Source organism: Tachyglossus aculeatus, chromosome X1, assembly GCF_015852505.1.
Source record: "Tachyglossus aculeatus isolate mTacAcu1 chromosome X1, mTacAcu1.pri, whole genome shotgun sequence".
Taxonomy (NCBI): Eukaryota; Metazoa; Chordata; class Mammalia; order Monotremata; family Tachyglossidae; genus Tachyglossus; species Tachyglossus aculeatus.
The window spans coordinates 104,615,242-104,687,330 of NC_052101.1; the positions used below are offsets into that span (position 1 = coordinate 104,615,242).

A 72,089-nucleotide genomic window follows, 5' to 3' on the forward strand; every position below is an offset into this window, starting at 1 on the left:
TGCTTAAATTCCATAGGACCTTAAGATTCAAAACCAATAACCATCTTCTTTCCCTTGACTCATGACTTTTCTTACAATCACTTTAGTCAGTCAATCATGTATACTGAGCACTTACTGTTTGCAGAGCATTGTACTAAGTGCTTGGGAGAGTCTTATCTTGTCTTATGCTGTCAAGTCATTTCCAACCCAAAAAGACTCCATAGACATATATCTCCCAGAATGCCCCACCTCCATCTGCAATCGTTCTGGTAGTGTATCCATAGAGTTTTCTTGGTAAAAATACAGAAGTGGTTTACCATTGCCCCCTTCTGTGCAGTAAACTTGAGTCTCCACCCTGGATTCTCTCCTATTCCGCTGCTGCCCAGCACAGGTGAGTTTTGTAGCAGATTACCTTTCACTCGCTTGCCACTGCCCAAGCTAGAAATGGAATGGACAGGTCTCTGCTTGACTCTCCCTCCCATAGCTGAGACTGGTAGAGTACTGGAAACTCTCCAGGTGTGGTCCTGAGAAGGGGCTTGGAAGAGTACAATATAACAATAACTTTACCACATTCTCCTGCTTGCCCCTTAATAACCTGAAATGTGACTCCCCCACCTCCAACCCCCCCAAAATCTGTTAGTATTCTATAATTGTATTTGTTGGTGACATTACTGATGTTGAGATTCTTTTCAGCCATGTGAGGCAGATTGAAAGACCAATGTATGACTATCACTCCATTCAATATTGTGTGTGTGTGAAGATTGTCCTTTTCTGCACAGACAGATTACTTGTTACCTGGTCCTGTCTCAGTTTTCAAATCTGGCTCTCATTCTCCAGATCTTCCCCAGTTCTCTCACCCAAGAGACCAATGACTGGATTGCCACTCTACAGCTGAGTGTGGCTCAGAAAAGACTCTGATGAAATTGCTCAATCAATGATATTAAGTTCTTACTGCTGCAGAGCTCTGTACTAAGTGCTTGCGAGAGTATAATTTAACAGAGTTTGTAGATACAATCGCTGCCCACAAGGATCATACAGTCTGTGGGGGAGAGACAGTTGTTAAAATAAATTACAGATAGGGGAAACAGTAGATTATAAGGATATGTGCATAAGTGCCACCCACGGGACCGCGGCGATTATCAAAGTGCTTAACGGGTACATAACCGAGTGCCTAGTTGATGCAGAGGGGAGAGCAGGTCGACAGCTTAGGGAAACCAGTATACTTTTGTGGGTAGATCCAGGTCTCCTAGTGTTGTACAATGGGTATGTCTGTATGAAGCAAACTTAGTGACAGGCAGAAACACTCTTCAGTATCCCCAGCTCTTAAATTCCATGCTTTAGCAGAAAGCAGGATGATTTGATATCAGAACTTTCTATTGCAACTCCGCATGGTAGGGGTCAAAAGCATTAGCCCAGGCTGTTCAGAAAAGGTATTTTTTCTTTAGAATTACCACCTAATGTGAGTCCTCTGGTTGGCACAGGATTCCTCACAACTGACAACTGCTTCGTGTGGGTGCTGGTGAGACTGGGACTCTTTTAATCACCTGTTTTAAATCCTCAGAGATCTTCCGGAAGCCCTCAAAGGAACCTGAGACGTGCAGGCAAAAGATACAAGATACAGTTTAGCTTGGGCTAAGTTGGGTAGGCTGGCAGGCAAGACTGTTTCTAATGAATTCCAGAAGAAGAGCTCCCTTTGCACAACACAATCCTGATTCATGTTAGCTCGAGGCGTGTTAGATATGACCTGTGCAGATTAAAGATAAAATGGGGAATTTAACTGAAGGGTTTTTTTTTCTTTTTTTTTTCCTGTGAAATTACATGTAGCCTTTACTGACTGGGGTAGGAAGCCATCAATGGAAAAGATGACAATGCCCGATTCTTTTCAGAACAAAAATCAATGCTGGTTTAAAAACAAAAACAACAATGGACTCCTATTGGCACAAAAGGAAGGACCATTGTTCACAATCCACAAAAACGGAGATGTGCAATTAGTTCTTTTTGTTATTTTTTCAATTTGCTGAATGCCTTTTGTGGTTCCGGTCTATGGATTTCTGGAAGTAGTATGCCATCAGGATATGCAAACCAAACTATGCAGGAGCATCCAGAAATCTAAAAATGTGTCAAGTAGTAGTAGTAATAAAGGGTACATGACAGGGGTGCAGCTTGCTAATGTCAGATTGGCTTCATGATACCTCTTTTTGGGATAAGCAGTAGGCGAAGTGCATGTGGACTTCCCATAGCAGCCAAATTTCCTTAGCAGCTGACAAAACCCAGGTCTGCTAAAACAGGTTCGGTAAAATGTTTTCTATCTGCTATTACTTTTGCCCTGGTAGATGTCTGTGCCTACATGAGGAAGTTTGGGGAAGGATACAAATATGCTGGATATCAGCTGTCAAATGGGTAAGGCTCCAGAACCAATGAGAAGTTCCATTTAGGAAGTTCATACCCCTCATGTACTACCTCATGTCCATAAACCCAACCTAATGTTTGACAGCCGCATATGGCTCTATTTTGACTGAGATGCTAGTTACTGACATTGGCTTAGAAATAAGCATAAAGTGACAATGGCCATAGGGGGTATCTGCTCAGTCTATTCCAAACTTTCCAATTGTTGCTCTGTCCACTTGCTCTGGATATGCTTGTGAGTTTGATATGCCCAATTTTGATTGTTTTGATAGGGGTTGGTAGATTCATTTCCTTTTTCAAATTGGCTAATTGTAAACTCTCCCCATTTGACTGTTGCTGACACCCTGACAGTATTCCTGACAGTGCAGTTTTTTCCATGCCCATCTCCTTTCCATGGCCATGTATAATCCAGGATCACCTCAGATTGGGGGAAAGAACCAGGTAGATATTTTTAAATTGACTAAGTGAAAGATACAAAGTTCTCTTGGCAATGCCCTCCAGATGAAATATACCTGAAAGTGTTGTCGTATTAAAATGACTTGTACCCCACTTCTGTCATGACATTTAATTTAAAAATGATCAGATCAACCTAATAACTGTTTGTCATAACAGAGCATGAGGTCTTGTTTTTCCTTACTAATTACTCCTATTTAAATCTTCCCTTGGGTTGATTATTCAACTGCAATTAGAGGGACCTTGTTTTTCCATCTGTTGTTCCTCTCTCTGCCAGGAAGTCTTCTTCAAGTTGGCTGAATCTGCATGGGGTAAAATGTGTGTGTGTGCTTTGGGGAGGGGAATTTTCCACTGGAAATGTCCATTTTTGAACTAAATCATCAAAGGGAAAATTTGACACTTGGTATGGTATACGGACGCAGGTTTTGTTTGTGGAGTGAAGTACTCCACGTTATGCTCCAGGGCTCATCCCAGAAACCATGATTTCAGATAATGATAATAATCATTATCATTTGTTTATTATTATTTGAATTAAATAAATTATTATTATTATTTGTTAAGAGCTTACTATGTGCCAGGCACTGTATTAAGTGCTGGAATGGGTACAAGCAAATTGGGTTGGACATAGTCCCTGTCCCACATGGGGCTCAAAGTCTCGATCTCCATTTTACAGTTGAGGTAACTGAGGCACAGATAATTTAAGAGATTTGCTCAAGGTCACACAGCAGACATGTGGCAGAGCTGGGATTAGAACCCATGACCTTCTCACTCCCAGGCCTGTGCTCTATCCACTTTGCCATGCTGCTTGATCAGACTGATTTCCAGGCAACACTTTGGGCTTGCACAGTGCTCTGTCCTTTCCACTCTCTGCCACCTTAGGGTGTCTCATAGTAGTCCCCAGGATCTAGGCAGCCAGGTACTGATGTGAGAAGAACAGCACAGAGCCCTTGGCCCTTTCAGTCAGTGACTATCAATCAGATGGGTTCCTAAGGACTAGCATGGATGAACATGCAAATCACATGGCCAGAAATCAGGGGCAGGTATTAGATTTTTCAACTAAATTGATCAATAAGAAGCTTGTGTCATGACACTTTGGGATGTGATGCAACTAGGGCATGACTTTGACATTCCATAAGAAATCAAGATGATGCTGGAAGCGATGGAGAAGCATGCTGAACTTGAACGCCATTCAATTTAGTAGAAATAGGTCTACTCTCTTGGCCAAAAGAAAATAAAAATAGCATACACAGATTATAATGAAATAGTCATTTTACACCCCAGCTCATTCTGACACTCCCTCAGCTCTTGTAAACCTGTTATGGGCATGCATTGTGTCTGCTAATTCTGTTGTATTGTACCCTCCCAAGCACTTAGAACAGTGGTCTGAACGTAAAAGAAGCTCTCAATTAAAAAATTGATTGATTATGTATATATTTGATTGAGTGTACAGTATTATGATAACCTTATTTATAAATATTTCTATGCCTGCCTTTCCCCATTAGAATCTAAGCCTCATGTAGGCAGAGAATATGCCTCACACGTCTATTATACTTTCCTGAGCAATTAGAACTGTGCATAACACCCAATAAAGACTCAATAAATAGCTTTATTAGGGTACCAGGGACACAGCGATTATCATATTTGGTGAATTCCTCAAATATTTACAATTTTTAAGTGGCTCATCAAAGCTTCCAAATGTAAGGGGGGTAGTAGATTATCAAGCTGCACCCCTGTAGGGAACCCTCTGAAAATTATTTTCAGTCTCCCCTGACAGATTGTAACTTAAATTAAGGCAGGTATTGTGTGTACTACTAATGCTTTTATACTCTCCCAAGGGCTTAGTATACACAGTAGGTGCTAAATAAATTATATTGGTTGTGTCACTGGGAGACAACAATAGTAGACAGAACATATTGTGTGCAGGAGTAGAGCAAGAGAGGGGAAGCTTTCATCAAGCAGAAGCTTGGGGATTGTCATGAGCCCCTGTCCACCCTTCCCCACCCCCCAGCTCATACCAACCAGGAGCTTCCTGAACCGGAGGAGCCTTGGTGACATGTAGTAAAGTCAAACCGCACCACTGATCACCAATGTTACTGTGGAAAGTATTTTATTTAGTTTTACCGAAGTGCAAGGGAGTGACTCATGCACACAACTCTCACTCACTCCACTCCACCAAGGGTCCAATACCAGTTTGCTGGTCAAAGGAGCCCATTCTGCCAATGTTTCTTCTCTCTGCTTCCAAATGCTGCTCTCCTGCTGCTCTCAGTGTGGTTCCTTCTTGCTTCTCCTCTGTGTGCCTCAGTGTGCCCTTGAGCTGCTTTCTGAGCATGCCTCTACATGTGTTGCCTCGCGATTCAAAGCAATCACCTTTTATCTGCTTTAGGCATTGCAGCTGGGGCTCTACATGGCAGTCATTGATTGGTCCAGGACTGTTACTGGGTAGATCAGGGAGAGAAGGCAATGCCTCCCTGCCTGATCTTCCCCGGCAGGCCAGCAATTACCTGTCTCAGGTAGAGCCCATCAGTGCCTTTACGAGTCTCTTCCTTGTGGTTGTTCATGGGATTAAAAACAGTCACTAATAAAGCAGCTTGTTTTGGGCTCACCACAGGGATATCATGACAGGTAATATTCAAAAATAGTGCTAGTTCCTGTAAATGATAATAATAATAATAATAATGGTATTTATTAAGCGCTTGCTATGTGCAAAGCACTGTTCTAAGCACTGGGGAGGTTACAAGGTGGTCAGCTTGTCCCACGGTGGGCTCACAGTCTTAATCCCCATTTTACAGATGAGGTAACTGAGGCACAGAGAAGTTAAGTGACTTGCCCAAAGTCACATAGCTGACAATTGGCAGAGCCGGGATTTGAACCCATGACCTCTGACTTCAAAGCCCGTGCTCTTTCCACTGAGCCATGCTGTTTCTCTAAATAGAAAGGAAAGTGCAAAGAATGGCATTCTTCATACACTCAGGAAGAAGGAAGGTCAGTCACCAGGTTTATAGCCAAGCTACATGGATAGAGGTTACTACTAATAGCATATTTATGAATAGGGAGGGTACATACATACATATACATGTATATACATGTCATACAGTCTGTCAGCCACATGTACACTGATTAATGTAAGTCATCTTAGAATTATAAATATATATATATTTATATATATATATATATATATATATATACACAAATACATATTAAATATAAGAGCATTTGGGAAATGTCACATATTTTCCTACAAACTTAATTTTTTCTGTACTCAAAAATTGCATTTGTGCAGCTTCGCTGAATAATGTCAAGTAGGTGAAAAATCAAGGAAAGGTAGAGCTATTTAAATTTGTGATCTGTTCTCATTTGAGGTTATAAAACAAGGATTTTTCTGATCAGAGGTGATTCTTTGAGGATGAGGGGAGCCTAGCATTGTCCTTTGATTAAGATGAACTGGATCATGAGAGCATGAAATGTTGAGAAAGCAAGAGGGAAATAAAAGACTAGCATTTTTCTATCTCTGGATTCCTTATCTGTAAAGATGTAAGTAACATTATAGAGGTTCACAATTCATTGAATATAATTTAGAGCTTATACAAGGTAATGACATTCTCCATGACAAAAAGCCGCTACCAGTTATGACTATATTAAGAACTTGACAAGAAGGACAAGATCTTTTAATAAGGGAGGTTAAGAAAGCAGAAAGGTGCCTTTCCTGTTTTAAACTTGGACAAGTTAAGTAGCTTCGCAAGAACTCCCCAATAGCTTAGAAAGCAGTGTAACCTATTGAATAAAGCCTGGTCCTGGGAACCAGAAGACCTGGGTTCTAATCCTGGGCTCTGCCACTTGCCTGCTCTGTGAACTTGGACTAGTCACTTCTCTGTGCCTCAGTTTCCTCAACTGCAAAATGCAAAATGTGAGCCCACATGGAGCAGGGACTATATTTGGCTTGATTAACTTGTATCCATCCCAGAACTTAGAACAGTGCTTGACACATAGTAAATACTTAACAACTGCCATTAAAAAAAGTTAACTATGGAACAGATTTTTTTTCCTATGGGAGTATGTAAAGACTGGCATAAAAGCACTGTCCTAGCCCCCAACTTTCCTGCCACAACTGGAAGTGAACTAACCAGGAGAAGTGAGTAAGGGTATGTCTGATTAGGAGAGAGATGAGCAGAGAGATTTGGTGATAAGACTAGTTACAAATGCTTTTGTAAGGTCTCCAAATACTGTGAAGGGGTCTTGCATACTTCCAGGCTCTGCTGCTGTATCTGTAATGCTGCAGAAAATTATTTTTTTAGTGCAGTGTTGTGATTCTAAGAGCTCATAGTTACTAATACTGTTCCTTGGACAATAAAGAACTTGGCTAAGGATCTTCCTGGTTATGGAGATCAATGAATGACTGTTGTTTCTTCAATCATCTCTCTCACCTCTCTTCCTGGAGTTGGTTATTATGTGGAACTCTGGTGGTTATTTCCTCAGTATTTACTACACTGGGGAACTGCCAGGGTTTGTGTCAAAATAGATTCATAGAATATTCATAGATTTCTGTAGAAATGCTACCAGATATGGATGTTTTCCCAGTTTTCAAGGCTTTGATTGAGTAGCAATTTCCCCAAAACTTGAGGCAAAGTCCATGTCTTTGACAGAATATTCTTCATAAGGCCTCATCCTTGATGGTGAAAAATAGAGGATAGGCTTAGTATATCAGCAAAGTGCTGTTGCCATCACCACAGGAATTTCTCCTTATCTGTTATGAGGATTGAGCCATCTGCACTCTTCAGGGGTACTGTGGTAGCTTGTATGAGACCATATGCTTGAGAATGACTCTCAAGATGTGAAAAATTGTGTCTCAATACACTTCCAATCATCAACCATGAAATGCTTCCAACTACGTAAGACAGACACCTGGAAGCTGCTCTACATCGATGACTGTGATATGGAAGAACAGTCACGACAAGACAAGCAGAGGACAATGGTCCGCTTCAGAGGCAACAGAGCACTATGAACTCCCACTAGACTGTACGTTCCTTCAGGGCAGGGATTGTGTCCATCAGCTGTGTTGTATTGTACTACCACAAGTACTTAGTACAGTTCTCTCACACAGTAAGCACTCAATATATACGACAGACACTGAATGATCAGTTGGCAGTATGCAGAAAGGAAAGTGAAACTCTTCCAGGGGAACCTACACATAGCAAAGCTTTTTAATTGGCATCACAGAGCTAAATGTTTTACCGAGTTATATTACCTCTGTAGTTCTCTGTCCAATGACGCATGAATATGTAAAGTAGAAAATCTAATCAAAGCAGTCAGCATTGAATATGAGAGGACACCTATATTCATGCATTCATTCAATCATATTTATTGAGAGCTTACTGTGTGCAAAGCACTGCACTAAGCGCTTTGGAGAGTACAGTATAACAACCAAAAGAAACATTCCTGCCCACAATGAGCTCACAGACTAGAGGGGAGACAGACATTCATTTAAATAAATGAATGAATAAATGAATAAATAAATAAATAAATAAATTACAGATATATGCATATTGTGCTGTGGGGATGGGAGGGACAATGAATGAAGGAGCTAGTAAAAGTGGCACAGAAGGGAGTGGAAGAAGAGAAGAGAAGAGCTTAGGAAAGGGTTTTTGGAGGAGATATGCCTTCAATAAGGCTTTGAAGTCGGGGACAGCAATTATAATAATAATAATAATAATAATAATAATAATAATAGTGGTGTTTGTTAAGTGCTTACTATGTGCAAAACACTGTTCTAAGCGCTGGGGGGATACAAGGTGATCAGGTTGTCTCACTTGGGGCTCACAGTCAATCCCCATTTTACGATAAGGTAACTGAGGTACCGAGAAGTTAAATGACTTGCCCAGGGTCACACAGCTGACAAGTGGCCAAGCTGGGATTCGAACCCATGACCTCTGACTCCCAAGCCCACGGTCTTTCCACTGAGCCCTGCTGCTTCCCCTATCTGTCTGATGTGAGGAGGGAGGGTGTTCAGGACAGAGGTAGGTGGTGGGCAAGAGGTCAGTGGGAAGATAGACAAGATCGAGGTACAGTGAGAAGGCTAGCATTAGAGGAGTGAAGTGTGCGGGCTGGATTGTAGTAGTCTCTTCTCTGCTCCCTGACCCCCCCTTAACAGGTCCACCCTACTCCAGCACAAAATAGTTTGTATCTGCTCTCTGTGACATCATTATCTGCCAATTTTATTATTGCCATAGCATGTTCATCGTTAACTACCCCCTATGATGCCATCGCCTATTTATATCATTGCTACTGTTTTATCACTTCTGCATCTCAATTGTTAACCTCCTGCTGTACTGTCATGCACCCTGCTGACCTCACCATGAACTTTCAATTCACTTGCTCCCAACTGCCATTCCCATTCCTCACCTTCCCCTTCTCCTCTCCCACCCAGCTTTTTCCCTCCCTCTCCCCGACCAAGACCACTCCCCCTCACCCCCTACCAAGGATCCCTCTGTACCAACGCCAATCCTCCACTCCTCCCTCCCCGCCCCCACCCCATCCCAGTTCTTCTTTCCCAACACCACCCCCCTTCCCACTCTCCCCGCCTAGGCCCCCGCCAACTCATCCCAATCCAAACCCTCCCCACTGCTCGCACCCTTCCCCCTCCCTCCCCTCCCTCGACAGCTACTGCCAAGTGTGGCCTCTGGAACCCCTGCTCAATTATAACTAAGATCCCTTTCATCCTGGACCTATTCTTTTCCAGCTCTCTACTCCTCCTCGCCCTAACTGAAACAGGGCTGTCTCCGGACGACACGGTCTCTTCTGCTGCTCTCTCCAATGGAGGCCTCTTCTTCTCCCACTCCCCCAGACTCACCGGGAAAGGAGGAGGTGTCGGTTTCCTTCTCGCCTCCCAATGTCGCTTTTGCACTCTCCCTCCTCCCCCTTCCCTTTCCTTCCCTTCCTTTGAAGCCCACATTATTCGCCTCTACCGCCCCCTCCAGATTCTTGTAGCCGTCATCTACTACCCCCCCGGCCCCACCTCCAACTTCTTTAATGATTTTGACCCCTTCCTCACCTTCCTTCTCTCCTTTTCCATGCCCACTCTGATCCTCGGAGACTTCAACATCCCCATGGATATCCCTGGTGACTCCTCTACCGCCTGCCTTTTATCTCTCCTTGACGCTGCCAACCTCTTGCTCCACCCAACCTCGCCCACTCACCAACTTGGTCATACCCTCGACCTCATCATCTCCTACTGCTGCACTGTGTCCACCCTCACCAACTCTGAAATCCCTCTCTCTGATCATAATCTTCTCACCTGCCTCCTCACTCACACTCCTTTCCCCTGTAAATCCATATTATTCCCTCACAGAGATCTCCGCTTTCTTGACCCCATCCATCTTTCTGAGCACCTCACACCCCACCTCGCCTCCCTCTCCTCTCTACCCAGTCTTGATGATCAGATTACTGCTCTCAACTCTACCCTTTCTACTCAGCTAGACTCACTCACTCCCCTTTCCCTTCGCTGCTCTTGTACCACTAACCCACAGCCCTGGATCACTGTCACTGTCTGCCTCCTTCGCTCTTATGCTCAAGCTGCTGAACGCGGCTGGGGAAAGTCCATGCCAACCATGCCAACCTCATTCACTTCAAGTTTATCCTTTCCTGCCTTAACTCAGCCCTCTCCTCTGCCAGACAAAACTATTTCTCCTCCCATATTGACACCCATGCCCATCATCCCCATCAGCTGTTCCGTACATTCAACTCCCTTCTCAGGCCCCCGGTTCCTCCCTCTCCTCCTTCCCTCACCCCCAATGATCTGGCCTCCTACTTCATTAATAAAATTAAATCCATCAGGTCTGACCTCCCCAAAGTCACTCCCCCTGCTTCTCCAACCCCCCGGCTCTCAACACTCTCTGCTACTCTCCCATCCTTCCCAGCAGTATCTTCAGAGGAGCTCTCCTCCCTCCTCTCAAGTGCTACTCTGGCCACCTGTGCTTCTTACCCCATTCCCTCTCATCTCCTGAAATCTCTCACTCCGTCCCTTCTCCTCTCCTTAACTTCCATCTTCAACCACTCACTCTCCACTGGTTCCTTCCCCTCTGCCTTCAAACATGCCCATGTCTCTCCCATCATAAAAAACCCTCTTTTGACCCCACCTCACCTTCTAGTTATCGCCCCATCTCCCTCCTACCATTCCTTTCCACACTCCTTGAACGAGTCATCTACATGCGCTACCTCAAATTCCTCAACACCAACTATCTCCTCGACCCCCTCCAGTCTGGCTTCCGTCCCCTACATTCCACGGAAAATGCCCTCTCAAAGGTCACCAATGTCCTCCTGCTTGCCAAATCCAACAGCGCATACTCTATCCTAATCCTCCTCGACCTCTCAGCTGCCTTCGACACTGTGGACCGTGCCCTTCTCCTCAACATGCTATCCAACCTTGGCTTCACAGACTCTGTCCTCTCCTGGTTCTCCTCTTATCTCTCTGGTCGTTCATTCTCAGTCTCTTTTGCAGGCTCCTCCTCCCCCTCCTATCCCCTTACTGTGGGGGTTCTTCAAGGTTCAGTTCTTGGTCCCCTTCTGTTCTCAATCTACACTCACTCCCTTGGTGACCTCATTTGCTCCCACAGCTTCAACTATCACCTCTACGCTGATGACGCCCAAATCTACATCCCTGCCCCTGCTCTCTCTCCCTCCCTCCAGGCTTGCATCTCCTCCTGCCTTCAGGACATCTAGACGTCTGCCCGGCACCTAAAACTCAACATGTCCAAGACTGAACTCCTTGCCTTCCCTCCCAAATCCTGCCCTCTCCCTGACTTTCCCATCAGTATTGATGGCACTACTATCCTTCCCGTCTCACAAGCCCGCAAACTTGGTGTCATCCTCGACTCTGCTCTCTCTTTCACCCCTCACATCCAAGCCGTCACCAAAACCTGCCGGTCTCAGCTCCACAACATTGCCAAGTTCCGCCTTTTCCTCTCCATCCAAACTGCTACCCTGTTCATTCAAGCTCTCATCCTATCCCGTCTGGACTACTGTATCAGCCTCCTCTCCGATCTCCCATCCTCTTGTCTCTCCCCACTTCAATCCATATTTCACGCCACTGCCCGGATTGTCTTTGTCCAGAAACACTCTGGGCATGTTACTCCCCTCCTCAAAAAATCTCCAGTGGCTACCAATCAACCTATGCATCAGGCAGAAACTCCTCACCCTCGGCTTCAAGGCTCTCCATCACCTTGCCCCCTCCTACCTCACCTCCCTTCGTTCCTTCTACAGCCCAGCCCGCACCCTCTGCTCCTCTGCCGCTAATCTCCTCACCATGCCTCGTTCTCGCCTGTCCCACCGTTGACCCCTGGCCCACGTCATCCCCCTGGCCTGGAATGTCCTCCCTCCCCACATCCACCAAGCTAGCTCTCTTCCTCCCTTCAAGGCCCTACTGAGAGCTCACCTCCTCCAGGAGGCCTTCCCAGACTGAGTCCCCTCCTTCCTCTCCCCCTCCTCCCCCTCTCCATCCCCCCCCGCCTTACCTCCTTCCCTTCCCCATAGCACCTGTATATATGCATATATGTTTGTACATATTTATTACTCTATTTATTTATTTTACTTGTACATATCTATTCTATTTATTTCATTTTGTTAATATGTTTTGTTTTGTTCTCTGTCTCCCCCTTCTAGACTATGGGCCCACTGTTGGGTAGGGACCATCTCTATATGTTGCCAACTTGTACTTCCCAAGCACTTAGTACAGTGCTCTGCACACAGTAAGTGCTCAATAAATATGACTGACTGATTGATAGGAGAGTGGTGAGGTGGGAGAAGACAAAGTGATTAAGTGCTTTAAAGCCAAAGGTGAGAAGTTTTTGTTTGATGTGGAGGTGGATGGGCAACCACTGGAGTTTCTTGAGGAGTAGAGAATCATGGTCTGAACATCTTTGAAGGAAAATGATTCAGGCATTAGAAAGAAGTATGGACAGAGTGGGGAGAGACAGGAGTCAAGGAGGTCCACAAGGAGGCTGATACAAAAATCAAGGTGGGATAGGATAAGTGCTTGCCTTAATGTGGTAGCAATTTGGACGGAGAGGAAGGGGCACCCTCTGCTCCTCCCTGCACTCTCCACTCCTCTGCCGCTAATCTCCTCACTGTACCTCATTCTTGCCTGTCCCGCCATCGACCCCCGGCCCACATCATCCCCAGGGTCTGGAATGCCCTCCTTCTGCCCATCCGCCAAGCTAGCTCTCTTCCTCCCTTCAAAGCCCTACTGAGAGCTCACCTCCTCCAGGAGGCCTTCCCAGACTGAGCCCCTTCCTTCCTCTCCCCCTCGTCCCCCTCTCCATCCCCCCCATTTTACCTCCTTCCCTTCCCCACAGCACCTGTATATATGTATATATGTTTGTACATATTTATTACTCTATTTATTTATTTATTTTACTTATACATATCTATTCTATTTATTTTATTTTGTTAGTATGTTTGGTTTTGTTCTCTGTCTCCCCCTCTCAGACTGTGAGCCCACTGTTGGGTAGGGACTGTCTCTATATGTTGCCAACTTGTACTTCCCAAGCTCTTAGTACAGTGCTCTGCACACAGTAAGCGCTCAATAAATGCGATTGATGATGATGATGAAGGGGCAGAGTTTGGTGATGCTGTGAAAGTAGACCTGACAGGATTTAGTGATGGCTAGAATATGTGGGTGGAACAAGAGAGAGGAGTCAAGGACAATGCCAAGATTATGGGCTGACAAGACAAGAAGGATGGTGTAAATTTATAATTATATCTATCTTGTAGGATTCCCCATCTTTCCCATCAAAAAAGAAAGAAAAAAGATTGCTAATTATCAGTCAATCAATGGCATTTATTGAGCACTTACTATGTGCCAAGCACTGCATTAAATGCTTGGGAAGTTACATTACTACAGAGTCAGTAGTCCCGTAAAGCAGTCATTAAAATAGATTAGAGATACAAAGAGGTTTAGAAAGAGACACACAGAAAGAGACAGGGACCCAGAGAAATGCTGAGACAGATTTGTCAATTAATTAATGGTATTTATTGAGTGCTTAACTGTGCACAGAGCACTGTACTAAGCTCCTGGGTGAATACAATAGAAAAGTGTTACATAGGGTGATGCAGACACTGAAACAAACATAGAAACTCGGGGAGATGCAGAGAACAGACTGAGACATAGAGAGTTGTGGAGAATTAAAGGCTCAGGGAGATGCCGAGACAGACACTTGTAAATGCAAGTAGATGTGGATATCACATGTGAAATCATTTGGAAATTGAAGCCTAACAGTTTTGTCATAATGTGTGTTTCCACTTTGCATTTTGGCCAAAACACTGTTAGAGAGTTAGTGAACATTTTTCCAACAGTGCAATCCTGTTTGTCATCTTGGGATATAGTGTCATAAGAAACGGTTGTGTGTGAACATGTAGGATTGACTACAGGTAACTAATAACACATAAGTTTTTCTAAAGTAGGATTTTTTAAATAATGTGGCCCCTGCATTATAGGAGACTGGGTGTGGTTTATTTTGGCCTGAATTATATACCTTGTTCTTCTAGAACATCCATGCTCCTTAGGAAGACATGTGATTTGTGATATAATGACAATAGTAATGATAATAATAATAAGTGCCAAGCGCCAAACTAGGTGCTGGGATAGATACAAGATTATCAGGTCAGACACAGTCCCTGTCCCACATGGGGGTCACAATCTAAGTAGGGGAACAGTTATTTAATCCCCATTTTACAGGCTAAATCTACAGTAGTTAATGATTGTGGAAATTCACGCCCAAAACATTTTCACCCCAAATCCTGGATTGTTGAAGTCAAAGTGTAATTTTGGTTCTGGCTCAGCCAGGTCGTTTGTTACTATAGACCCAGCCTGCTCACAGTTAATTACAATTAAGAATGGGAAAAAATTAATAACAAAAATATCAATCAATCAGTGGTATTTATTGAGTGTTTTCTGTGTGCAGAACACTGTTCTAAATTCTTGGGAGAGAATAATCACAACGTGGTATTTATTGAGCACTATGTACAGAGCACTATACTAGGCGTTTGGGTGAGTATGATACAACAGATTGGTTAGACATGTTCATTGGCCAAAAGAAGCATACAGTCTACAGGGGAGAAAGACATTAAAATACATTAAGGATATGTATACAAGTACTTATAAGATACAAATCCAAGTTAAAGGATGACGCAGGAAGGGGAGGGAGTAGGGAAAATGAGGGCGTAAATCGGGGAAGGCCTCTTGGAGGAGAATATTCATTCATTCATTCAATTGTATTTATTGAGAGTTTTCCATGTGCAAAGCACTGTACTAAGCACTTGGGATAGTACTATATAAACAGACACATTCCTGCCCACAACCAGCTCAGAGTCTAGAGATTATATTTTAATTAGGCTTTGAAGGTGAGGAGAGTGATGTGTTATCTATGAAGTGAGGGAATTCCAGGTCTAAGGAGAGATGTGAGCAATAGGTTGTTGGCAAGATACACAGTGTGGCTCAGTGGAAAAAGCACGGGCTTTGGAGTCAGAGGTCATGGGTTCAAATCCCGGCTCTGACAATTGTCAGCTGTGTGACTTTGGGCAAGTCACTTCACTTCTCTGTGCCTCAGTTACCTCATCTGTAAAATGGGGATTAAGATTGTGAGCCCCACATGGGACAACCTGATCTCCTTGTATCCCCCCAGCGCTTAGAACAGTGCCTTGCACATAGTAAGCACTTAACAAATACCATTATTATAATTATTATACAGGTACAGAGAGGAGGTTGGTGTTAGATGAGTGAAGTGTGTGGGCTGGGCTATAGTAGGAAATCAGCGAGGTACAAAAGGTGGGACGAACTCATTTGGTGCTTTAAAGTGGATTGTAAGGAGTTTCCATTTGAAGGGAGGCGGTTGGGCAATCACTGGAAGGTACTAAGGAATGGGGAAACATGGACTGAATTTTTTTAGAAAAATGATCCAGCAGCAGTATAGACTTGAGTGGGGAGAGACAGAAAACAGGGAGATCGGCAAGGATACTGACACTGTAGCCTTAGGATGAGATAAGTGTTTGTATCAGGATAGAAGCAATTTGAATGGAGAGGAAAGGGCTGATATTAGTGATTTTGTAAAGGTAGAACCCACAGGATTTGGAAACAGTTTGAATATGTGGGTTGAATGAGAGATGATTCAAGGATAATGCCAATGTTATGGGCTTCTGAGACAGGCAGGATAGTGGTGCTGTACTCAGTAAGCACTCAATAAATACGATTGAATGAAGGAGTGAATAGTGATGTCTACAGTGATGGGAAAGTAAAGGGGAGGACAGGGTTTGGGTGGGAAGATGAAGAGTTCTGTTTGGGACAAGTTAAGTTTGATGTGTTGGCAGGACATCCAAGTGGAGATATTCTGAAGGAGAGAGGTCAGGGCTGGAGCGGTTGATTTAGGAATCATCTGTGTAGATATGATAATTGAGACTGGGTGGGTGAATGAGTTCTCTGAGGGAGTGCTTGTAGATGAAGAATAGAAGGGAACTCAAATTGAAGTGAGTCTTGCAGTGCCCCCACAGTTCTGGGGTTGGAGGCAGAGGAGGAGCCAGTGAAAGAGACTGAGAATGAGCAGCCAGAGAGATATGAGGAGACCCAGGGGAGGACAACATCAGTGAAGCCGAGGTTAGATAATGTTTCCAGGAAGAGAGGGTGATCAACTGTGTTGAAAGCAGCTGAGAGGTAGAGGAGAATTAGGATGGAGTAGAAGCAGTTGAATTTTGCAAGAAGTAGGCTACTACTGACCTTTGAGAGGGGAATTTCCATGGAGTGGGGGCAACGGAAGCCAGATTGGAAGGAGTCAAGGAGAGAATTGGAGGAGAGGAATTGGAGTCAGTGGGTGCAGACTAGTTTCAGCAATTTGGAGAAGAATGGTAGGAGGTCGATGGGGTGATAATTGAAGGGAACTATGGAGTCAAGGGAGGTTTTTTTTTAATGGTAGAGGATACATGAGTATGTTTGAAAGCAGTTGGGAAGTAGCCATTGCAAACTGAATAGTTGAAGATGCTGAAAATAGTATTTAGTATTTAACAGTGTCTGGTTATGAAGAGTGTATTGGATCTGAATAACCCAGGTGTATTTTAGTACTATTTAAATACTGACTTACTGAAGAGTACAGGATTGGCTAGAAAGCTTTTCTGAAGTGCCATCTGATAATAACAATACCAACAATAATTGTATTCATTAAATGCTTACTATATATCAAAGCACTGAGGTTAGATGCCATGCAATTAGATCTGTCTTGGCTCTCACAGTCTAAAGGGGAGGGAGACTGGGTATAAGGAAACTGAGGCACAGAGAAGTTAAGTGAGTTGCCCTAGGTCATCATCATCAGTGGCATTTACTGAGCACTTACTGAAGAGCACTGCTTGGGAGAGCACAATGCAACAGAGTTGATAGACACGTTCCCACCCACAAGGAGTTTACAGTCTAGAGGTCAATAGGAGAACTTCCCACTCAACAAGTCCTAATTATGGTCTACTCTGTCAACCACATATAAATTCCTTTACTTAATCAATCAATCAATCAATCGTATTTATTGAGCGCTTACTGTGTGCAGAGCACTGTACTAAGCGCTTGGGAAGTACAAGTTGGCAACATATAGAGACAGTCCCTACCCAACTGTGGGCTGCAGAGTTCTGAACTAAATTATTGAACTATGATATACTGCAATTCGTAAGTTATATGAAAAGAGAAGCTTAACATACACCACTGAATGTAAAGGAGTACTGGTGCAAAAGATAATTTCAGAGAACTAAATGAAACATAATATACTTTATCTTAACATTATGTTTGAATCAGAATAATTCAAATCTCCACCTTGATAAGAGTGCATCAGTTACAAGAAGGAAAAAAAAACCTCTCATGTTTCATGTTTAAATATATACTCTATGCATTCATAGAGATAATGGATACATTGTTGGTTCAAATCACCGCAACATGATAAGAAACTGACAATAAATAAAGTACCCTGCTTGATTTAATGAAATCGCCTGTGGCAAAGCCTGGGGTGAGTTTTTGTAGTAACAATGGACTAATACATGTCCGCCCCTCTCAATATGGCACTTGAAAAGTTTCCAGTAGTCTACCAGTCTCTACTGTGAGAGGAAGAGTCAAGCAGAGGCATACCCATTCCATTCCTAGCTTGCACAGTGGCTTGCGAGTGGAAGGCAATCTGCTACAAGTCAAAACTCACCTGTGCTGGGCAGCAGTGGCATGGGAGAGAGTCGAGGGCAGAGACTCAGGTTTACTGTGTGGAAGCAGGCAATGGTAAGCCACTTCTGTATTTTTACAAAGAAAACTCTATGGATACGCTACCAGAACAACTGCAGATGGAGGTGGGGCATTCTGGGAGAGATGTGTTCATGGAGTCGCTATGGGTCGGAAACGACTCGACAGCTTAATAGAAGACAACATATATTCAACCTAACCCTTGAAGTTCACATATTGCATAACTATTTTTCAAATCAATCTTGGTGTCATCCTCGACTCCGCGCTCTCATTCATCCCTCACATCCAAGCCGTCACCAAAACCTGCTGGTCTCAACTCCACAACATTGCCAAGATCCGCCCTTTCCTCTCCATCCAAACCGCTACGCTGCTCATTCAAGCTCTCATCCTATGCCGTCTGGACTACTGCTTCAGCCTTCTTTCTGATCTCCCATTCTCATGTCTCTCCCCACTTCAATCCAAACGTCATGCTGCTGCCTGGATTGTCTTTGTCCAGAAATGATCTGGCATGTTACACCCCTCCTCAAAAATTTCCAGTGGCTACCAATCAATCTGCACATCAGGCAGAAACTCCTCACCCTGGGCTTCAAGGCTCTCCATCACCTTGCCCCCTCCTACCTCACCTCCCTTCTCTACTTCTACAGCCCAGCCTGCACCCTCCGCTCCTCTGCCGCTAATCTCCTCACCGTGCCTCGTTCTCGCCTGTCCTGCCATTGACCCCCGGCCCACGTCATCCCCCTGGCCTGGAATGCCCTCCCTCTGCCCATCCACCAAGCTAGCTCTCTTCCCCCCTTCAAGGCCCTACTGAGAGCTCACCTCCTCCAGGAGGCCTTCCCAGACTGAGCCCCTTCCTTCCTCTCCCCCTCGCCCCCCTCCATCCCCCCATCTTACCTCCTTCTCTTCCCCACAGCACCTGTATATATGTATATATGTTTGTACATATTTATTACTCTATTTATTTATTTATTTATTTTACTTGTACATATCTATTCTATTTATTTTATTTTGTTAATATGTTTGGTTTTGTTCTCTGTCTCCCCCTTCTAATCAATCAATCAATCAATCGTATTTATTGAGCGCTTACTATGTGCAGAGCACTGTACTAAGCGCTTGGGAAGTACAAATTGGCAACACATAGAGACAGTCCCTACCCAACAGTGGGCTCACAGTCTAAAAGTGGGAGACAGAGAACAGAACCAAACATACCAACAAAATAAAATAAATAGGATAGAAATGTACAAGTAAAATAAATAAATAAATAAATAAATAGAGTAATAAATATGTACAACCATATATACATATATACAGGTGCTGTGGGGAAGGGAAGGAGGTAAGATGGGGGGATGGAGAGGGGGACGAGGGGGAGAGGAAGGAAGGGGCTCAGTCTGGGAAGGCCTCCTGGAGGAGGTGAGCTCTTCTAGACTGTGAGCCCACTGTTGGGTAGGGACTGTCTCTATATGTTGCCAACTTGTACTTCCCAAGCACTTAGTACAGTGCTCTGCACACAGTAAGCGCTCAATAAATATGATTGATTGATTGATTGATCAATCCGAGACCTTTTTAATGCTTTCCTGGAATACCTATACAAACCAATACAAGCTGGGCCTACACAAGCAAAATAAAGAGGAGAGTTTGGGAAATTATCCTTGAGAAGCAGGGTAACCTCAGCGAAAGAACACAGGATTGGGAGTCAGAAGACTCAATTTCTAGATACATCGTGGCTCAGTGGAAAGAGCACGGGCTTTGGAGTCAGAGTTCATGGGTTCGAATCCCGGCTCCACCAACTGTCAGCTGTGTGACTTTGGGCAAGTCACTTAACTTATCTGGGCCTCAGTTACCTCATCTGTAAAATGGGGATTAAGATTGTGAGCCCCCCGTGGGACAACCTGATCACCTTGTAACCTCCCCAGCGCTTAGAACAGTGCTTTGCACAGAGTAAGCACTTAATAAATGCCATCATTATTATTATTATTATAATTATTACAGCTCTACCTCTGGTCAACTGTGGGATCTTAAGACAAGTCAGTTACCCCTGTGTGGGCAAGGACTATGCCCCAACTGATAACCTTGTACTTACCCCAGTGCTTAGTATGCATAAAATGCTTGATAAATGTCCTTACTATTATTATTCCTCTCATTATAATTCAAGCAAATGCCTCTGTTGCCCACTCAGGCCTATTCTGGCAAAATAAAATGGAGAACTGAGGAAATGATCTAAATAAATGAGCCCCTAATTTTTTTCCTGAAATGTACAGGTACTGTGTCCTACCTGATTAACTTGTAATTAATTAATTTACACATAGTAAGCACTTAAATATGATAATAATTATATAGTAATACTAATATAAAATGGGCAGATCTTGAAAATTCCCTAGAGGAAAGATTAAAATGATTTAGAGACTGACAATGTGAGAGCTGAAAAAGAGTGAGGAGTCAAAGATAATGCCTAGATTATGGAACAACTGGCAGTATTTGGTGACAGACTGACTATAGGAGTTGAAAGAGAGGGAAAAGTCAAAGATAATTCGATGTCTTCAGAGATGAGGAGGATGGTGTTGTTACGAACTGTCATGGGAAATTTAGGTAGAGGGAAGGATAGGGCCCGAAGGGGAGAAAATGAGTTCATTTTTGGATATACTGAGCTGAATGTGCCAGTGGCTCATCCAGGCAGATGCCTGAGAGAAAAGAGGCAGAAGAAAAGGCAAGACTGTAGAGGAGGAAACAGGTTGGGGCTAGGGAGGTAGATTTGGAGGGCATATGCATAAAGGTGGTCATTGAAACCATGGGAGAAGATGAGCTCCAAGAGAACTCTAACATGACATTCACTTTAGTCCTCACAACATTCCTGTGACGTATGGAAAGGCAGGTATTGCTCCCATTTTGCAGATGTGAAAATTGAGGTATAGAGAAGGCCTGTGACTTGCCCAAGGTCATCCAGCATTCCAGTGTCAGAGTTGGGACTAGAACCCAGGATCTCTGATTCCCAGATCTCATGCTCTTCTACACCATGCTGCCACATCTGCATACATGGATTGAGTTAATACTGAATGTATCATCTTCAAAAATGAAGGGTGTATATACACATGTACTTGTTTACCCTACTTTACATAGGGACATTTTTATAGAGGCATGTCCCTGTTTCTGAAAGACCACAATACATACATTCCAGACATGCATCAAGCACAAATGGCAAACGTGGCTCAGGAAGGCCATAGCCCATAAGCCTTGCTGAATGTTATGTCCAGTCACTCCAGATAATTCAATTCCCTCCCTCAGAAAGCACCAAAACTGTGGATAGGTAGAAAAAGGCTGCTAAATCCTGCTAATAGCTCAGTCTGCTACCTCACCCTTATTTTTTTTATGGTACTTGTTAAGTGCTTACTATGTTTCAGGCACAGTAATAAGGGCTAGGGTAGATGCAAGCTCATCAGGTTGGACACCTATCATGTCCCACATGGGGCTCACAGTCTTAAATTTCATTTGGCTCATGAGGTAACTGAGGCATAGAGAAGTGAAGTGATTTGCTCAAGGCCAGACAGCAGACAAGTGGTGGAGCCAGGATTAGAACCCAGGTCCTTTAGACTCCCAGGCTCATCCTCTATCCACTAGACTAAATAGAACAGAAAAATTCCAACTCCCCAGTAGCAGAAGAGGAGTTGGCCATGACTTTCATCAAGGTACGAATCTTAGTTCCACCACCAGCTAAGATATTTGCATTAAAGAGTCTTGCATTAATTTTCAAGAAAGGAGATGAACTTTAAAAAAAATTGGAGACCCTGATTGAGAAAGGGGTTCAAAGGCTACAGAGATGTTCAAAAGGACTTAGCCTATAAGAAGGTACTTTATGAAGAAAACAATGAGGCTATTTTCCAATCTAAATTCCACAGATTTTTCCCTAAATTTCAAATAACACTGCGGCAGTCGTAATTTATGTGGTATTTCTGAAGTCTCTTGCAGGAACTAATTGCATATTACATATGAAATATTACAACTCCATATCTAATGATGTGACTGTGACTTGAATTGCTTTTATGGAGAATAGTTTGGTGATGTTTAATATTACAGGATATTGCACTGAAAGGAATTTCATAATTTTCCAGAAGTTCTGGAATGGATTCCAATATATGACATGCAGTCTATTAAAAAACATGGCCCATGATAAATCCATTCATGATCCACCCATGTTTTCAACGAACATATTAAGGCTGTATATCCATGTACACAGATCCACACACTATTGCCCTTCAGTATATACACATTATAATTGTGCACTCAACATCGGTTTTATTGTCTACTATGTTCAAAATATTGAAAAAAATAGTAGAAGATATGGTCCTACTCCTTGAAGGGCTTGTAATTTATAGGGGAGAGAGCAGAAACTAATTGTAAAAAAACAATAAAGAGGAAAAATCTCTATTGCTGATAAAGGCAAAAGTAAGTCAAACCTGAATAAAGGGAGTGAAGCACAAGAACCTGTATGTGTTAAGGTTAGCTGGGAGAAGGATGTGATTGTGGTTAGGGAATAGTCAGAGTAAATATCAGACTCACCAAAATAAAATGTTTGCATTGGTGAAGCACAAATATCTTGAAATTGAATGTCTTTCTAAAGAATTACTTCACAACATCATTACAATCTTACTTTACAGTAAAAAAGATAAGCTGATTTATATTCTAATTTAATATGCAATTTCCATAGGATCAATAAAGAACAGAGAAGTCTCTCTCAAAGTTAGTTGTTACAGCCATTTTGTTACTCCATACAATATTAAAATCTTTGATCTTGGATCACTGCTTTACCCAGATATCAATGTGACACTTCAGAGAGCACATCTTCAGTGCAAAAATTTTTTAAATTGTGAAAGTTCATTTTAGTTTTACTATTCTTTCTCCTGATAAATTATTGAATAGATGTTTTAAGCAAATGGCACAATATTCATTTTTTTACCATAAGCAATGAGCTATACAACATTCACCTTTCTACTAGCTGAATTGGATGCATAAATCTTTCCATAATATTTGCTGTGAAATTTTCTCATTGTCATGATTTTTGGGGTCCATGGTGAACAACTCTATGAGGAGGGCAGCATCTACCTTATGCCCAAAAACATGGTCGTGAAGACTGAAAAACATCTTAGAATACTGGGAAGGCTACAGCCATTTATAATCAAGAACTGTTTCCTTGGAGTAGTGAGAAGCCTGAGAACTGCCTCTTTCAGGAGTGTTTTAGTTACTTATTTTAATACTGATTTTAAATTACTCTTTAGTTCATAAGTTTATTATGGTTTTCCATGTGTCTGTCCTGCCCCACTTGTGAGCCCCTTGGAGGTCAAGGACCCTGTCTTAACCATTTATTCTTTATTTACTGAGCACTGAGGGTGAAGCTTGGCCATAAGATAATTGAGTTGGAGGACAGCGCTAGAAGGGGAAAGGCACAAACTACAGTTGAATCAATCAATCATATTTATTGAGCACTTACTATATACACAGAAAACTATACTAAGCACTTAGGATAGTACAATACAATTGAATTGGCAGACACATTCCCTGCCCATGATGAGCTTACAGTCTAGAGGCCAATTAATCAGGTGTGTATGCTTTTACCATGGTTCATGAGACATGCTTGGAGGTAGAATAGGGGCATGTGGGTTCACAAATACCATCTTGTCTGTACCAGGCTTGTGGTTATTCAAAATTTGGGTGTGTGGCCAAGAGTCACATGTTCATTTATATTTGGTTCAAAAATTGGTTATCCATCAAAAATTCTTCTCGGAAAGCACACTTGATCTAAGTAGTCTGCTTAATCAATTAAAGGATGTGTTTACAAATGTAACGTGAAGTGAAGATTTGAGCAATTGCCCAGTGAATGTGATGAGCATAGACTCCAGCTAACAGACTAAGTTGATGGATTTCTTTCTTTCTACCTTGAAGAAGAAGCTCCAGGCAATTGCCAAAGTACTCGGGTAATTGTCTGGGTAATGGTCTCAGCGCGTAGTACAGTGCTCGGCACACAGTAAGCGCACAATAAATACGATTGAATGAACTCATCTCTTTGCTCTGGTTGTGGAGATGATCTGTTAAGAAACTTTTACATTTGCCCGATTTGTCCCTGGAATTAATATTTCTCAGTCAATAGCAATCTAAATTTGATTCATGATATTTTCCTCTGCATAGATAGTTCAAATTTCTATTTGGCTTCCCCTTCCTTGGGGATAAAACAGAAAGGCAGTTCTACATTCAGAACCATGGAGTCACAGAGCTAGAAAGGGCTTTGGGAGACCAACTGTTCCTTCCCTGTTTATATCAGAGAGATAAGATTATGTATTGATTTTATAGCCTGCTGGAGGAAGAGATACTACATCCTACCTTGGTAGCTTGATCAAGTAGGTAATATCCCAGAAAGAAAGGTTTTCGTACGTGTTATCTAAATTCCTCAGACTGCAGTTTCAAGTCTATTGTTCTGTCATCAGAGGAAATGAAGCATGCGTGGTCACTAGTCTCTGTAGGACAGTCTGCCATCTACATGAAAAACCATCATTAAATCACAGTAGAAAACCAAGTGAATTCCATTTCTTACCTATTCATTTCTTTCTCTAACTGGGGATCCCCTTGGAACACATTTAAGAAGAGATCCCCTATGTTTCAGTTCGGTAATGAATCCTCTTTCCCTTGTGAGGATGTTATGAATCTTCAATTGGATTTTTTTGGATATTCTTACATTCATAGCATTGACAACTACTTTATCCCTTACAAATTAAAGAGGGCAACACATAAGCCCAGAAAAGGAAGGAAGCCATTCAGAAATGTGAATGGTTCCTTTGGGAATCATTCAGAGTTTTTATTCAAACCTAGTGTAAGTTGATTGCAATTAAAGTAGCGAAAGATGAGATCTATGAAACACTTAATCTTAATTATGAAAACAAACAAACAGATGTTGTTTAAGATAACATATTAGAAACAAATGTGTTCACTCATGTCCAAACTTACATTTCTGCACAGATGCAATTTGGATTTTTAAATTTTCACCAATTAGTGTCCGATGGTTTTATTTTTTCTTGCAATGTTTAGTAGCCTTACAGGCATCATCACATCTGGCTTCATCAGCATTACCCAAGAGCCACACTTAATATAAAATAGTAGTAGAACATGACCTCCAATGAAGTGATCCAATATCCCAGTCAGTCCCTCAGCTTTGAGCAATGCTAATTGCTACACAGCTTTTCCAATTGGGTTGCATGAGAGAAATGGATGATAGTAAGATACCCAACCAGCTGCTGAATGGCAAGATGAAATGGGTTGTTTAGAAGTAGGAAGATAGGATGGACTTTTGAAAGACATAGACTGTGAGCCCCAAGTAGAACAATCTCCAATCTGATCAACTTGTATCCACCCCAGCACTTAAAATAGTGCTTGATACATAGTAACAAATACCATTAAAAAAAAAAAAAAGGTCCATCTCTAACAGTGGCTAGGATAGTCTGACATTTGGTAATCAGGCTCAGCCACTCCTTCAATACCAGAGCCCTGAGGATCACCACCCCTCAGAGACACCACCCAATCCCTACGACTGTCTCTACTGTGGTAGTGTGAGGATACAGTGGCAGCACAGAAGCTCCCTCACACCAGAGCTCTGAGTCTTATTGGCTTTGTTGTCCAGTGGCCATTCCCAACCCCTGCTTATTCTTAGGTTGTAAACTTTTTGGGATCTAGAGACTGGATCTGATTCTTATTTGAGTATTTCTTCCAGCATAGAGTAATATTTTACAGATATTAGGCACCCAGTTAATACAACTGAATTAATGAATATTTTAATGGTATTTAAGAGCTTACTACATGTGCTAGGCACTGTAATAATAATAATAGTAATAATGGTATTTGTTAAGTGCTTACTATGTGCCAAGCACTGTTCTGTACTAAAAGCTGGGATAGATACAAGATAATCAAGTTGGACACATTCCATGTCCCACGTGGGACTTGCCGGCTTAATCTTCATTTTACAGAGAAGGAAACTGAGCCACAGAAAAGTTAAGTGACTTGCCCAGGGTCACACAGCAGATGAGTGGCAGAGTAGGGATCAGAACCCAGGTCCTCTGACTCCCAAGCCCAGGCTCTTTCCACTATAATAATAATAATAATAACAATAATAATAATAATGGCATTTGTTAAGCGCTTACCATGTGCAAAGCACTTTTCTAAGCTCTGGGGAGGATACAAGGTGATCAGGTTGTCCCAAGTGGGGCTCACAGTCTTAATCCCCATTTTCCAGATGAGGTAACTGAGGCACAGAGAAGTTAAGTGACTTGCCGAAAGTCACACAGCTGACAAGTGGCAAAGCCAGGCTTTGAACCCATGACCTCTGACTCCCAAGCCCGGGCTCTTTCCACTGAGCCACGCTGCTTCTCTGACTAGGACACACTGCTTCTCTCATCAAACAAATATTTAGGGCCAATCATGATATAATAAGGCAGGGTAATAAGCATAGTTAGGATGGCAAGTAGCAAACACATTCATGCAGCAAAGGACATAATTATGTACAAACAATTGTAAAAAATATTGTCATAAATGGTTTGGCCATATGTGTACACATGAGAAAATCTTAACATTGTTCCCTTCAACTTCACCCCTAAAAAGATAGGTATGTAAAGTATCAACAGGTACAGAACTCATAGAAAAACATGTTTTGATTTTCTCTCACCCAGGGAAAAGACTCAGAAGGGCCAGCAGCAAATAACAAATGGTAAGAGAGTAGCATAAAAATAGTTTCATCGCTTTCATTGATCTGATTTATTTGGAGATTTCAAGTCAGTGTGACTAGCTCTAGCAGAGTTAAAGACATCCACCTCTCTAGCCCCAACACTGCTATTCAATTTCACATTTCCTCTTCCCTCCAGGACATCTCCATTTGGACATTCCATTGACATTTCAACTCGACATGTTTAAACCTAGCTTCTTCTCATCTTCCCTCCTAAACCTGCCCATGTCTGTTGGTGACAACACCATCGTCCCTATCCTGGAAACGTATAGTCTTGATATCATCCTCAACTCCTCTTTGACTTTCAACTCTCACACTGTTAATCCTACTGATTCTTCTCTAGTACATTTTCCAGATCTACCCCTACTTCTTCACCCAAACAGAACACCACCTAGGTTCAAGCACTTGTCTTGTCATGGCTAGGCTATTGTATCATGCTGCAGAGGCAGCATTGCTTAGTGGATAGAGCAAGGGCTTGGGAGTCAGAGGACATGGGTTCTAATTCTGGCTCCACCACTTGTCTGCTGTGGGACCTTGGGCAAGTCACTTCACTTCTCTGTGCCTCAGTTACCTCATCTGTAAAATGGGTATTAAGACTGTGAGCCCCTCTCAGGACTACCTGATTACCTTGCATTTACCCCAGTGCATAGAGCAGTGCTTGGCACATAGTAAGCACTTAGGTGCCATTATTATTATTATCAGCACTGATCATCCTAACTCCAGCCTCTCTCTATTTAACTCTATGCCTCAAGATGTTGCCCAGATCTTCCTGAAATGTGGCTCAGAAAGCATCCCTCCACTCTTCGGAAGCCTTCAGTGTCTGCCCATCTCCCAGAGTGAATAAATTGGTAAGCATAGTTTCAAAGTGCTTATTAGGTTCTAAGTACTGTGCTAATTACTAGAGTAGATACAATATCATCAAATAAAATCCCTGTCAAATGTGGGGTTCACAGTTGGAGGGACAACAGACATTGCATCTCTATTTAAGTGATGAGGAAAATGAGGCAAAAGGAAGTTAAGTAACTTGCCCAAGGTCATATAAAACAAAAAATACTCATGATTGATTTCAAGGCACTCCATCAACTCTCCCCATCTGATGTGTTAGCTCTCTTCATCAACTATTTATTTTCCATCTTGCAACTTTTGCTCCTTCTAAGATCACCTAACTATGCCCTGCTCTAAGCAATTCCACCTTTGACCCCTTGCTCCCTCTACATCCAAAAATATTCAACAGATTATGATGACAGCCTTCCTAAAAATCTCACCTCTTCCAGGAAGATTTTCCCAGATTAATTCCTCAAACCCCATGGTACATTAATGCCAATGGCTTCACTTAGTCCTTCTCTATTTATATATGGTATTGCTGAGAGTGAGTACATGTACAATTCAATTGCATGAAATTATTTATTCTGTTTCACCTAGGAATATTTGTTCTTCATCAGATTTCAGAAGCTATGCAGAATCCTTGGAGAAACTTCAGAGCAGCCTATCAAGGCAGAATGGGAGCTCATTTCTGAGAGTGCCCATCTCCTTTCTCCCTCCTCTCCTACTATTCTTTCCATTCTTTCTCCATTCTTACTTCCTTTCCCTCTTTCCTACTCATTCCCCTCTTCCCCAAGTTCCTTCTTTTCCCCCTTTCTTCTTCCTTCCTTCTCTTCCTCTTTCACCCCTATTTCCTCCCTCTGAAACATATCACAGCTCTGAACCCACTAGGGATAACACCACCTACTCTTGATAGTCCTAGTAATGGTATTTATTGAGTGCTCCCGGAAGACTTCATATTTTCCCACCTGTTGAGTGCTCCTCTAATCAATCAATAATATTTATTAAGTTCTTCCTGTGTGCAGAGCCCTATACTAAGCCCTGGGGTGAGCACCATATGACAGAGTTGGTAGACATATTCCCTGCCCATAAGGAGGTTGCAATCTAGAGGGAGAGACAAACATTAAAATAAATTCATTCACTCATGTATTTGTATTTATTGAGTGCTTACTGTGTGCAGAGCACTGTACTAAGCACTTTGGAGAGTACAATATAACAATAAACAGTCACATTCCCTGCCCACATTGAGCTTACAGTCTAGAGGGGAGAGACAGAAATTAATCTAAATAAATTGCAGAAATGTAAATAAGTGCTGTGGGGCAGTAGGGGGGATAAATAAAGGGAGCACGCAGAAGGGAGTGAGATTATGGATATCTACACAAGTCTTGTGGGGCTGAGAGTGGGTGAATATCAAATGCTTAAAACATACAGATCCAAGTGCATAAGTAATAGAGAAGAGAGAGGGAGCAAGGGAAATGAGGGTTAGTCCGGGAAGGCTTCGTGGAGGAGATGTGATTTTCATAAGGCTTTGAAGGTGGGAAGAGTGATTTGTGGTCTGTCATATATAAAGGGGGAGCAAGTTTCAGGCCAGAGGGAGGACGTGAGCAAAGGGTTGGTAGCAAGATAGATGAGATAGAGGTACAGTGAGAAAGTTGGCGTTAGAGGAGCAAAGTGTGTGGGCTGGATTGTACTGGGAAATCAGTGAGGTAACATAGGATGGGGAGAGCACTTTAAAGTTGATGATAAGGAGTTTCTGTTTGATGTGGAAGGGGATGGGCAATCACTGGAGATTCTTGAGGAGGGGGAACATGGGCTCAACAATTTTGGACTGGAGTAGGGAGAGATAGGAGGCATGGAGGTCAGAGATGAGACTCTTTGGATCAACATGGTAGTGATTTGGATGGAGAGGAAAGGGTGGATTTTAGAGATGTGAAGATATAATAAGAAGGATTTGGTCACAGATTGAATATATAAGTTGAATGAGAGAGATGGGTCTAGAATAATGACAAGTTTACTGGCTAGTGAAAATGAGAGTATAGTGTTTACTATAGTGATGGGAAAGATAGAGCAAGGACTGGGTTTAAGTGGGAAGATGAGGAGTTCTGTTTCAGACATGTTAAGGTTGAGGGGTCAGTGGGACATTCAAGTACAAATGTCCTGATGGCAGAAGGAAATGTAGGACTGCAAAAAAGGAGAAAAATCAGAGCTGGAGATGTAGTTTTGCAAATCATCCACATAGAGATGGTAGTTCAAGCTGTGGAAGTGAGTGAGTTCTCCAAGGGAGTGAGTGTAGATGGAAAATAGGAGACCTCCACTGTTAGAGGGTGGGAGGTAGGGAAAGATCCTGTGAAAGAGAATCAATCAATGGTATTTATTAGGTGCTTATTATGTGCAGAGTAGAAGCCTCCAGGGATATAGGAGAACCAGGAGAGTATAGTGTCAGTGAAGCCAAGGTTAAATAATATTTCAAAGAGATGGGGGAAGTCCATGGTGTCAATAGCTGAGAGGTCAAGGAAGGAGGCCATTGGTGACCATAGAGAGAGTGGTTTCCATGGAGTGAAGGGGGAGGAAGCTGCATCAAGCAAAAACTCCTCACTCTTGGCTTCAAGGCTCTCCATCTCATCACCCCCTTCTACCTCACCTCCCTTCTCTCCTTCTACAGCCCAGCCCGCACTCTCCACTCCTCTGCTGCTAACCTCCTCACTGGGCCTCATTCTCGCCTGTCCTGCTGTCAACCCCCGGCCCACATCCTTCCCCTGGCCTGGAATGCCCTCCCTCCACATATCTGCCAAACTAGCTCTCTTCCTCCTTTCAAAGCCCTACTGAGAGCTCACCTCTTCCAGGAGGCCTTTCCAGACTGAGCCCCCTTTTTCCTTTCCTCCTCCCCATCGTCCCCCCCCTCCCGCCAACCCTGGCCCTACCTCCTTACCCTCCCCACAGCACTTGTACATATGTGTAAAGATTTATTACTCTATTTTACTTGTACATATTTACTATTCTGTTTTATTAATGATGTGCATATAGATATAATTCAATTTATTCTGATGGTTTTGACACCTGTCTACATGTTTTGTTCTGTTGTCTGTCTCCCTCTTCTTGACCGTGAGCCCATTGTTGGGTAGGGGCCATCTCTATATGTTGCCGACTTGTACTTCCCAAGTGCTTAGTACAGTGCTCTGCATACAGTGAGTGCTCAATAAATACAATTGAATGAATGAATGAATGCACTGGAGGCATCAAGGAGAGAATTGGAGTAGAAGTAGTGGAGGCAGCAGATGTAAACAACTTACTTAAGGAGTTTGGAGAGGAACAGTAGGATGGAATGGGGCAATAACTGGAGGGAATACTTTTTTAGGATATTACATGAACATGTGGGGAAGGAGCCATTGGAAAGTGAACAGTCGAATATGAAGATTGGGGAACGAAGAAGGAAGTGGGCAAGTGATTTGTGGCCTAATGAAAAGAGCCTGGCCTTGGAGTCAGTGGACCTGGGCTCCAATCTATTAGAAGCAGCATGGCCTAGTGGATAGAGCCCAGGCCTGGAAGTCAGAAGGTCATGGGTTCTAATCCTGGCTCTGCCACTTGTCTGCTGTGTGACCTTGGGCAAGTCACTTCACTTCTCTGTGCCTCAGTTACCTCATCTGTAAAATGGGGATTGAGAGTGCGAGCCCTACGTGGCACAGGGACTTTGTCCAAACTGATTTGCTTGTACACAGCCCAGTGCATAGTACAGTGTCTGTCACATAGTAAGCACTTAATAAATACCATGATTCTTCTTCTTATTATTAGTATTATTATTAATTTCGCTCACCATGTACCTGCTGTGTGACTTTGGGAAAGTCACTTTACTTCTCTGTGCCTCAGTTCCCTCATCTGCAAAAATGGGGATTCAATACAAGTTCTCCCTCCTAATTAGACTGTGAGCCCCATGTGAGACCTGGTTATCTGGTACCTATCCCATTGTTTAGTTCAGTGCTTGGCATAGAGTAAGCACTTAACAAATACCACAATTGTTGTTATTAAATAATGCGTGAAGGGATGGAGTTGGGAGCTCAAGGGGAGGGGGAGGATTTTGAGAGAAGACTGGAGATCTGCTCTTGAGATACTGCTGAGAAAGAAGGGAGAGTTGAAGAGAGGGCAGTAGGAGAGAAGTACTGGAGAGGAGCAGGGGAGCAAAAGCAGCCTAATCAATAGAGGTGCCACATAAACAAAATGGACATAATTAGTTTAAAGAGTCAATAATTATAGCCTTTATGTACTACTTCTTTTGTTTAGTCAGGAAGGGGGTAAATTCTCAGAATGATGTACTGGGATCTCACCACGTGACACTCATTACTGTTAATGGGAGCCACACTGTTAAACTCCTGCCCATCTCACTAAATTTTACCCTTAAGAGTCAATTAGTGCTTATTCTACCTCCAGTTGTCTGGGCAAGCATATGCTTAGATTTTACCATCTTCCAAGTCTCTTTTTCAATAATTCAAGGTACACCCAATTTCTATAATTTATTATAGCATTATCCCGTAAGGACTATGGTATCCTTCACTTAAAAAAAAAAGATGTTTCAGTGTGAGTGCTGTAAATAAGAGGGAAGACTTGAATTTTCTAGAATAAGAAGATAAATTTGATGGAGATGTTTTATATGAGGTCTGTGCTAGGATTTTATACATACGCAACAAGACTAATAAAAAAGGAGAAAAGATAACACTACTAGAGAAAAAGGAAAAAATAAGATAGGAAGAATGAGAATATGAGAATTCTTAGGGGATTAGCTAGTAAGACTGTCAGTTCCTTTCAAAGCAAAGAGAAACATCTATCAGAAAATAAAGCATTTTAGAACTAAAAAATGAAAAGAATGTGTACAGGCATTAAGTAGGAGTTTACCCATATTGATATAGTCTCCTGGGGCTTATGTTACTCCCTGGTTGTAAGTTAAATCCTTTTGAAAATTGTATTGACTCCTCGGGCCACTATTAACATTGCCACCCTTCACCTCTCCAGGTTTTGGTGTGCTAATGAGCTCCGGCACCCTGAGATGTATTGTTTAAGCTGGATGGACTAGTATTCATGTCTGAATTGCAGGTTGGATGTACTACTGGACATGAATGGGGTATGGTCCAGAGACTTGTAAAGCCAGACTGAATATTGCAGACTCCACTGTAATTCTTGAGTCAAGATTCAGAGAGGGAGCAATCCAGCCATTGTTTAGTGTTACTTTTTTATATTCAAAATAATTCTATGTTGGCCTAAAGAATTAATACTGCTCCCAAAGGGCGTTGACAACCAAGAAAGAGCTTCTTGGTTCTCTTTTTCTTTCGTGAAAAAAGACATGTACATTCACTCTATGTGTGTGTTTGAGTGTATAACATGAACGTTGAATGTCTATCATTTTTATTGGACAGCCCTTGAAACATGGACATCTATCTAAACATTTAAACACCTACTTAGCTGGTTCAGTTCAGAAGATGATAATGGTAAAATATTGGTGTGAGTTCTAATTATTAAGTTGTCAAAGGAAAACAATGTTTAAAAATTAATAAAATAATCTCATTTATTGGAACAAGAGCACATAAACAGGAATGCAGAGCAGCCATTCCTTGTTAATAGTCTCAAAATCTCTATTTGAAGATACAGGAATAGACATTACTGCAGTCATCTTTGCATGAATGGTAACAGAAGTTGCATACATCATTTATTAAAATTGCAATGTATTTTATGGGCCTATCAGCCCATCATCTCTCATGAATGGCTTTGCATTTCCTGTAAAGGACAGAATGATGAATATAACATAGGGATCCTTTTCTAGAACTTAAATATTAGAGTCTAAAACAATCGCTACTCATTTTCCTGGTAGAAATAATGACAGCAAAGATCAGGCTGATTGAGAGATGGTTTGATTTTTTCTCGCCTTGAGACTATTGCTTCCAGGCAGTAGAAGGTAGAATGGGGAGAGAAAATGGAGATTGACAATAAAGTCTAGCTACTACCTAGCCCACTTACTAAAACTGTGGACTGTTGAACTTCCCAAGTGCTTAGTATATTCTTTGGGAACCCAATAAATACCATTTCTATTACAACTATGAAAAGATATATTATTCTGTTTACCAAGAAGGATAAACTGACATCTTCAAAAATGATGTCGAGTCATGTCTGACCCATGGCAACGCCATGGACACACCTCTCCCAGAACGCCCCACCTCCATCAGAAATCATTCTGGTAGTGTATCCAGAGAGTTTTCTTGGTAAAAATACAGAAGCGGTTTACCATTGCCTCCTTCCATGCAGTAAACCTGAGCCTCCACCCTTGACTCTCTTCCATGCAGCTGCTGCCCAGCGCAGGTGAGTTTTGACTTGTAGCAGATTGCCTTCCACTTGCTAGCCACTGGCCAAGCTAGGAATGGAATGGGTATGCCTCTGCTTGACTCTCCCTCCCATAGTCAAGACTGGTAAAGTACTAGAAACTCTCCAGGTGTGACCCTGAGAGGCAGCCTGGTACATAGTAAGCACTTAAATACCACAAAAAATAACTGCCTAATGGAAAGAGCACAGACCTGGGCATCAGCAGACTTGGATTCTAATCCCAGATCTGTCTCTTGCCTGCTGTGTGATGTTGGGCAAGTAACAACTTCTCTGTGCCTCAGTTCTCCTTCTCTCCCCCCTACCTAGACTGTGAGCACCATGTGGCTTAGAGACTCTGTCCAACCCAATTGAGTACCTACCCTGTATCAAATAAATGTCTTTTTTTAAAAAATGAAGCCAAATTAAACAAAAATATACACAGTGAGCCATAGTTTTCCAAATTTTAAATGCCTAGGGTAAAAATTAAACACAATAGGAAATTGTTTTCTGGATTTTTCAAGATAATATTCAGTGCACTGAAGCAGTCACTGGAGACTTGTACATATCTAATCTATTTATTTTATTTTGTTAGTATGTTTGGTTTTGTTCTCTGTCTCCCCCTTTTAGACTGTGAGCCCACTGTTGGGTAGGGACTGTCTCTATATGTTGCCAACTTGTACTTCCCAAGCACTTAGTACAGTGCTTTGCACACAGTAAGCGCTCAATAAATGCAATAGATGATGATGATGAGAGCAGTAATCTTCATTATGAGAAGCAGCATAGCCTAGTGGAAAAAGCATGGGCCTAGGAGTCAGAAGACATGAGTTCTAATCCAGGCTCTGCCACTTTTCTTCTGTGTGACCTTGGGCCAATCACTTCACTTCTCTGTGCCTCAGTTACCTCATCTGTAAAATGGGGATTGGGACAGGGAACACGATGCGAGACAGGGACTGTGTCCAGCCTGATTATCTGGTATCGACCCCAGTGCGTAGTACAGAGCCTGGCATACAGGAAGCATTTAATACCATAAAAAAAATCATAAGGACTCTGACTCAGATATGTAGCCTCCAAAAGGAGCATTGACCTGGCCAACAGCTGCAGCACTTTTCCTGAATTATTAACCTCAGCTATTGATGAAGTTTTCTTCTCCCTGATGACTCAGTCCACAGCCTTCCCACTTTGCCCTTAGAAGGCTCAATCAAGAACATTTGTGAGAGTTTTCTTTTATCTTTGTTTTCTAATTACTTTCCTCTAATTTTTACTTAAATATGATCTTTTTTCAACTAAGGATTGTAGAGTTTTTTGGTGTTTTAAATGTTCAAATCACTCTTACAACAATTAATTGGAGACAGCATGGGATGGAGAAGCAGGGGATGGAGAACCTGGAGGCCCATGTTCTAATCCTGCCTCTTTCATTTGTCTCTGCTCTGGGTCCTTGTACAAGTCACTTAACCTCTCTGTGCCTCAGTTTCTTCATCTATAGAAAATGAGGATAGAACATCTGCATCTTACATTGGAGAAATTCATTTTGCCATCATTTAGCACGGGTTGATTAAAATTCATTTTTCTACATTACTTATCATATAACCCAACTGTTATCGCCATGATGGCATTCTTCCAGAATACCCATAACAGAATCATGATGCTAATGCCCCCAAAGGAGTCAGGGTTATATTAATTTACTTTCCTCAACTCCAGATTGACACCATCAATCCTCATTCATTGGGCAAGATGTGGTTTTGTAAAAACAGCAGTACAACCACAGTACAATGTTTGAATGTTCTGAAGTGTTGAAGTGCAATGTAATTATTAAGGAGTCCTTGATTTTTGGGCACAATAGTCAATCTGTGGCATTTACTGAGTTTTGAGTACAGTACTAGGTGCTTGGGAAACTAAAATAAACTTGACAGACACGATTCCTGCCCACTTGGAGCTTATAGTCTGCAGTTTACAAGAGATCAGAAATTTCCAGTGTTGAAATGGAATGTTGGTTGCCTCCGAGTTGATATTTTTGTATCAGTATGCCAGAGATGGACGCCAAGTGAAACCAGCTATTAATTTTTGATGCTGTAAAATTATATTTTAGAAACAGCATATGAAAATTGGTCTTTGGAGAGGTAGAACCTGTCCCGAATCCATTTTCATGCTTAAGTATACTTTTATGGAAAGAGGAGATCTTTGGAAAAAAATCTGACAATTTTAAAATTTGGTAATGTTTTTAATCTAAAAAAGAATATGGTTAAGGAAAAAGCCATTATAAATCCAGAGAACCATCTCCAGAAAGTTATTTTTGTTAGTGAGCCAAAATCAGTATATGCAAATATATAATTTAACAAAAATTGGCATATTATAAAATGCCTGATTTTTTGCCAGAATATTTTTTGCCAGAATATTTTTTGCCAGAATATAAAGTAGTTGTTTCTTATGGCAAAAGACTAGAAAGCTAATGGTGCTTTTGACCATGTAATTGGGAGGCTAGACCATTTAGAAGTGATAAAGCTAGCAGTGAACAGAGTTAATGGACCACCATTCAGTCCCACTGGGTAGCTGGGCCCATAGAACAGGGAGACTGAACATTTGTGAGGTAGAGTGCTGTTCAGAAAAGGAGGCTGGAAAAGGCAGCCAACGAGTGATCTTACTACTTATTGGTGTATGTGTCTTGAAAAAGCTTAAAGAAGAGCCAAGAGATAAAATGGATTGGGAAGAATACAGCTTTGAAATTTGCGTGCAACTTTTCCATCACCTCTTTTAAAATTATGATTAAACTGTGGTTGAGGCAGATAGTAATATGGCAGGAAATGAGATTATCCCTTGGATTTGGAGCAGATACCTTAGAAACCACATAATTAGCCCAACAACATTATTATAATTATTATGATGGTATCTGTTAAGTGCTTTCTATGTGTCAAGCACTGTTCTAAGCATGAGGGTAGATATAAGTTAATCAGGTTAGACACAGTCCATGTCCCACATAGAGCTCACAGTCTATTTAGGAATATTGCCCTTGTCCCCCATACTAGAGGAGGATATTCCTCAGGCTCTCCTGTCATTATTAGGATTTTCTCCATTATTCCATGAAAGGGGAGAGGGGGAAGCTGAGAAGAAGGATCACTCCCCTGCAGAGCTATCTCCAGACCCCAGAGGGAAAAGTAGGAGCAAGGCAACTTGCCACTTCAGGGAAATCCGTTCTACCTCCCACGGGCAACATACATGCAATCTGGGGCCATGACCAAAGTTCCTCTCCCAAAGAGTGATATTTAGATTTACTACTGCTCCTGCTCTGCATTTCTGTAGTTTATTCCCAGTCAAAGCGAGACTGGGTGTTTCCATTCTTAATTATACCCACAAGATTGGCTTCCCAAAATGGTTTGCTCTTCCTCATTCAATTCTTTGGAGGAATTTCTCTGTGGTTTGGGATTTTGATTTTAATGGTAGCAGATGTGAATACAGAAATAGACACCAAGTCACTACTGTCGCTCTGGTAACCACAGCTGAAAACTGCAGTAATCCTCTGGAACACACAGTTACATTGGCAATTCAGAGGACCTCTGGGATCTATGTTAGCAACATCAGGGAAAGCTCTGCAATTAACCTTTTCCTCATTTTCTTTTTTCTTTTTTGGCTTCCCCCAATATTGTCTTAATTAAAATATCACATAGGTTTCTCCTCTTCTCCTGCCTAATTCTGATAAAAGTAGAATAACCATATGGACAAGCAAGGGACATCTGGAAAAAAGACTCCAGAGATTTAATATTAAAAAGAAAGCAGATTCAGATCTTTGCCACTCCATTTTCATGGAGTTTCCCATCTCTTTTTAATGTTTAGGTCAGGAATCCAAAACAATACCTCACCCTGAGGGAATCAAAGACCATTTTGATGGTCATTTATTGTAGTTCTGCTGAAAGGGACAATTTCATGGATTCTTGGGGTTTGTATACAATTTCAGACCTTCCTTCCTTCCTGGAAACTGCATGGAGTATGCAACAGGCAGCAGTTGTTGAACAAGCTCATTCACTGTGAACTAGTGCTCACAAACACATCCCTGGATTTAAGGGTAAAATAGGAGGTTTGTGAAATGCTTGGAGAATTCATTTGGCTCCCAAAGACAAATCCTCTGAGGGAGGATTTGGGGATGGAATCATCTGAAAAGCTCCTCAACTCTCCCCTCCGACCTCCATATTTCTCCCCCTACCTCCAGTCCCCAACCCCAACACACACACACACACAATTTTGGGCTCAGAGAAGTCTAGCATATCGGCAGTAAAATTGCCCAGGGATTTTTGCTCCTGAATGGAATGATTTCCCACACCATCACTATCAGTGACCATGTATTGAATGTTATGAAGAAAACACACAGTGTATCATCAAGGTCAAAGTGAAATGGACAGTTAAGCAATTATCTATCAATCAATTGTCTGGTGATTCTGAGCAGTATACGGAGATTACAAGAGCCATTCAAACCAAGACATAATCCTCACATTTGCATCACTCCTCCAGCCAAAATCTTTGTTTTTCAGTTAAGGGAATTAATGTTCAAACAGTAAAGTTGAGGCCATTTTCACTCCCTCTTTTATTCTGTCCCTGATGACAGAGCTAGGCAGTCCCTTCAAAACCTTGGATCCAAACTAACCACTTATTTGAAAGGGCAATGAATGAGAAGCTACATACCACACCTTTGCAATTTTTGCTTCTGCTACAAAGGAGGTATATTAGAATCCAGAATTCATCTGACTGAATTTTCCAGGTGGAACAACTGTCCTCTAGTCTTGTGTAACCATTATGAAGGTCAGGACTCTGTCTCTGACCTAGTTCTCAAAAATCCCTATTTTTTTATTTTTCATTTTAAAATCCACCAATGTGTAAGGTGTTTTTTTTTTTTTTTGCAAGGACACACTTATGGTTTATATACCACTCAGTCAATGGTATTTATTGAGCACTTACTGTGCTAAACACTTTGAGAATGCAGTACAACAGTATTCTTAGATACGTTCCCTGCCCACAAGGAGCTTTCGGTCTAGAATGGGAGCAGACATTCAAATAAATTATAGCTACATACATAAATACTGGGGGGCTGAGGGTGGAGCGAATATCAAGTGCTTAAAGGGTACAGATCCAAGTGTATTCGTTATGCAGAATGGAGAGGGAGCAGGGGAAATGAGGGTATAGTCAGGGAAGGCCTCTTGGAGAACTTGTAATTTTAATAAGGTTTTGAAGGTGGGGAGAGTGGTGGTCTGTCATACATGAAGAGGGATGGAGTTCCAGGCCAGAGGCAGGACATATGTGAGGGGTTGGCTGCAAAAGAGATGAGATCAAGGTACAGTAAGTAGATTGGCATTAGAGGAGTGAAATGTGTGGAAATCAGTGGTTATATAGGAAACCAGTGAGGTAAAATAGGAGGGGATGTACTGATCGAGTGCTTTAAAGCAAATGATAAGGAGATTATATATATATATATATTTTTTTTTTCCAAATAATAAAAACTGGACAATGGTCCTGATCTCAACTGCTTTCTGTCTACCTTGAAGTGGGTCTACTCACACCTGGAAAGTAGTTGCCTTGGTAACCAAGTACAAGGTAACATTAATAAAAGATCCAAACTCTTTTGTCCAAGGTATTACCTGTTGTAAGGGTAATGATTTCAAGGTTCAGTAATTGCATAAAATCATGAATAAAAAGAACAATTTTAACAGAGATGTAGGCATGTTAGTTCATATGTGGCTTAGTGGAAAGTGAATGGGCCCGGGAGTCAGAGTGCTTGGCACAATAGACAGTGCTGAACAAACACCACATCATCACCATCATTAAAAATAAGAGCTGGGCTACCTCTTCTAGTCTGGATCTGTGTTCAAATTATTTAAGGAAGTGTCTCTAAATATTCATTGCAATCCATCTTTTCTCTTGACCCTCACATAGCTTTTACTACCAACATAACCACATAGATAACGATGAGTGTTCTACAAAATACATTTGATTGAACTAATTGCTAACTTTTCAGAATGCATCACTTTTTAGGCCTTTCAGATACTTCATGGCTAACTGGAGGCCCTGCAGAAATATATCCTTGTATTTATTGACTAATAGTTCCAGCTTTTTTGTAGTTATTTGTACTTCTCTCTAAAACGTGCTTCAGCTAGAACTGAGCATGTAAGCTTGCCTTAAATTTATGAAGAAGAGTTAAATGCACAATTCTGGAAATATTGTGGAGGAAGGATTGACAAGATTTGTTGGCAGACTGAATGAGGGGGTAAAAAGACCAGGAGGACTAAAAAATAATGCCAAGGTTATGGGCCTCAGAGATGTGTGAGGGTGGTGGTAGGGTTAACTGTGATAGGAGAATTAGAACAGAGTACTTGCAGGTGGAGCTCATTCAAGCTCTCATCCTATCCTGTGTGGACTACTGCATCAGCCTCTTCTCTGATCTCCCATCCTCGTGTCTCTCCCCACTTCAATCCATACTTCATGCCACTGCCTGGATTGTTTTTGTCCAGAAACGCTCTGGGCATGTCACTCTCCTCCTCAAAAATCTCCAGTGGCTACCAATCAATCTGCGCATCAGGCAGAAACTCCTCACCCTCGGCTTCAAGGCTCTCCATCACTTCACCCCCTCCTACCTCACCTCCCTTCTCTCCTTCTACAGCCCAGCCCACACCCTCCGCTCCTCTGCCGCTAATCTCCTCACCGCGCCTCGTTCTTGCCTGTCCCGCCGTCGACCCCCGGCCCACGTCATCCCCCTGGCCTGTAATGCCCTCCCTCCGCACATCCGCCAAGCTAGCTCTCTTCCTCCCTTCAAGGCCCTACTGAGAGCTCACCTCCTCCAGGAGGCCTTCCCAGACTGAGCCCCCTACTTCCTCTCCCCCTCGTCCCCCTCTCGATCCCCATCATCTTACCTCCTTCCCTTCCCGACAGCACCTGTATATATGTATATATGTTTGTACATATTTATTACTCTATTTATTTATTTTACTTGCACATATCTATTCTATTTATTTTATTTTGTTAATATGTTTGGTTTTGTTCTCTGTCTCCCCCTTCTAGACTGTGAGCCCACTGTTGGGTAGGGACTGTCTCTATATGTTGCCAACTTGTACTTCCCAAGTGCTTAGTACAGTGCTCTGCACACAGTAAGCACTCAATAAATATGATTGATTGATTGATTGATTGGAGGAAGGGAAAAGAAGGAGTTCAATTTTTCGATATATTGACCTTCATTCACTGGCCGGACATCTGTAATCCATCAATGGTATTTATTGAGAGAATACAATACGACTGAGTTGGTAGACATGTTCCTGGCCCACAGTGAGTATATGGTCAATAATAATAATAATGATAATGATGACAATAGCACTTGTTAAGCACTTACTAGTTACTAAGCACCATACTATGCTTTGAAGTAGAAAGAAGACAGGTTGGAAACAGTCCCAGTCCCTATCCCATATGTGCCTCACAATCTAAATAGGAGGAAGTAGGACTTAATTCTTATTTTACAGATGAGGAAAGTGAGGTACATAAAATAACTGACTTGCCCAAGGTCACACATCAGACAAGTGATAGAGCCAGAATTAGAACCCAGGTTCTCTGACTCTCAGGCCTGTGCTCTTTCCACTAGGCCACAGTGCCACTCCATGTTAGAGATCTTCTGGAGTCAGAAGGAAATGGAAAATTGCAGAGATAGAGAGGCCAAATCCAATGAGATATATTTGGGAGTCATCCTCAAAGTTGGTAGATGAAAGTCATAGGAGCAGATGAACTTTATAATGGAGAGCGTGCAAATGGTTTGGTGACATTTAGGGATGTCCAACTTTATTTTTGAAAATAATAATTGAAATCTGCTTGGTGTCAACACAGTTATGGCACTGCATTTATGAATAGTGTTCAAATGGAAATTGGATCTCCCCAATTACAAATCGTGAGGAACCCAGTGTTCAAACAGACACCAAATCTGACCTATGTGGCATGACTCTTTGAGAATGTAAGCTCCTTTAAGGCAAGGACTATGTTTTAATATGCTCAACACAGCATTTATCATAGTGTACCATAAGTACAGTTTAAATTCTGATAGCAGACTGCACCATTTCAGAACTAGACAGGCATACAAATATACAAAATAGTATACAAAACATCAAATGAACATCTTGCATATACACATATATATACATCTATATATAAGACTACACAGTTGAAAAAATGAAAATACAGCATCCTCATTGTATACTTGGTATTGAACACCAGTAGTTGTTGTTACAATAGACCAATATGGTTATAGAATGTGTTTTTAAAGTCTGTGGCTTTATTGCAGTTTGTACAATATGAAAATGTATGAAGATTGCTTTGGTATTTCTTCCAAACTTAAAATATGAATCTCTGAAACATTTAGAAGATAAGTCCTAGAGAATTTCATTAAGAGCCCACTGTAAGCTCTAAATGACACTTCATGTATTTGAAAGTGAATAGAGAGTCGGGTGTTACAGAAGTGCAAAACCATTCCATAAATTATCTATGGAAGTGGTAAAGCATATGAATTCTCAGCTGTAGATTATTTTTAGAATCTCAACTATACAGAGAGTCTCTTGTACAACCAAGAAGCAATTAATGCATAACAGTTCCCTAAAATAAATTTATACACACAGTTATTGAAAAGATATTTGCAAATTAAAAATGTCATTTTAGGCTTAAAATTTTGCATTAAAATAGAAAACTTATTTTAACCTGCACTGCTCCATTTTGTCTCATATAAAACAGTATTTCTGATCATGCCACCCCATCATTCACCTTGTCACTCCTGCACATACCTGTATGTAACGTTCTAGACTGTGAGCCCGTTGTTGGATAGGGATTGTCTCTATCTTTTGCTGAATTGTACTTTCCAAGTGCTTAGTCCAGTGCTCTGCACACAGTAGGTGCTCAATAAATATGATTGAATGTATGAATGAACCTGTATAATATTTAATTATGTGCTTACATGGGATTCTCATCGCTTCCATCTATTCTCTTATATTCTCTGCCAGCATACATGCCAGTTTATCTCCTCTGTAATTATAAGCCCCTTTAGGGTAGGTACCATGTCATGTACTGCTACTATATGTATCCAAAGTCCCAGCCTCATTGAGCACACGAAAATACTGTCCCTTGTCTAGTCATGTTTAATGTCTGCAGTGCTTGGCCTTGCTTTCTCTTGTACCTCATTGTCTCGCTTCCTTTCAGGTCTCTCCTCAGAGTTGAGCCCCAGTTTTCAGCTGCCCCCAACAATGCTGCTTCCTTCGCTCTTCTTGCTTTCTGTTTCCCAATTTTAGGTCTCCATAGAACAGTTACTTGAGTATCCTGCTTTTGCGCATTCTCTTCGCTAAAACATTGCTAAAATCTGCCCTTTCCTCTCCATCCATATCACATTAATCCAATCACTCATCCTATCCCGCCTAAGATTACTGCAACACACTCCTTGCTGACCTCCCAACCTCCTGCCTCTCCCCACAAGAGTCCACACTTCACTCCACTGCCCGGATCATCTTTCTGCAAAAACGTTCAGGACATGTCATACCCTGCCTGAGAAATCTCCACTGGTTGCCTATCCACCTCTGTATCAAACAAAAACTCCTCACCACTGGCTTTAAAGCACTCCATCACCTTGCCCCCCTTACATCAGTTCGCTTCTCTCCTACTACCCATTCATTCATTCATTCATTCAGTCGTATTTATTAAGCACTTACTGTGTACAGAGCACTGTACTAAGCACTTGGGAAGTACAAGTTGGCAACATATAGAGACAGTCCATACCCAACAACAGGCTCACAGTCTAGAAGGGGGAGACAGACAACAAAACAAAACATGTAGACAGGTGTCAAGTCACCCAGAACAAATAGAATTAAAGCTAAATGCACATCATTAACAAAATAAATAGAATAGTAAATATGTACAAGTAAAATAAATAGAATAATAAATCAGTACAAATATATAAACAAGTGCTGTGGGGAGGGGAAGGAGGTAGGGTGGGGGGGGATGGGGAGGAGGAGAGGAAAAAGGGGGCTCAGTCTGGGAAGGCCTCTTGGAGGAGGTGAGCTCTCAGTAGGGCTTTGAAGGGAGGAAGTTAGCTAGCTTGGCAGATGTGTGGAGGGAAGGCATTCCAGGCCAGGGCCATACCCAGACCACATACTTCGCTCTCTAGTGTTAACCTTCTCACTGTGCCCTAGTCTCACCTGTCTCACCACTGACCCCTGGCCCACATCCCGCCTCTGGCCTGGAATGCCCTCCTTCCTCAATTCCAACAATTACTCTCCCTGCTTCAAATCCTTATTGAAGGCACATCTCCTCCAAGAGGCCTTCCCAGCCTAAGCCCCACTTCTCCTCATCTCCTACTTCCTTCTGCATCACCCTGACTTGCTTCCTTTGCTTCCCCTGCCCCGGGGCCCCGACAGCCCCAGCCCCACAGAACTTATGTATATATCTGTAATTTTATTTATTTGTATTTATGTCTGTCTTCCCTCCTCCAGACTGTGAGCTCATTATGGGCAGGGAATGTCACTGTTTGTTATTGTATTGTACTTTCCCAAGCACTTAGTACAGTGCTCTGCACACAGTAAGTCCTTAATAAATGCAATTGAATGAATGAATGAAGAAGGCCTCTTGGAGGAGGTATGATTTCAATAAGGCTTTCAAGGTGGTGAGAGTGATCAGCTGTTGACTAAGAAGAAGGAGGACATTTCAGGCCAGAGGCAGGATGTGGGTGAGAGTTTGGCAGTGAGATAGATGAGATCAAGGTACAGTGCATAGGTACATATTAGAGGAGCACTGTGGGCCGGGACTCATATTGTACTCTTCCAAGCCCTTAGTACAGTGCTCTGCACACAGTAAATACTCAAATATGACTGATGGATTAAAGGGTGTGGGCTGGGTTGTAGTAAGAAATCAGGGAAAAAAGGGTGGGTGTTGGGGATGAGGGGCAAGGTGATTGAGTGTTTGTTTAAAAGCCAATGGTAAGATTCTTCTGTTTGATGCGGAGGGGGATGGACAACCAATGGAGGTACTTGAGGAGTGAGGAAACATGGACTGAATAGTTTTGTAGTACAATGTTCCAGGCATCAGTGTGCAGTATGGATGGGAAGAGAGAGGAGGCAGGGAGGTCAGCAAAGTCAGCCAGGAGGTTGATGCAGTAATCAAGGTGGGATAGGATAAGTGCTTGGATTAACATCATAGCAGTTTGGGTGGAGAGGGCAGGTGGATTTTAGGGATGTGGTGAAGGTTGAAATGGCAGGCTTTAGTGACATTGAATATGTGGGCTGAATGAGAGAGATGATTCAAGGATAACACCAAGGTTATGGGATTGTGAGGCAGTGAGAGTGGTGCTGTCTACAGTGATGGGAAAGGAAGGGGGAAGTTATGTTTGGGTGTCAATATGAGTAGTTCTGTTTTGGACATGTAACGTTTGAGGTGTTAGCTGGACATCCAAGTAGAAATGCCCTGAAGGCAGGAGAAAATGCAAGACTGAAGAAAAGGAGAGAAATCAGTGTTGGAGATGTAGATTTGGGAATCATATGCAGAGAGATAGTAGCTGAAGTCATGGGAGTGGGTGTAGATGGAGAATAGAAGGAGATCCAGAACTGATCCGTGAGGGGCTCTCACAGTTAGGGGCTGCGAATTACAGAAGTCTGAAAAAATCACTGAGAAGGAACAACCAGAGAGATAGGCAAATGAGGAGAGGACAGTGTTAGTGAAGCCAAGGTTTGATAATGTTTCCAGGAGAAGGCGGTGGTCACAGGGGGTGGAGTGAAGGGGCAGAAGTCAGATTGGAGGGGATCAAGGAGAGAAGTGGAGGAGCAGAAGTGGAGACAGTGGATGTGGACAACTCACTCAAGGAGTTTAGAGAGGAATGAATGGTAGGACGAAGATGTGGTGATAACTGGAGGGAGCTGTGGAGTCAAGAGGGGGGAAACATGAACATGTTTGAGGCAGTGGAGAAGTCATTGGAGAATGAACAGTTGAAGATAGTGGTTAGGGAGGGAAGAAGATTTTGAAAGGAGGAGTGAGATCTCTTGGGATAATGCTGGGAAACATGGGAGAGTTGAAGGAGCAGGAGGAAAGAGAGGCTGGAGAGGAGTAGGGGAGAATTTATGGAGATCATGCCTGATGGTTTCAATTTTCTAAGTAGTTGGTCAGATCACATCAGGGACAAAAGATGGGAGAAGTGGGGGGACAGGGGGTTTAAGAAGGGAGTTAAACTTTATGGAAGCAGTGTGGACTAGTGGATAGAGAGCTTGGGCCTGGGAGTCAGAAGGACGTCAGTTCTAATCCAGGCTCTGACACATCTGCTGTGCAACCTTGGGAAAGTCACTTAACTTCTCTATGCCTCAGTTTCCTGATCTGTAAAATGGGGATTAGGACTGTGAGCCTTATGTGGGACATGGACTGTGTACAACCTGCTTAACTTGTATCTACCCCAATGCTTAGAACAGTGCTTGGCACATGGTAAGCACTTCACAAGCATGGAAATCAATAAGCATGCAGAAATAATGTTACCAAACAGAGGAGAGGGCAGACTTAAAGCAGGCTGCTTTATGGCCGCAGATTGCAATTGTTCTCCCTACCGAACACTGAATGCTATTAAGCAAGGGCAGACTGGATGAAAGAGTATGAACGGCCCAGTGCAAACCATCACCACTAGTCCAGACACAATTCAAATGCATGTCCTTTTGGGAAAAGCATGCAAGAGACTTTCTTTCATGACACTCAGAGATAATAATAACAATAATAATAATTATTGTTACCGTGAGCCCACTCTTCTAGACTGTGAGCCCACTGTTGGGTAGGGACTGTCTCTATATGTTGCCAACTTGTACTTCCCAAGCACTTAGTACAGTGCTCTGCACACAGTAAGCACTCAATAAATATGATTGATTGATTGATTATGGTATTGTTAAGCACTTACTATGTGGCAGGCACTGTATTAAGCGTTGGGGTAGGTTCAAGCAAATCAGGTTGGACACAGTCCCTGTCTCAGGGCTCACAGTCTTAATCCCCATTTTACAGATGAGGTAACTGAGACACAGAGAAGTTAAGTGACTTGCCCAAGGCCACACATCAGACAAGTGTCAGAGCCAGGTTTAGAACCTATGACCTTTTGGCTTGCAGGCCCATTGTCTATCCACCACGCTATGTTGCTTATCATGCATGTTGATAAGAGATGCTGTCATATCACTGACAACACACCATTCAAATCAAATGGCAGTGAGTATGGCTGTCCACTGTCCTTGAAAATGACACCACTGTTGGTGAAGTTTACGTATTGGCACGAGTGGCCGAAAAGTCCACTGCCAGTCCCAGATAACAGACACAATCATGCACAAAAATTGTGCTGTGGAGTGCTGTTATGCTTGTTGTGCTTGGCACTGTTTGCTCTTCAGCCACTGTCACGTGATTCTCAGAAAACACAAATGCTTCTGCTTGAAGAGATCTCCCTTTTTTATTTAGTATTGCAGTATGCCATGCTGGTCTGTGGCAGTTTCCTACCAATTTTAAGCTATTAAATTGTCTTCAGCTTTGTGTTTGTCTGCTCTTGTGCTTTCAGTTGCCCCTTGCCGGCTCGCCATTCAGTACTCATTTGAATATCCTATTATCATCCATTCTGCTCCCATAGCCCCAGTGTAGGACATGAACAATTTCGGAACTTGGTTGTTTTTCATCCCATCTGACCATTTGATGTTGAGCGTGATGCGTACGTGATGCTGAGTGGCCCAGGTCTCACAATCACAGTTCAGGTTGAACACAGTTATAGCATTGATTAAACAATTATTTTAAACTGAATCGGTTAAATTCTCATTTTAAAAGTCACTCTTCTTGTCCTTAAAATTTTAAATTTTCAAAGTCATTCAAGGTTCTCAACAAGTATAACACCTGCTCCTTTAATATATTTACAACATAATAGATATTGGACATCTATGGGATCAGAGCCTTTATGGGGCTAGGGGTGCCAAAAGTACTGTGTTATTTGACCACAAATGGATTTCATTTTGATTTATTTCTACTTTATCTGCTGTAATTTTGATTTCCTATTTACCCCATAAGAAGTGTTGCTGGGTAGGAAGGAGACCATAGCAGTAATTTGTAGAAATGTACCTGAAGGTACAATTTCATTTCATCTTAAAAATCAGACACAGACTGCTACAATATAAAGTATGGATTGACTATGACTTTAAATCATATTACCAAGGTACCCTAGGTTACAAGAAACTAAAAATATGTGCAGCCCAGGGATACACTCTACATTGTTTACTGACATACCCCAGCATTTGTAAATTCTGCCCCAGGGTTTTCCTTCCTCCTACCCACACTCTCCTCACTTTCAGTGCTTTCCTACTTTCCTGTTACCTTTCCCCTCCCATGCACTCTTTGTGCTGGCCAGTGTAATGCAGTGGTTTTATTTTTTTCTTTCTACCTTTGGTTCTGGCATTGGCGGTGGCTGCCATCACCGCTACCACCTTCCAACCCCAACCAGTTCCACTCCTTCACTGGCCTTGGTCCTGCTTCTCTGCCTCAGCTGGGATTGCAGGAGTGGAGAAGTGGAGAAAGGGAGATGGACTGGGAAGGTTTATTCCAATGGCTCTCTGTCTCGGTCCCCCTGGGCTAGCCAGGGGAAGTCAATAATAATAATGATGGTATTGGTTAAGTGCTTACTATGTGGCAGGCACTGTATGAAGTGCTGGGGTAGATACAAGCAGATACAAGTAGATACTGTGGGGCTCACAGTTGCAATCACCATTTTACAGATGAGCTAACTGTAAAGAAGCTAAGTGAAGTTAAGTGACTTGCCCAAGGTCACACAGCAGAAAAGTGGCAGAGCCAGGATTAGAACCCATGACCTTCTGATTCCCAGGCCTGTGTTCTATCCACTATGCCATGCTAGACCAAGGAGGAGAGATTCCAGTGGGGGAGCGGGGTATAGGGCAGTGACTGCTGCTGCCCACATCTTCCTTTCCTCCCTCTTCATAGCTTCATATCGTCCAACCTTCAAAAGCCTCCCAAAATCACAACTCCTCCAAGAGGCCTTCCCCAAGTAGGCCCCCATTTCCCCTATTAGCCCTCCGTTCTGTGTCGCCTATGCAAATGGATCTGTACCCCTTAAGCACTGGAATTTCACTCCACTCTCAGAACTTATGTCCATATCCTTACACTCTTCTGCTTCCCCAATCTTAGATTGTGAGCTCCACATGGGACAGGGTCTGAGTCCAACCGGATTCACTTATATCTACCCCAGTACTCAGAAACGTACTGAACAAATACAATAACACTAACAATCCTAATCTGTATTTTAATGTGCTTCCTCCCACTAGACTGTAAGATTCTTGTGGGCAGGAATCATGTCTACCAACTCTATTGTAGTATCCTCTACCAGGTGCTTAATACAATGCCTTGCACACAGAAAGCACTCAAATGTCGTTGATTAGGTGCACAGGGAAGAGCAAGTTTGAGGGGTGAGAAGGGAGGCAAAGATTGCTGGTGGGAGATGGAGAGGGCAACTTAGTCTGGAGGAAACCAGAGCATGACCCCCTGCAAAAACCCACTCATATTATAATGAGTCCACTATGTGGATGCTGTTTTCATAAGAGGTGTTTGGTTGGCTTACGAAGTTGGCTGGGCAATCCAATCCATTTCACTAATCCTGAGGCAAAGTGGTGGAACTAAGTACTGTCCAACATGGCACCACCTGCCCCTCTCCATTCATATGGTGCAATCTGATGCCAGCCTGGTGCCCACCTTCTGTACGTGGCCCCGCTGGTCACAGCACTCCACGCCCTTAGGAGTTGCCGCTGCCTCAGAGTGCTGCTGGCGCAAGGGGATTGGTAATTTTTGATTTTGTAAAGAAAAAGAAAACAAGCGTGAGGCCTCCTGTTTCATCTCCTCGGCCTGCCTCATGGGGAGTCAGAACTCAGGCAGCATGAATCCACACAACCTCTTGACACCCCTCCAGGAAAGTCCAACCTGGCTGCCTCTCCTCCCATGGTCTCGAGCATGACAGTAGTGGTAGGGTGGCATTACCGGCAGCGCTCCTCCACTGATGCAGGGATCAGCCTGGAAAAATGTGACAGTGAAGGGAAACACATTTTCCTGCTTCACCCACTGTGGAGCCTGGGAAGATGATCTGGGAGAGTGGAGAAAAATGCATTTTCCTACTTTCCCTTCTCCAGAGGCTAGAAAAATGAACCAGGACAGCAGAGCAAAATGCATTTTCCTGCCCACTCTGGAGCCTGGGAAAATGAGCTGGAACAGGTGAGGCAAATGTGTTTTGTTGCTTCACCTAATCTGGAGCCTGGGAAAATGTGCCAGCACAGTGGAGGAAACCACTCTTGTGCCCACAGTCAGCCTGGGTTCCTTCCTTGGGAGCTTCATAGAAAGTCAGACAACCCTATTTTCTAGCGACGCTCCCTGCTGGGAAGGTCTGGGTGACTCCTTAATTTAAACTATGCAGAGAGCCAGCCAGGAAGCTTTATGGGATCATCTTGAAGGATTTCACCAGATTAACATTTTCTACAGTAAAATCCACTAAACCATCTTGGAAGTCTTATAACTCCTCCTTTAATGTGATGCTATGCTATGAGTAATTTCAACACAGATTAAACACTAGTGATTTTCCACACTGCAGTAGTAACAATAATGCTATTTATTATACACTTCATATGTGCCAATCACTGTGCTCCACACAGGGGTAGATAAAAGATAAGATCAGACACTGTCTCTGTCGTACATGGCGCTCACCATCTAAGAGGGCTGGATATCAGGTATTTTCTCATTTTACAGATGAGGAAACTGAGACACAGAGACTTGTTGAAGGTCACACACCAGGCAAATGGACCTAGAAAACAGATCTCTTGACTCAGAGCCCTGTGCTCCTCGCACTAGGCCAGGCCACTGTGAAGGAATTTCATATTTTTCCACTGGTTCTGGAATGGATCCAACAATGTACGTAAGTCTGCTGGGAAATGCACTCTACAAAGTAGCCATTCATGAAACAACTAAACATGAACCCAAGGCAGGTTGTATTTTAGGACATACAAGGATATCCTGTTCCTAAATTACTCTTTAGTTGTAAGTAAGACACCTTTGTAGACTGCACTACCATTTTCATGCCAAAGGACAGCATTTAGTAGTGGTAATAGTATCTTTCAATCAATTCTTGTGGGCAGGGATCATGTCTACCAACTGTATTGTAGTATCCTCTACCAAATGCTTAATACAATGCCTTGCACACAGAAAGCACTCGATTGGTATTTATTGAGCACTTCCTGGGTGCAGAAAACAAAACTATGTGCTTGGTACAGTATAACGGAGTTGGTAGACATGTTCCCTGCCCATAAGGAGCTCAGTCTAGTGGGGGAGACAGGAATTTAAATTATGCAAATATGTACATAAGTGCTGGTGGGAGGGGGTAGGGTGAATATCAAGTGCTCAAATGATATTTATTAAGCAATTACTTTGTACAGAACATTGTACTAAGCACTGGGGAAGAGTATAGGGTGAGAATTAGTCACACACCCTGTCTATCAAGGGGCTCACAATGAAACAGCACCTTATTGGATGCAAAGGAAATAAGAGGTCATCACTGGCCAAAATATGTTATGCCACTCTCTATTCTCTTGGCTAAAATTACGCTTCATGTGCATACATTATCTTCCTATTGTTGAGCTAGATTAAAATGTCATCTCATTCCATTCTGTGTTGGCATATGACATAGTGATACTGATTTTTAAAAATATCTGTTTATAGTTATTCAGGTCAAATCTACTTCAAACCTGAGGCATGAAATGATGATGATGACATTTCTTCCACATTAAGATAAAGTGCATTTATTGAGTCACTTCAGTACTACAATTTTTGCAGTTCATTGTTTATAATACTAATAGTTATGCAATAAGAAGTCTACTATTGCACTAAGAATGATTTGTTAGCAGGTGTTAGCATCATTTGCCAGCTGACAAATTTTAATAATTTTTATTTGCCAAAAATGTGACATTTACCTTTCATGATTAACCAAGACATATAGGGGAACTTATTTGATGTTACAGTAGTTGAGGAAAACAAATATAGGAGCTGACTGATATCTCTATTTGAATTTTAGTATTCTTTTAATGAACAGTGTCAGTAAAGTTGTGTGTGGAAATATACATGGTTATACTAGATTAAAAAATAAAGGGAGATAAAAAGTAGTCATGAACTACTCCTACATAGCAAAAATGGGCACTATAGCAAGAGATACTTAAGGAATCATATCTTTTATTTCCTGATAAAAATTAATCAGGGTGAAAAACCATTTCCCAGGTACAGAGTACTTCTCTAAATTTGAATACCACAAATTTGCCATTATTTGTCTCCTTTTTATGTATTTCAAGTAGCCAATTGCACAGTCATATCGTCCCTTTAGCCACCTCTAGAACTTAACTTTATTTACACCCTCTTTAACACTCCTGTACTTATCTCTTCAGTTTATTTTGACAGCTTGTAAATATCTTCATATCTGTCATCCCATTAGAGTGTAAGATCCTTGTGGACAGGGAATGTGTCCCTTGGTGATTCTATACTTCCCAAGTGCCTAGAATAGTACACTGCACCAGGTGGCCACTCAAATGCTGCTACTAATACAGTGTGATTCTTTCCATAAATGCAAATCTGCATCTTGGAATGTATACCAGATTTAAGGACAATTTAAAATCTTTCAAATAAATTTACATTTTAAAAAATTTTCAATTGTGTATATTATCCAGACTCTGTGAATAGAGCATACAATTAGCTAAGACAAGTAGCTATGAATAGAGCATACAATTAGCTAAGACAAGTAGCTATGGATAAGAAGGTGGAAAGATCATCACTTAATTTCATTTTGGCCAATTGTTTCAGCCATCCCTCCAAAACATTTTTCCTGGGCAGCAATAGCACGTGTACAGTACAGTGCTCTGTACAAAGTACTTAATCAGAACTATTACTCCTACTACCACAGGAAATGATTTTGAGTTTCCACTTTGTTTCAATTCTCTTGCCCCATCTTTTGTAGTGGAGCTGAGAATCAGTGAACTATCAGTGAACTTTGCTAGGTATGGTACAACTTGATTTTCTTCCTTTAATCCAGGGCCCTAGAAAACCAGGATCCTTTAGAACCCTATACACTCTATTCTCCAATTGGTTTGGAAATCCTTCCACTTTCTCTTAGCTCTTATTTTGCTTTTATTTACAAATTAATCCTGTGGAGCTGGGATTCAGGGTTTCATAATGTTAAGTGCTCCTGTAAAACTACTTTATGGCTTCACAGTGGTTGATATGGGCAACTCATGGCAAGCCATTAAGAAAGCCATAGGACATGTTGGAATGCAACTATAGGATGATTTTCCAGTCAAGGCTGCATTGACTTTATTGCCCTTTGTGATGCTCAGATAGGAGAGATGAGAGGATGATCCACTGCACTTATAAAAATTGCTAGGTGTGAGGCAAAGCTAGGGAAGTCCATAGTATTTCAACCACATGCCCTTGGACAAGGATGGAAACTTCTTGTTCCATTTCACCGATAGTATCTGAGTTGCAAAGCTTGGTAAATATACTTTTAGAAAAATGGCTTGTCAGGTTTCTACATTTCCCAGAGGAATTTTTACTAAGAATAGCACATTGTTTTATGTAGGATGTTACTTTGCTCTGAAAAGATGGCAGCCTGATAAGAGTAATTCTTGATTTTACAACCTGAAAGGTAAAAGGCATGCAGGGGTGAATTCCCATTATTTACTCTTCTACAGCCTGGAGTGGACTGATCAGCTGCTCTTTCACAGTCATGGCTCTTCCTTGAAACATATTCATTTTGCTGAAACTTCAGATGAGCTACATTGAATGCCCTAATGTGAAACAATCCATTGGGATTTTATCAAGGGGTTACATTCAGCACTTATGTACATATCTTAAAATTATATTGTAACATTTACTCATATTAACATCTGTCTCTCCCCCTAGACTGTAAACTCTTGGTGGGCAGGGAACATGACTGCTTATTTTGTTGTTTTGTACACTCCCAAGCACTATGTACAGTGCTCTGCACTTAGTAAGTGCTCAGTACAACTAATTGGGTAAAATAGTACAACTGCATGTATACAGTAGCTAATACAAGCTCGCTGAACACATTTGTAAATCATTTCCCCATTGGCTCCATGGATTTTGGAGTTACTTCTCCATCATTTTTCAGTTAAACATTGATTATTCTGCCCTTGAAATGGTCATTTCTTGTTTTTTCTTTCTCTGACCCAATTTATTCTAGATTGCAGACTGAGGAATCCTGCATCACGAGGGTATATTAGAGAAGGAGGAAGACACAACCAGGGAACCACAGTCTAAACAATACTACATTATTGAGTGAATATAGGGTCTTTCCAAAGTGGTGGTTCAGATGAAAAATAGGATCAGAATGACTGCCTTTGAAGCGTCCATTCATTCATTCAGTCAATCATATTTATTGAGCGCTTACTGTGTGCAGAGCACTGTACTAAGCGCTTGGGAAGTACAAGTTTGCAACATGTCCACATGTAGTCTCCCAAATAGTGAATTTTGCCTTCAAACAAAAGAATATTAACATATATACGATGGTTAATGAAATTATATAGAGTGCAGTCCCTCTAGACTCTAAGCTTGTTGTGGGCAGGGAATGTGTCTATTATATTGTTATATTGCACTCTCCCAAGTGCTTAGTGCTGTGTTCTGTACACAGTAAGCACTCGAATACAACTTGACTAACTGCCTTGATGGACACAACCTCATCTATCAACTTGAAAAGGATGGGGCATAATATGACTGTATAAAACAAAGGAATCTGAAGCAGGAGGAGGTCCCAGCAGGAAGAGTGAGAAAGTGGGTTTAGCAGTGCAGGAAAGAGGTTGGCTAGCCAGAAGAGGAAGTTGCTTACCGAGGCATATGGGAGTAAAGTGGATATTCACATTTCAGTCGGCCACCACCCCTGTTCAGTACTGTTGGGGGGATCAAAGGTGTGAACATGATTCTTGATGGCTGTTGGTAACCATCCTATGTGGGCAGACAGGCAGCAAGGCTTCTGGGAAGCAAGTATGGACTGGAATCTTTAGGAGCCAGGCAGGAAGTGAGAGTGAGGTGCGGCAGTCCACCAAGAGGTAGTCAATGAGATTTGTGGGAGGAATCAAAGTCTGAGATTCCAGAGTTCATCTTCTCCCTCCCACTCTCTACTCCAGTTCCACCTCCACCTTGGCCCTGTTGTACGGTTTTGGAACTCAAAACACATAGCGAGGTCTCGGGAGAGCTAAGAGGAGGGAGGCCCAGAGAGCCTTTTGGAGATAGTGGTCCTAGAAGAGGAGAAAGTATGGGCAATAATAATAACAACTGTGGTATTTGTTAAAAGCTTACTGTGTGCCAGGCACTGTACTAAGCTCCGGGGTGGATACAAGCAAATCGGGTTGGACACAGTCCCTGTCACATATGGGGCTCACAGTCTTAATCCCCATGTTACAGATGAGGTAACGGAGGCATGGAGAAGACAAGTGACTTGCCCAAGGTCACACTGCAGACAAGTGGTGGAGCCAGGATTAGAAACTACGTCCTTCTGACTCCCAGGCCGGTGCCATGCAGGCAACAACCAGAGATCCAGGTCGACAAGAGTTGGATCAATGAGGCTTCATTCCACACCTACTCCTAGATTGATTGGCTATAAAAATTTCATTTTTACAGACATTTATAAAGTCCTCTGAGAAAAATCAAGTCACGCAGTAGTACTGGAGCATCGAAAACATTTATTCTTCATAAAAAAATGATACACCACTAAAAAACTTAGCAATTAAAAATGTCAGCGTATTTATTGTAAGCCTTAAAATAGCAAAGGCTTAACTAATGAACCTAGAGGGCATTTTGTTTTCAGATAAATTTAGAGATAAAAGGATCATTTTCTGTCAACAATGTTTATCGTGAGATACCTATTTCTATCATAAGTATTTCTTGTATTTAGAAAATGATGATAAATACAGTTTTGTAGGTGAATAGCTTAAATATGCTTTCTAAAATCTTGAGAAACTGTAGCCCAGTCTAATTAAATGTTTCTAATTAAAATTGTGTAGATAGGAGGAAAATTAATGCCTTCATTTGTACTATTTACTTATTTCATTGTCAAGTGTACTGGATATAATTGCAATGCCAAGAAGGAATCATCAGATTTTTCTTTCCCCTGTTGATGTTTTGTTATATCAATTCATTTCATAGACTTCTTTTTTTTCCCCATTTTTAAAGGCAAACAGAATTAGCGGAGTATAAGCCCTTGACCTAATGATTTTGTTTAGACCTATCAGCTAAAGACCACATAAAGGTTATACTTCAATTAAATATTCTAAATATATTTAGGGAGATATAGAAGAGCCATAATGCCTCTACCCACACAATTCACCAAAACCTATGACAAAAATTAATTATAACAGAATCAGGAGGAGTGCTCAGATGGTATTCTATCAACATGTGACAGCTGAATTATGGCTGCCCTCATATTATGCACAGTTTATTTCCACAAGTAAAAACACTTTAAAAAAACATATTTTGTAATAGCTATAGTATTGGAAGACATTAAGAGAATCATTGAAATTAAGGCCACCAGGCATTTTCTACTCCCAAAATGCTGACATTTACACTCTTTATCAACAGGAACATTTAGATCTCCTGTGGAGCACACATGACAGTAAGGCTGACATGGTTTGATCTTCTTATTTTAGAGGCATTTGTCACAGCTTGTGGTTTATTTTTCTGCCCAAATCTAGGAGATTAATTCATGGTTTCAAAGTCAGAACAAAAACCCACCACTAAAATACAAGGTATTTGCCTTGTTTTTTACTTTCAAGTTGTCTCCAACCCATAGTGATTCCATGGACACATCTCTCAAGATGCAGTGTGGCTTAGTGGAAAGAGCACAGGCTTAGGAGTCAGAGGACATGGGTTCTAATCCTGGCTCACCCCTTGTCTGCTGTGTGACCTTGGGCAAGCCACCTAACTTCTCTGTGCCTCGGTTTCTACTCAAGCACCCCATCCCCATCTTAATCCCCATCTGTAAAATGGGGATTAAGACTTTGAGCACCACGTGGGACAAACTGATTACCTTGCATCTACCCCAGCGCTTAGAATGGTGTTTGGCACATAGTAAGCATTTAACAAATCCCATGATCATCATCATCTCTCCCAGAATGCTCAACCCCCCAACTGCAATCATTCTGATAGTGTACCCTTTGAATTGTCTTGGTAAAAATATGGAAGTGGTTTACCATTGCCTTCTTCTGCGTGGCAAACTTGAGTCTTTGCTCTCGACTCTCTTTTATGCTGCTTCTGCCCAGCACAGGTGAGTTTTGACTTGTAACAGACTGCCTGCCACTTGCTAGCCATGGCCCAAACTAGGAACAGAATGGGTATGCCTCTGCTTGACTCTCCCTCTCACAGCCAAGACTGGTAGAATACAGGAAACTCTCCAAGTGTGATCCTGAGAGGAGACAATGTGTTTAGCTCAACAATTTCCTGTACCTAGGAGGCTCATATTTTTCTGGGTGTGCTTTGCTTTTTAAAACTTCTTTCCCACTTATAAGTGTTCAAATCACAATTTTCTGATTTCTGACTGGCATCTTGACACTCTATCCTAGTCATACTTTTGGCAGTGGGCTGTTACAGGTATTTCAAACTTAGTCATCTGTATAGGTACTTTTGAACATATTTCCACCCTCAATCAATGGTATTTGAGTGCTTACTGCATGCAGAGTACTGTCCTAAGCGCTTGGGAGAATACAATACCACAGAGCTGGTAGACACACTCCCTGCCCACAGTGAGTTTATACACCCTCCTTAGCACTCAGGCATATTCATTTATTCTACTAGTGTTTTACACATTTCTATGTTTGTCTCCCCAAATTAGGATGTAAGCACCTTACTGGCAGTAACATCTCACTTCATCATTTGTGCAGTGCAAATCCCCAAGTGGGCACTCAATAAATGCTTGCTACTACTACTAGTGCTTCAGCGTAATGCCTTCCACATCTTGAAATGCATATCATTTTTAATGACAGTTAAAAAAGGTTTGAAAACATACATTTTACCAATTTTTCCATTTTGGGACAGGAATTTCAAATTGAGATATTGCTAACAAAATTCTGACACAATGCAATTCACCATGGAACAGTTACTGAATCATTTTTTTCCTTTCTTTGGGATGTTAATTTTAGAACTACAATATTCTGGGAGCTCAACCACAGGGAACAAGGAAAGGTCAATGTCCATAACTTTAGAACAAGAGTTGCCATTTGAAAAATGCCATGGTTTAGTTTTGGCTTAGGATCAACTGACAGGATGCTGATGGTAGCATGACAAGTTCACTCAGTCTCAGTGTAAAGTTATCTTCCCACCCAAACTCTGTCCTCCCCCTGACTTTCCTGTCGCTGTGGACAGCACCTCCATCCTTCCTGTCTCACAAGCCCATAACCTTGGCATTATCCTCGAATCATCTCTTTCATTCAACCCACATATTCAATCTGTCACTAAGTCCTGTTGGTTCAATCTTCACATCACTAAAATGCACCTTTTCCTCTCTGTCCAAACTGCTACCATGGTAATCCCAGCACTTATCCTATCCCATCTTGATTATTGCATCAGCCTCCTTGCTGACCTCCCTGCCTCCTGACTCTCCCCACTCCAGGCCATACGTCACTCTGCTGCCCAGATCATTTTTTGACAAAAATGTACAGTCCGTGTTTCTCCCCTCCTAAAGACCCTCCAGTGGTTGCCCATCCACCTGCACATTAAAACAGAAACTCCTTACCAAAGCCTTAAAGCATTCAATCACCTTGCCCCCTCCTACCTCACCTCACTGCTGTCCTACTATACTATTTCCATACCATACTATACTACCCAGCCCCCACACTTTGCTCCTCTAATACCAGCCTCCTCTCTCTCGATCTCAACTATCTCGCCACTGACCTCTCACCTGGAACACCCTCTGACTTCAGATTCACTAATCATTCTGCTCAACTTCAAAGCCTTTTTAAAGGCACATCTCCTCCAAGAGGCTTTCCCTGACTAAACCCTTATTTCCTCTTTTCCCACTCCCTTCTGTGTTGCCTTGATTTGCTGTCTTTATTCACCCCTCCCTCAGCCCCACAGCTCTCATACACACATCTATCTGCTGTGTGACCTTGGGCAAGTCATTGGACTTCTCTGTGCCTCAGTTACCTCATCTGTAAAATGGGGATTAAGACTGTGAGCCCCACGTGGGACAAACTGATCACCTCTTATCTACCCCAGCGCTTAGAACAGTGCTTGGCACATAGTAAGTGCTTAACAAATACCATCATTTTTATTATCATTATTACTTTATATTAGTGTCTGTCTCACCATATAGACTGTAAGCTCATTGTGGGCAGGGAACGTGTTTACCAACTGTTATATTGCATTCTCCCAAGCACTTAGTACAGTGCTCTGCTCACAGTAAGTGCTCAATAAATTGTGGTGAGCCCACAATAAGCTGCCTTACTTAGTGACTGTTTGTGATCCCGCCAACAAGAAAGAGACTGGTGAAGGCACTGATGGGCTCTTGAGGCAGGCGATTTTGTTGGCCTGTGGGGGAAGAGCATGGAGGGAGGTGTGGCTTTCTCTTCCTGCTCTAGCCAGTAATGGGCCTGGACCAATCAATGACTGCCACATAGAGCCACAGCTGTGACACCTAAGGAAGATAAAAGGCAGTCTCTTTGAACCATGAGAAGGCACTGGAGTCATGTAGAAGCATACAAAGGGCATGCAGAGAAGCAGCAGAGGCAAGACAGAGGGGAAGCACCTGGCCGCAGAAGCAGCAGGAGAGCAGCACTCGAAAGTAGAAGGCAACAGCACACGGATGCAGAAAGAAGAAGCATTAGCAGAAGGGGTTCCCTTGACCAGCAGACTGGTATTGGACCCTTGGCGTAGTGGAGTTGAGTGAGTATGTGTATGTGTCCCTACCTAGCACATTGGTAAAACTAAGTAAAAAACTTTCCACAGTCACCTTGGTGTTCAGAGGCGTGGTTTGACTTTTCTAAGTGTCACCGAGGCTCCCCTGGTTCAAGAAGGTCCTGGTTGGTACAAGCGGGGGGCTTACGACACAAATGATTGATTGACAGATAGGCAATAGAACTATCTACTTAGTAGTGGATGGCCATTGGATGTGTGGGGGTGTATGTTCTGACTAGTTGCCTGAAGTACATATTTGCAGGTGTAATATGTGGATACAAGGTGTTTTACATGCTACAAAATAGATGATTTTTCCTATCCAAGGATACAATGCCCTAACAGTAAAGAACAAATGGACTGGAAATAGGAGAAGCACTAGAAAATACTTCAGCTCTTCTGGCGATCTCTTCCAATTTAACAGGCCAAGACACCCTCCAAAATCATAGAAACCCAGCCTACACACTTTCAAGAGTTACTAAATATGAATAATAATAATAATGATAGCATTAATTAAGTGCTTACTACGTGCAAAGCACTGTTCAAAGCGCTGGAGAGGTTACAAGGTGATCAGGTTGTCCCACATGGGGCTCACAGTCTTAATCCCCATTTTACAGATGATGTAACTGAGGCACAGAGAAGTTAAATGACTTGCCCAAAGTCATGCAGCTGACAATTGGTGGAGCCGGAATATGAACCCATGACCTCTGACTCCAAAGCCTATGCTACCTACTCAGTAGAATGCCTACTCAATAGAAGCACACACTGTAGATGACATGCAAAAGGACTGCAAAGCTACTTGCTTAATCAAACACTATGGGATGACGTGTCTGAAGAAAACGTAATGCTTCAGCATGCACCAGGAGCACCTTATCCACAATCCAAGGTTTACATTAGCAACATGCAGCTAAATGCAGTCACCGAATTCTGTTACCTAGGCAGTAAGCTGATCAGCAACTGGCAAATAGAAAAATCAAACTGAGAAAGCCAAGATATCCTTTTGGAGTCTGACAGCAGTGGCAGCAGGCTATTTTTTTCTCCTCAGACCAAACCAAAAATCTGCTGAACTGTGGCTGAGAGACCTGGACAACCAACTGATACCACATTTGTCCTCAATTAGTCATTTCATCAGTGTTACCTACATGGCATACCCAACATCAAGTGGAAAGGCAGGACCACAAACAATCAAGTCCCCTGCTGAGCTATGCTCATCCAACCCAGCAGTACTGCGGGGAACATATGAGGTGAATCAATGACAGTGGGATGCTTAAACAGCTGCTGAAACTGGGTTATTGAAAACAAACGGACAGAAGAAATGTTTTAATGATACAGTATAACACACTTCAGACAGTACTGCGGCTCAGTGGAAAGCTGAAAGACAACCCAGCATGGTATGCTGCCATCAAGAAAGGAAGGCCTCCTTTGGAGAAGGGGCAGTGAGAGAATCTGGAGACAGAGACCACAGTGAGAAGAACATCTGTTGCTGCAAACAACAAACACAACAGCACAAGAATGGGTAATTCATGGGTGTGCATGGCAGGGATTGTGTCTACCAACTCTACTGTATTGTACTTCAAGCTCTTAGTACAGTACTCTGCACGCAGTAAGTGCTTAATAAATAAAACTGATTGATTGTTGGGACTATGGATCCCTCCCTGCATTAGCCTTTTCAGCCACACATACACACATAGGTGAATTTCACCATTAGTGCATATTGTTCTAGTACAAACGATGTGTGTGTATGTATGAGAGAGAGAGGGAGGGGGAGAGAGAGTATTCTTAAGACTATTTTTTAAAATAGATTAATCAGGTACTGAATGCTCATCTTTCCATTTGCAGATATTTGGTTAGTAATATCTATCTCTGGACTGACATATTGCTAAGTTCCTGTGTTTATACAATTGACACTTATGGTATAGATATGATACCTCAAAACACATGCCTAACTTGGAAAAGGTGACAGAGAAGATGAGATCTCCTTGGAGTCCTATAGGAATTTATTTCCAAACTGATCTTTACTACTAAAACTGCCACCTGGATCCAGATATTAAACTGTTTGGGTTGAGTAGGAGGCCTCATTTGTATTCATTAATAAGCACTCAGCAAATCACCATCGTAGTGTAGTTGCCCCTATGAGAATAAATTTGCTTTAGTTTGCCAGATTTAGATTGGGCCACAAGTGTCCATGTTGACACTACTGGGCATGTGTTTACATTTTCCACTCTCTAGAAATCTTAGCTTATAGCTATACGACACGTATTAAAAAAAGTAGATTCAATACAAATTTGCATTTTTTTAAAAAAAGGATAAAATTATCAGTTAATGTAGTTAGAATAGCAGTTTTTGAACTGTCTAAATGGCTTATGTAAATTTTGGAGGCTATAGGATACATACAACAGATATCCAAGAGTGTGGGGGGAAAAATATTAAAACAGAACTGTAATCATGTTTTCTAACACTTTTATTGCATTCTAGACTGTGAGCCCATTTCAAGACTGTGAGCCCATTGTTGGGTCTCTATATGTTGCCGACTTGTATTTCACAAGCGCTTAGTACAGTGTTCTGCACACAGTAAGCGCTCAATAAATACGATTGAATGAACGAATCCTGAAATTTGGTTTTCCAATATCTTTTTATTCAGGGCTCCAAATTTATATTTGTTTGGATCCATTTGAATATGTAAAGAAAAAATGCACTTAGGTAAAGAAGAGATCATCTAGAAAGAAGCTTGAGTATTAACACTGTTCTGCCTTGGGTGAGAAGGTGAACATAAATGTTACTGAAAACTATTATTTTTGTCCATTAGTATTTCAGAAATATTCAGCTTTTGAGAAACTGTGTTAATTTGTCATGACACCTTGGAATAAATAATAATAATAATGATGGAATTTGTTAAGCGCTTACTATGTGCCGAGCACTGTTCTAAGTGCTGGGGTAGATACAAGGTAATCAGGCTGTCCCACGTGGGGCTCACAGTCTTAATCTCCATTTTACAGATGAGGTAACTGAGGCCCAGAGAAGTCAAGTGACTTGCCCAAAGTCACATAGCTGACAAGTGGTGAAGCTGTCAATTGAGGAAATATTCAAACAGTACAAACAAACACACAAAAGAGACTCAAAGTCTTGGTGGGGATGGTGGGTCTGAGAGCCCATGGGAACAGCTTTTATCACCGGCCTGAGCATGTACAGCAGGCCAGGAGCAACGACCCTCCATGGCAGGAGGGGTTCAAGTTGAATATTTCCTCAATCGATCAGTGGTATTTATTGAGCACTTATTGTATGCAGAGCACTGTACCAAGCACTTGGGAGGGTACAGTACAACAGTCGGTAGACTCGTTCCCTGCCCACAACAATCTTCAGTTTCGGGGGAGAGGGGGTGGCAGACATGAATATAAATAAATCATTTATAATATATAATTTATTGATTTGTACATAAATGTTGTGGGGATGAGGGTGGGGCAAATACCAAATGTCCAAAGGTCACGGATCCAAGTGCATAGATGACACGGAAGGGAGAGAGAGACAGGGAAAAGAGGGCTTAATTGGGGAAGGCCTCGTGGAGGAGACACGACCTCAATAAGTCTTTGAAGGTGGGAAGTGTGGTGGTCTGTCAGATTTGAAGGGGAGGGAGTTCCAGGCCAGAGGGAGGTCATGGGAAAGAGGTTGGCAGTGAGACACATGAGGAACGGTGCACAGTGAGCCAGTTGGCACTAGAAGAGTAAAGTGTGTGGGTTGGGCTGTATTAGGAGATTAGGGAGGTAATGATAATAATAATAATGATGATGATGGTATTTGTTAAGCTCTTACAATGTGCCAGGCACTGTTCAAAGAGCTGCAGTAGATACAAGGTAATCAGGTTGCCCCACGCGGGGCTCACAGTCTTAATCCCCATTTTACAGATGAGGTTACTGAGCCATGGAGAATTAAGTGGCTTACCCAAGGTCACACAGTAGACAAGTGGCAGAGCAGGATTAGAACCTATGTTCTTTGACTCCAAGCCCATACTCTTTCCAAAGGGTAGATAGAAGTTAATCAGGCCAGACACAATCCCTGTCCCACATGGGGCTCGTGGTCCAAACAGTAGCAATAGCATTTACCAAGTGCTTATCGTGGGCAGAGCACTGTACTAAATGTTGAGTTTGTCACAAGGGGACAAACTGAGTGCCTTAAAGGCGGTGGTAAGGAGTTTCTGTTGGATGCAGAGTGGATGGACTACCACTGGTGGTTGTTGAGGAGTGGGGAAGATGTGGACAGAACCTTTTTTTTGTAAAATAATCGGGGCACCAGAGTGAAGTGTAGGCTGGCCGGGAGAGAGACAGGAGGTAGGGCAGGGAAGCTCAGAGAGAAGGCTAATGAAGTAGTCTAGTTGGGATAGGACTAGTGGTTGGATCAATAGCAGTTTGGATGGAGAGGAAAGAATTAATTTTAGTGATGTTGTGAAAGCAGAACTGATAGGATTAGGTGACAGGTTGAATATGTGGGTTGAATCCAATCCCTTCTCCTCACTTAAACTCTTAGCTTGTGATGCCCCTGAAGGACAGGGATAGTGTCTAATAATCACTTATGTAGTCCCTCTCAACACTTAGTGTAGTGCTGTGCTCACAACAAGCACTCAGGACCGTGACTGGCCCGATTCACTTCAATCTATCCCAGAGTTTAAAAAAGTGCTTGACACATAGTAAGTGCTTAACAAATGCCATATGCAAAAAAAACCAAAAACAAAACTGCATCTCGTCAGAAGACTGGGAGGCAAATCAATGTGGCACACTGCAATTAAGAAAGAAGTAGCTCTTTTTGAGCAGACGTTTCAGGAGGATCTTGAGACAAAGTCAAAGCAGAAATGACACCAGGGCTGCAAACATCAAACACAACAGCAGAAAAAAGGAGAGTCTTTGTAGGTAAAGGGAGAGGAAATAGACACGATCCCTAATTTCTGGGTGCTGACATTCTAGTGAGGGGGGCAGGCATTAAAATAAATTACAAATCTCAGGACCAAGGCTCATCTGCCCTTCCTAATAGGAGACTGCATTTAACCTGTCTCATTTATACTGATGCCTGTCTACTTGTTTTGTTTTGTTTTGTCTGCCTCCCCCCTTCTAGACTGTGAGCCCGTTGTTGGGTAGGGATTGTCTCTGTTGCCGAACTGTACTTTCCAAGCACTCAGTACAGTGCTCTGCATGCAGCAAGCACTCAAATATAATTGAAGGAATGAGTGAATTTATCAACATTTTTAGGACAGAGGCTTCAGGAAGATCATGGTCATCAGAGGTAGACATGAAACTAGCTCCAGGCACTGCTAATAGCAAACACAACACAAGATTAATTTTACATGGGCCTAATGAAGTAGAAACTGTCATCATACACCGGCTTATCAGGTTCATTCAGATGAATGGATAAAATGAGTCCCTTCCATGTTTTTGTACCCCAACTCCTTCCCAACCTGATTCATTACAACATCCCCATCTATTTGCTGTTTGTGCCTCTCCAAAAGTTGGCAGCTTGTCTCCACAGTTGGCATTTGAATTTAAGCTTCTGAGCCTACATTTCTTTTTCCCCAAGTCTTTTCTTTTTTTCCCAAGTCTTTTCTTTTTCTTCTTTTTTATGGTATTTAATAATAATAATAATAATGGTATTTGTTAATTGCTAATATGTCAGGCACTCTACTAAGCACTGGGGTGGTTACAAGCAAATCAGGTTGGACACAGTCCCTGTCCCACATGGGGCTCACAGCCTCAATCTCCACTTCACAGATGAGATAACTGAGGTACAGAGAAGTGAAGTGACTTGCTCAAGGTCACACAGCAGATGAGCAGTGGAAGCTGGGATTAGAACCCATGATCTTTGTATTTGTTAAGGGCTTACTTTGCCAGGCACTCCACTAAGCACTGGGGTAGATACAAGTTAATCAGGTCAGATACAGTTCCTGTCCCACATGGGGCTCACAGTCTCGACCCCCATTTTACAGATGAGGTAACGGGCACAGTGAAGTGAGGAGAAGCACCATGGCATAGTGGAGAGAGCACGGGCCTGGGAGTTGTAAGGACCTGGGTTCTAATTCCAGCTCTGCTCTTGTGGGCTGTGTGACCTTGGGTGAGTCACCTCACTTTTCTGGGCCTCAGTTACCTCCTCTGCAAAATAGGGACTAAGACTGTGAGCCCCATGTGGAACAGGGACTCTGTCCAACCTGATTTGTCTGTATTCCCCCCCCCCCCAGTGCTTAGTACAGTGCCTGGCACATAGTAAGCACTTAAATACCACAATTATTATTATTATTATTTCTTTCCCAAGGTCACGCAGCAGACGGGTGGTGGAGGCTGGATTAGAACCCAGGTTCTTTTGATTCCCCAGCCCATGCTCTTTCAACTAAGCCCTGCTGCTTCTCATTGCCTAATCCTTCCACTCTTTTCTCAGAATCATCTTATTCCATGGACATCCATGAGAACCAGCAGACTTTCAGCAGTCAGGTCTGACAGAGAAACAGTTCTCCATTCCCCCATTTCTACTCCACTTCTGTCATCATCCTCCTCATTTATTTTATTTATTCATTGGATTGCATTTATTGAGCATTTACTGTGTGCAGAGCACTGTACTAAGTGCTTTGAAAGTAAAATTCAGCAATAAAGAGAGACAATCCCTGCCCACACCGGGTTTACAGTGTAGAAGGGGGGAGACAGCTATCAAAACAAGTAAACAGGCATCAATATAAATAACTAGAATTATAGATATGTACATATATAAACAAATGTTGTGGGGAGGGAGGAGGGGGGTAGAGCAAAGGGATTGAGTCGGGGTGATGTGGAGGGAAGGGGGAACTGAGGAAAAGGGGGGCTTATTCTGGGAAGGCCTCTTGGAGGAGGTGAGCCTTCAGCATGGATTTGAAAGGGGGGAGTGTTATTGGCTGATTTGAGGAGGGAGGGCATTCAATAAATACTATTGGATACTTACTATGGACTGATTTACCATTTTAAAAGTAGGAACAAAAATGTGTCATGTTTAAATCATTAGCAGAAATTGTTCTGATCAAAGAATTATACAATGATGGTTTTTGTTACGCACTTACTATGTGCCAAGCACTGTTCTAAACGCTGGGTTAGATACAATGTAACCAGGTTGTCCCACGTGGGGCTCACATTCTCTATCCTCATTTCACAGATGAGGCAACTGAGGCACAGAGAAGTCAAGTAGCTTGCCCAAGGTCATGCAGCAGACAAGTGGCAGAGCCAGGATTAGAACCCTCATTCTCTGACTCTCAATCCCCACTATAGGTGACAAATTTTCATTTTAAACAGGAGGGCAAATGGGAGTGGGCATCACAAAGGATGGGTTGATAAATGAGTGGGAGGGAGAGAGAAAGCCACTGAAAGGACCAGAGAGGAAAAGAGATATGGAGTGGAGAGAGGCAGACACAGAGTGTAGATGGACAGAGAAAGAGGGTAGCTTGTTTTGCCCCACTTCCCCCTGGATTGTTACTTTCTTCTTTCACTTTTCACTACCCTACAGACTCACATGAAACATGAAAAAACACTTTGATTCACAATTTAAAAAAAATACAGTTGACTGACATGAAGTGAGAAGCAGGGTTTGACAGGAATGTGCCAATCAAATCTGGTATTAATTGAGCACTTACTGTGTGCAGAGCACACAGAGTTGGGAGAGTACAACAGAGTTGGTCGATATGTTCCCTGCCCACGGTGAGCTTACAATCCAGAGGGAGAGACAGACACTGATATAAATTAAATTTATTCATTTTTATACCAATCAATCAATGGCATTTATAGATCATCTACACTGTTTAGAGCACTGTAAAATGCTCTCCCTGTCAGGCTGCATGCACAGCTAAATCGCACACTGCTCTACTTCAATCAGTAGTATTCACCGGGCACCTACTATAGGCAGAGCATTGTACTATCATCATCAATCGTATTTATTGAGTGCTTACTGTGTGCAGAGCACTGTACTAAGTGCTTGGGAAGTACAAATTGGCAACATATAGAGACAGTCCCTACCCAACAGTGGGCTCAGCAGAATACAGTAGAGAACTGGTGCGTCCTCCTACGATCAGAGAAGTTATAGGATGGCACTGGTTGCTCGTTGGAGCTTAGCAAATAGCAAAGAGAATTATAGTTGGCCCTATTCCTGTCTCATGGAAGAAAGACAGACAAGGTGGCTCCCAGTGTCTCAAGGTCTCAGAACAATTTTCCCTGTGTTCACACAATACTTTAGTTTGCATCTTGAAGACATTTTACAATTGCACACACAGTGCTGCCAGAGCATGTGTTTTAGCTAAACATTTTGGTTAGAAAACTATTAGGGGAATGATGATGATTATTATGGTATTTGTTAAGCACTTACTATGTGCCAAGCACTGTTCTAAGCGCTGGGGTAGATATAAGGTGATCAGTTTGTCCCATGTGGGGCTCACAATCTTAATCCCCATTTTACAGATGGGGTAACTGAGGCACAGAGAAGTTTAGTGACTTGTCCAAGTCACACAGCTGATAGGTGGTGGAGCCAGGATTAAAACCCACAACCTCTGATTCCCAAGCCCGTACTCTTGCCACTAAGCTAAGCTGCTATTCAATAATAAAGAATAAAGGAACATTCTTTCAAAAAAGAGTAACTATACGGATAGAATATGATTACGATGTTGGAAGAAATATGAGTGTACATTGTAGCATATGGCATATATCCTATAGAGCAAGCTTCTGTTGGGCTTAGAAATGATCAAGAAATTACCCTCATTCAAAAAAAAAACTGAGTAACAATTGACTATTCATAAAAGGCTCCATTGTCAAGAGCTGGCTTGGAAAAAACACATAGAATGTTCAGAATTAATTCTACAATACAGTTGTTTACCTTGGTCTGATTTCAAGATTAAGATAGTTAACAGCTTTGCCTATACAAACATCAAGAGCAAGAAATGAGTACAGCCAAGCCTGAAAATTACCCACTACTAGTTCAGGGAGGCCGAGATTGTGGTGATTGATCATGAATGTGCCTTTTCTTTTGAAACATTTCTGAAATATTCAGATACCTTACAATCAATTATTTTGGTGGATTTTAGTTTAACATAACCAATTTGGTTTCAAACCTACACAGTAAGGTGAATTTCAGGGATCTATGAATTAAAGAACATACATACACACAAAGAAGTCTTCCAGAATTCTAAAAAAACCCAGAAAATTAAAGTTTTTCCACAGCTAAAGTGGTTGATGTGATATCCGTCCTGAAGTTTTTTAAGTATCTTGAGCAAACAATAGTTCAGTATGGGTAAGTTATCAGATTTGTGCAGTGAAATCCAATCACAAGTTCCACCTGCTCCAATTATCAGAGGACACAATAGACTCCTGGGGTATTTCTTTGTTTCAACTCTTATTGGAATGAGAGAGAGGGAAGGGAAGGTGTAAAATGTTTATATATTGCACCTCCTTCACCTGAAATTAATGTAAAATTCAGGAGCTACTTCAAATGAAAAGTGCCTTTGCTGGCAAAATGAAAGGAGAATTGAGGCAAATATCTAGATGTTTGTAGAGGAAAATCATGCTGAGGGAAAAGAGGTTCATTGCTGACATCACAAAATTTATCTATACAACACAAATCCCATCAGAAACTGTTATTTCCTAAGTGGCAGTGGACCGTAAAATCCATTTAAGAATAACTATACCTACAGCATTAAAAGAGGGTTATTACACTGACTTTGAAGTGAAGTCGTACCGGTATACTATTGGGTTCAAATCTGGGGATATTTCGAATAGTTAGTACAGTGCTCTGCACACAATAAGTGCTCAATAAATAACATTGATAGGAACAAAAATCTAGTGTGAGTTCCACATGGACTGTGTCTGACCTGATTATCTTGTATCTACTCAAGTGGCCAGCACATAGTAAGCACTTAAATACAATTATTACTACTGTGAAGTACCTAAAACACTAAAATAAAATCACTGAAAGAATTCAGCACCCCATTTTTCAGATAACCATTTATCAGTCAACTCCATCTGGGTCGTCAAACATGAGAGATAAAAACAGTTGCTTTATAAACAAAGAGAACATCCCAAGGAAAACACAGACCAAAGAAGAAATGAGAAAAAACATTTAGATAAAAAGTGGAAATTCCAAATGTTAAAGAAGGAATAAACTTTGACTCAGGTTCATCCACTTTTCTTAACTGATTGCTCTAGGTTGGTGTGTCATCCTATTCTGAACTGGGAACAAAGGCTCCATAAATTGACCAGCCTTCCCTTGGAGTTAATGTCTCGTCGTAGATTTCTGAAAAAGCATCTTAGATGTCATCATTGACCATGTGGAAGAAAAATAGAATAGCAGGCCCCAGATTAAAAGGGTAAATTTACTTGGAATCAATTCTATTTTTCCCCTGACCTTGTAGAGTTTACTATCACCATTCTCTTCTATATGCATTTTTCCCAAATCAGTGGCCAAATGACACATAAGTAGAACAATCTCACCAAACGCCTCCTGTGCCAGTAGAAAATAATAGGAGTACCAAAATATCACTTTGGCCCAAATATAATACTTGAATTTCATTTACATATGAGCTTGTAGAAAGAGGCACTAAAATTAATTGTGGGAACTGTTTTATACAACTCTATTAACTATGGATAAAAATCAATACAGTCCAAAGGTTGCCTTCTGCAAAGGAAAATAATGATTATAAATATGTTTGTGTGTCTGCTGTCAATAAGTCATGCATCTAGCTCCTGCAATCTTAGCTACATAGTTATTGTTATAAGATTGTAAGCTTAGTGAACCTGAAGAGCTCTTGTACTACATCACTATGTGTAATTTCCAGGAATCTCATGGACAGCATCTTATAAATCGAGGCTCTGATTCCTTTCAATCCAATATCGCTGAACTGTAGTGATAAAGTCATAAACAGGAAAGATGTAATTAGGCCATTTTGCCCAGTTTCAACTCTATTTCTGAATAGAGTTGGACCATGTTGTCCTCCTGTTCTTGATAGTTATGATGGGAAACGTAATTGCATTAGCCAATTCCAGCTATCCAACACACTGCAATCCTACCAGTCAAAAAGGCAGAAGGGTAAGCACTGGCTGAGGGTTTTCAAATGATTGGTACTAATGGGCAGTTTTCTGCTCCTCTCTGTTATGGCAGCATGGCACAATGAAGAGAAAGCGGGAGTTGGCGTGGATAACAAAATATGGTCAGTGCCAGTTGGTTGGCACTGACTTTTGTTTTTCACTTAACTGGAGAAAAGTTTCCTGCTCAAGAAAATATACAAAGCTTGGGGTGCAGAATAAGGAGCCATCATACACTGATTGCAAATGGACAGTCAGTGTCATATACTGTTCTATCTATATTGCTAATGCTTCCACTAGAGATCTGTAGCCCTTAGAGTACCTTAGATGTAGAATAATAATAATAGTAGTATTTAAGTGCTTACTATGTGCCAGGCACTGTTTTAAGTGCTGGGGTAGATACAGGAATCGAGAAGCAGCGTGGCTCAGTGGAAAGACCCCGGGCTTGGGAGTCAGACATCATGGGTTCTAATCCTGGCTCCACCTCTTGTCTGCTGCGTGGTCTTGGGCAAGTCACTTAACTTCTCTGTGCCTCAATTGCCTAATCTGTAAAATGGGGATTAAGACTGTGAGCCCCACATGGGACAACCTGCTTACCTTGTATCTACCCCGGTGCTTAGAACAGTGCTTGGCACATAGTAAGTGCTTAACAAATGCCATTATTATTATTATTACAAGATAATCGGGTTGGATACAGTGCTCTGCACACATTAAGCGCTCAATAAATACGATTGATTGATTGATTGATACAGTCCCTGTCCCACTTGGGTTCACAGTCTTAATCCTATTTTACAGATGAGGAAACTGAGGCACAGAGAAGTGAAGTGACTTGCCCAAGGTCACAGAGCAGACAAATAGTGGAGCTATGATTAGAATCCATGTCCTTCTGACTTCCAGCCCGTGCTCTGTCCACTAGGCCACATTGATTCTATACTTCATTTCAAAGGACTCCATGATTTGAGGGAGAGAATTACTTAAAGAATCACCAAGGTCTTAGATTCTAATAGTTTCAGAATATGCTCTTTGAAACTAAATTCTAATGTCTTTCAGAACAAATAAGCCTAGGGAATGGATC

At 42.0% G+C, this 72,089-nt stretch overlaps 2 non-coding genes across 2 annotated transcripts; both read right to left on the reverse strand.

Moving 5' to 3' along the window:
* Positions 1–375: 375 nt before the first annotated feature.
* LOC119920168 lies at positions 376–513 on the reverse strand. The gene has a single exon (XR_005447932.1). It is a non-coding gene; the product is annotated as a small nucleolar RNA SNORA7 (small nucleolar RNA).
* Positions 514–33,999: 33,486 nt separating this feature from the next.
* LOC119920172 lies at positions 34,000–34,137 on the reverse strand. The gene has a single exon (XR_005447936.1). It is a non-coding gene; the product is annotated as a small nucleolar RNA SNORA7 (small nucleolar RNA).
* Positions 34,138–72,089: the final 37,952 nt, after the last annotated feature.